This window comes from Coregonus clupeaformis, unplaced genomic scaffold (assembly GCF_020615455.1).
Source record: "Coregonus clupeaformis isolate EN_2021a unplaced genomic scaffold, ASM2061545v1 scaf0438, whole genome shotgun sequence".
NCBI lineage: Eukaryota > Metazoa > Chordata > Actinopteri > Salmoniformes > Salmonidae > Coregonus > Coregonus clupeaformis.
The window spans coordinates 266,991-339,079 of record NW_025533893.1 but is presented as its reverse complement, the minus strand read 5'-3'; the positions used below and the strand labels follow the sequence as shown (position 1 = coordinate 339,079).

At 43.9% G+C, this 72,089-nt stretch overlaps 1 long non-coding RNA gene and 1 pseudogene across 1 annotated transcript; both read right to left on the bottom strand.

The window, feature by feature from the left end:
* Positions 1 to 31,537: 31,537 nt before the first annotated feature.
* Positions 31,538 to 62,966, bottom strand: LOC123484751 (annotated as a pseudogene).
* A 10-nt stretch (positions 62,967 to 62,976) lies between these two features.
* On the bottom strand, positions 62,977 to 65,186 carry LOC123484752. Its single transcript, XR_006658674.1, has 3 exons — positions 64,308 to 65,186; positions 63,593 to 64,152; positions 62,977 to 63,189 (listed from the first exon to the last, which is right to left on the bottom strand). It is a non-coding gene; the product is annotated as an uncharacterized LOC123484752 (long non-coding RNA).
* Between the last annotated feature and the right edge of the window lie 6,903 nt (positions 65,187 to 72,089).

Genomic DNA, 72,089 nt, shown 5'->3' with positions numbered 1-72,089 from the left:
CTGATTGGTTTTATGTAATAACTTGATTAAAGATGTAACTTTGCATTGGGACTTTTGATGCGTATACTAATGCAAATTCATATGTTACATGTGGTTACGTTTATGCTACCTACCCTTTAACAATATTCTACAAAATGTTACGTGTAGAGTTTTATTTGTCGGGACATACTGAATGTACAGTATCTACAACCTTCTGCATGAGCATATGCATAATATGGGACTCAAATCCTTTGACTGTATGTATAGTGTTAGGCCTCCTGCCATGATGCTCTCTAGACAAGTATCGCAACTTGGCCTACAACAATCAGTGATGTTTATCAGACTCTGACTGTTAAAATCAGGCTGTTACACATGTCTGGTCATCAGGGGAGATCTGAGTCAACAGCCGTCTATCTACATGGCTAATTACCCTGGAGGAGACAGTGGTGCCATTGGAGGGACACACCATGTGACACACTGCACGTCCATCAGCCCTCCTCTCCTCTCTCCTCTACATGGTCCTCACTGTCACTGGTCTCTGAAGGAACTGGAGTCAGATCATATCAGGAGGTTGCCTCGGAGAAACAACCCTAATGAATACATTGCAGTAGCCATTGGAGATGTAATAGTGTATACATTTGAATCAATTGCTAATGACTTGTTACCAGTGATGTGTTACCAGTAATGACTTGACAAAACCAAATTGTGAGGTAGGTTTAAGGTAGACTGAAATTCAGGTACATGTCAAAATGGGCCTTAGTACAGAAAAAAATCATATATATAAAATGATTAATTAGGTAACAATTTATATTAATGTCCTTTGAAAGACCCTTAATTAGGGTGTAATGAATTATCATTAAAACGCTGGTTAATTCCATGTCATCAAGTAAAATCAACCAAAATAATCAATATAAAGTCCAGGTAGCAGATAATGGACCTTATCAGATATTTATGTAGTTGGTGCTGTATCTTAACTATTATAAACTGGGTGGTTCGAGACCTGAATGCTGATTGGCTGAAAGCCATGGTATATCGGGCCATATACCACTGTCACGATTCAGACAGGCGACCGGGGACCACAATTGTCCCACCAGAAGTTTATTAACTTAAGGGAGGGTAGGAGTAATGAGGCTCCAGGGGTAACAGGGATCGTCCAATGCGCTGGTCTGTGCCCCCCCCATGGCACATCGTCCTATGAACGTGTGGTGGTCCAGAAGTCTGGGGGGACGCAGTCACAGGGCGGAATACCGCACAGTACAGTTCAAGGAATCCAAAATCGTAGTAGCAAGGCAGAAGGCTGGTCAGAGTTACCGGGATTGAAGAGTAGTCAGGAGTCGTAATGGCAGAAGCAGGTCTGGATCTCCTAGGGCAGAAGAGTATCCAATACACAGGCAGGTCCGGGGTCACAAAACCAGGGTGAGCCAGAGGCGCGAGCAAACAGGTTCGGGGTATGAGCTTTGCAGGCGATCTGACCCCGGAGAGCTGAAAGACGCCTTAAATACTGGGAGTTGTGGTAATGCGCGCAGCTGGCAGAGTAATTAAGCCGAGCAGGCAGGGACAGGTGGAGCTAGTTAGGTGAGTAGAGAGGGGGAGGTGAGCAGAGTGGAAGATATGAACAAATTAAGGTGGTAACCGGTGGATGAGAGGCTCTTGTCAGAACCCCCCCCCAGGGGCGGCCCCCAGATCCCAAGAGCAGCACCACGCCGGGCGGGGGGGGGCGCCGGAGGGCTGAACTCCTCCGCGGTCCCAGTAACTCCTCATCCTCGGGGAAGCCGGGGGGCCGTGGTCGGGGAGATGGGACAGGTCCCGAGGCAGGATCAGGCCCAGGACAGGAAGCCGAGCGGGCCGGTTCGGGACCCCCTCTGGGGCGGCCCCTACGATTGCAGGTTATCCGGATGCCGTTGGTGAAACGTGATTCCTATCCACATCCATAGCTGGCACCCGGTCCTTTCCTCAGTCCATACCCTCCCAGTCAATGAGGTACTGGAGACCCCTACCCCTCCGTCTGGACCCGAAGCGGCGGCGGGCGTGTAAACCGACCACCATCGGCGAGCCGTGGAGGAGGGGGACCAGGCGCAGCGGGGACCGCGGACTCTCATGGATGGGCTTAATCTTACACATGGAGAAGTGGGTGCACCCTCAGGAAGTGGGCAGTTGAGCCGGACAGCAGTTGGGCTAATCCTCTTATGATAGGGAATGGGCCAATACCAGTCCAGCTTCTTCACTCCACCCTGAGTGGCAGGTTCTTCATACACCATCACCCTTTGACCAACATGTAGGTGGGAGCAGGAATTCTCCGCTTGCCCGGTAGTGTACTCTTTACCGGTGCGGCGACATCGGCGGGCAAAAGCAAGTGCAGATGGGCAAATAACCTCCTCCTCCTGGCTGGCAAATAGAGAGGCTTATCCATAAACACATTGGAAAGGGGACATACCGATGGCAGAGCAGGTCAGAGAGTTGTGTGCGTCACTCCACCCATGTCAATTGCTCGCGACCAGGAGTGGGGGTTGCGTGAAGTCATGCATCGCAGTGCCTTCTCGAGCTCCTGATTAGCCCGCTCTGACTGCCCATTGGATTGGGGATGGAATCGAAGTCAACTACTGTGGCTCCCAGCAGGTACAAACTCCTTCCAAAAGCGGAGTTGTACCACGTCAAAACCTTTCAATCCGTGGATCCGGGAGGGCTGTTCCAGGACCACCTGGGCCGGTCTCCTTGGCGGGTTGGGAGCTTGGGGAGGGGGATGGGAAGTGTGCCATCTTGCTGAAACGTCATCGATGGTGAGAATACGTCATGCCACTTGAAGGGGGCCCCGTGAAAGTCAAGGCGATGAGATTCCGGGCGTCTGGGCACAGGCAGGGGCTGCAGCAATCCGGCTGGGGGGCTGGGGCGACTTGTGTTGGTTGCAGATGGGGCAGGCTTCCAATTCCCGTACATCCTTCCTCAGGGCCACCAGAACCTCTCGGCGAGCGGTTGTAAGTGCGGGTGGAGCCAGGGTGACAAGCTAGGCGGGAGTCATGTCCCCACTGAATGACCTCGGACCTCAGGTCTTCGGGGGACAAAAAGGCGGTCAGCTGGGCAAGTGCTCGACCTGGCTGGTTGCGGAGAGCCTCCAGCACCTGTTCCTCAACAGCCCAGGTCAGAGCTCCTACTTGATGCAGGGACTTGGCAGAGATCGACACTGGGGTCCTTGGAGGGGGTGTCATCCTTCTGGAATTGACGGGAGAGGGCGTCTGGCTTGGTGTTGCGTAATCCAGGCCGGTATGACTGAGTGAAATTAAACCTGGTGAAAACGGGCCCACGACTGCCTGGAGTTCACTTTGTCGTCCGATGTATCCTTCTTATGATCGTCCAAGCGAGAAATGAATGGTGACCCCTCAGCCGAGTGGCGTCCACTCCTCCAAGGCAAGCTTCACAGCCAGCCTCCCGGTTCCCTATTCGTAATTGCACTCAGAGGGGACAGCGCTAAAAAAGGCACAGGGATGGAGCTTCCTATCCTCCCCCACCCCACTGAAAATCACAGCACCAACTCCCCTCCGGCTCCACCTCCACAATTTCCGTTCCCATCAGGCATCTGGAGGATGGAGGGAGGTGAACCTCTTTGATACTAAGGCTTTGTCGATGTGGGGTCCGGTGAAGGTTGTGGGTGTGGTTAGAGCAGTGAGAGGGCAGCAACGGTACTGTAGTTCGATAAACTTCCTATAGATTACAAATCCCAGAAACTGTTGCAGCTTCTTTCTGTTCTCCGAACTGCCACGAAGTACTGTGATCTTTGGCAGGATCCATTTATCACTTCCTTCTGCCACTATTACCCAGGAAGTCCACTGTCATACGTAAACTCTCATTTCTCTGCTTGTAATTCTCCAGGCGATGAGGACTTTGCTGACATGTCCGGGTGTGTTCAGACAGGTTTCTGGAGTAAATTAAGATGTCATCCATAAGCAAACAAACTTGTTTAACATGTCCCCTACATCATTCACTAGAGCCTGGACACAGCAGGAGCATTGGTGAGGCCAAAAGGCATAACCAATCTTAGTGCCTGTTGTGTATTGAATGCTTTTCCATTCATCTCCCTCCCGGATCCGCACTAGGTGGTAGGCGTTTCCTAATCCAACTTGGTAAAAACAGTGGCTCCCTGAGCAACTCAAAAGCAGAGGTGAGCAGGGGCAGAGGGTAAGGTTTTCCACTGTGATTGTTGAGTCCCCTGTTCGATGCAGGGGAATCCTCCTTCTTCCCCCCAAAGAGAAGCCAGCACCAGCGAGGAGATGAAGATGAGCGGATTAATCCTCGCGGACAGAGAGCCATTGATGTAGTCCTCCATGGACTTTCTTTCCAGGAGCAGACAACAATAGGGCTGACCCCTTGGAGGAGCTGTTCCGGGAGTATCCAGTCGTCTCGGTGAGGGGGCAGAGATGTGGCTCTTGCTTTGTTAAACACCTCTCTGAACCATGGTAGCATTCTGACATTGGAGGGTCCGCGGAGTTGTTGGTACTGGGGGGGTGTGCCACAAGCAGCAGTTTGGTGGCAGTCCTCTCCCCACTCCTATCACTCCCCAGTCGAGCTGGGGGTTGTGCCGCGGCGGAGCCATGGGTAACCCAGGATGGGGGGGTTGGCCTGGAGGGGGGGAGCAGGTGAAACTGGATAGTTTCTTGATGGTTTCCCGGACAGACCCTTCGAGACCGGAGCGTGCTGTCGACTGATCGTAGTTCTCCATCCCAGGAATGGGGTGTCAGGCGGAGGGTTCTCCAGTCCCAGTTGGCGTGCCCGCCTGGCGTCCATTATGTTGGCTTCGGCCCAGAATCCACCAAGCAGCCAGGGTGTGAGTTGAGTCAGAGGCGGAGGTAACTTGCAGCAGGGTTTGTCGGAGGACTGGATGGTCATTGAACTCGACCACTCCCTACGCCCGATGAGCTTCGCCCTTTAAGGGGCAGGTCTACCCCTGATCTCCATCACCTCCACAATGGGGCGGGGGTTTGGTGAAGCGGCGCTGGCGCTCTGCAGGAGTGAGGAGGCTCGCCCAATCTCCATAGGCTCAGACTGATCAAGCTGACCTGGGTGAGTGGCAGTAATACGGCCCAGTCGGATCTCTCCTCTATAGGTGACTTCCCCCCTCTCCACGGCTCTTATCCTTCTGTCGATCCTGACATCAGTCCGATGGCTTCATCAAAGAGTGGAAGGCAGTTCATGGGAATCCAACTCTCCTTGATATAGTCAGCCAAACTATGGAAAAACGCGTCCACCCAACTGTGTGTTCCAATTGATCTAGCCGGGTTCGGAAGTCGATGGAATGGTCTGCGACTTCTCTTCCTATCAATACTTTCACGCCTCTGCGTGGGTGAATCCTCACCTTCACATCTCTTCAGCAAACAGTCGAGGGTTGCACATGCGGGGTTTTGACGTTCAACTCTGCTGTTCCCCAGAGTCGAAGGCTCGGCCCGTCAGGTGAGTGATGCATACCCAACTTTACCCTCCGTGCGAGGTCTAGCTCAAGGACTAAGTCGCAGCTAGTCAGAATCACCTGGTTGAATCGCCCCGTTGAACCTCGGGTTTTCCAATCTCTGGTTCGGGCAACGCGGCTGCAGAGCTGACGGGGCAGGTGGCTCGGGGGGCGTGGGCTGGTGGGCAGACTGCTGTGTTGGTGAGGAGTTAATGAGCATGGCGAGTTGTTGTTGCTGCTGCGTGAACTGCTGCTCATGCTCATCGGTTTCCATGTCGGGGGGGGGTGTGCTGAGTCCATAATGGTCAGATCGTCACTGTCACGATTCAACAACCAGAACCACAATTGCGTCACACCAGAAGTTTATTAATTAAGGGGGAAGTGGGGTAATTCCAGGACTAATTCCATGCGCTGGTCTGTCAGTGGCAGCGATGCGTCCTATGAGGCCGGTGGTGGTGGTCCTCCTGGGGGGAGACACAGACACAGCGGGGCGGAGATGAAACCACATACAGTTCAAGAATCCAAAATACGTAGTAGCAAGGCAGAAGCTGTCTTACCGGGTTGGTTCATTGCAAAGCGGTCTGATCTCCTAAGGCAGAAGATATCCATAACACATCCGTCCCAAAACCAGGGGTGAGCCAGCGTTGAGCAAACAGTTCGTGTATGAGGCTTTGAGGCAGTCTCTACACCGGAGAGCTAAAACGCCTTAAATACTGGGAGAGGTTAGTGGGTAATGCAGCGCAGCTGGCAGATAATTAGAGCCAGAGCGGTACAGTGAGCTAGTTAGGTGAGTGGGGGAGGTGAGAGAGTGGAAGATGTGGAAACTAATTAAGGTGGTAACCCGGTGGAGTGAGAGGGCTCATGACAACCCACGGATATGACAAAACATGTATTTTTACTGCTCTAATTGCATTGGTAACCAATTTATAATAGCAATAAGGCACCTCGGGTTTGTGATATATGGCCAATATACCACGGCTAAGGGCTGTGTCCAGGCACTCCGCTTTGCATCGTGCATAAGAACAGCCTTTAGCCGTGGTATATTGGCCATTTACCATACCTCCTCAGGCCTTACTGCTTATACATGGGTTCTAACTTGAAAAATGATTTGTTAGTTTAGAATTGTTCAATTTATGCTCCCTGCATATAAAAGCCACGAAGACTGCCGGAAGGCCCCGAATGCAAGATGGTAATTTCTATGACTCACACGGTGGAGAAACATATTGCCTGGAGCCTACTGTACATGGTAAGCTATAAGTGGCACTTCACTTTTTAGTATGGAACACGTCTGTGAGGATTTTTCTACAATATTCACAACATATTGACACAATTACAATCTTTATAGAATAAAAATCAAATTGTATCAACTACATGTGGAAATACGTATTAGAGTGAACATTGGCAAGCAAGTCAGCAGCAGATGAATGAATTCTCTTCTCCCTCTCTCCCCGGTTTTAGCTTGCCATCTAGCTGGCTAGGTTTAGGATATTTACTAGCCCATACCAGTCACAAACTTAGCTATGTTATCAACATATGGCAGTACACAAACATAATCTCGCTCACTTATTTTGCACAGCTAGAAAGAAATTGCCACACATTAATTCAGAAATGGAGGAAGAGGATAGCTAGCTATAGCAAGCTAACGTTAACAGCTGCCTCTTCAACAAGAAGCAATTGTGACAACATTGATCCTAAGATCAAAAAATAAACTTTCCCATTGAGAAAAATCCACAATCCACCCCTCCAAAGAAAGCAAGGCTCTGGGGATTCTCAGAAATTCCACCAGATCCACGATCAGATTCATGGCCGAAGCGTCGCAATTCAATTTAGCCCGCACTAGGCAGGCTGTATAGAAAACTCAATCGGAGCCGGCTGGCCAAATTACCTCAACGCACAGCCCCCACAAACACCTTGAAAACTTGCTATTGTTTCCCATAGCCTTGTCTTATCTATAGTATGACATCATCAGCAGTTAGCTACCAACAGTTGGCAGACATGTTTACTTTTGGTTTTATCAGTCTTATTTAGATGGAAGAAGTGAGCTAACGTTAGCATAGAAGTAGCAAGCTAGCTCTTTGACTTTCACTTACTCGGTTGACTTCCATGCTCACTGAAGCCCATGATCATGCTCGGTCTCTGCTGGTGCTGCTGGCTGTTTGTGATGCTTTAGAAGCCACATTGATGGTAGGGACAGCATTGTGTGGGCATTGTGTGATTTGTTCAGAAGTTAGTGCTGATTTGGAGAATACAAATCTACTTTTAGAACAACCTAATATTATAATTGATTTAAAAGTTAGTAATTTGGCAATGTTTTCTTGGGGTGCTCTAAGTTGCCATTATTTTCGTTTCTGGCATTGAGAAATAAGTGCTACACTTTCTTTAAGTGGAGGTGAACCAAGACACTGTCATTTTGTAAAACCATTGGATAATACCTGTTCGTAATTTATACAGTGGGGAAAAAAGTATTTATCCCTGTGTCAAGTTCTCCCACTTAAAAAAAGTTAGGCTGTAATTTTCATCATAGTACTCTCAACTACTATTATTTTTTTTTCAATTTGATTTTTAATTAATTTATTTGCAAATTATGGTGGAAAATAAGTATTTGGGTCACCCTACAAAACAAGCCAAGATTTCTGGCTCTCACAGACCTCTAACTTCTTCTTTAAGAGGCTCCTCTGTCTCTTTACTGTATTAATGGCACCTGCTTACTTTTATCATATAAAAACACCTGTCCACAACCTCAAACAGTCACACTCCAAACTCCACTATGCCCAAACCAAAGAGCTGTCAAAAGGACACCAAAAACAAAATTGTAGACCTCACCAGGCTGGGAAGACTGAATCTGCAATAGGTAAGCAGCTTGGTTTGAAGAAATCAACTGTGGGAGCAATTATTAGGAAATAAACATCAGACCACTGATAATCTCCCTCGATCTGGGACTCCATGCAAGATCTCACCCCGTGGGGTCAAAATATCACAAGACGGTGACAAAAATCCCGGCCCACGGGGGGCCTTATCTCCTGCAGAGAGCTGGGACCAAAGTAACAAAGCCTACCATCAGTAACACCTCGCCCCAGGGACTCAAATCCCCTGCCAGTGCAAGGCGTTCCCCCCTCTTAAGCCGAGTACATGTCCAGGCCCGTCTGAAGTTTGCTGGAGTGCATTTGGATATCCAGAAGAGGATTGAGAATGTCATATGTCAATACCAAATATAACTTTTTTAAAACTCAACTTCGTTGTGTTTGGAGGACAAAATGCTGAGTTGCATCCAAAACCTTCACCATACCTACTGTGAAGGCATGGGGGTGGAAACATTATGCTTTGGGGCTGATTTTTCTGCAAAGGGACCAGGGCACTGAGTCCGTGTAAGGGAAAAGAAAGAGATGGGGCCATGTATCATGAGATTTTGAGTGAAACTTTCCTTCCATCAGCAGGGGCATTGAGGATGAAACGTTGGCTCGAGTCTTTCAGCATACAATATCCCAAACACCCCGCCCGGGCAGCGAAGGGTGGCTTCGTAGGCTTTTCAAGTCCTGGTGGCCTAGCCAGTCTCCAGATCTCAACCCCTAAAAATCTTTGGGGGGAGTGAAAGTCCGTGTTGCCCAGCGACACCCCAAAACATCACTGCTCTAGAGGAGATCTGCATGGATAATGGCCAAAATACCAGCAACAGTGTGTGAAAACCTTGTGAAACTTACAAAAGCGTTTACCTGTGTCATTGCCAACAAAGGGTATATAACCAAGTATTGAGAAACTTTTGTTATTACCAAATACTTATTTTCCACCATAATTTCAAATAAATTCATTAAAAATCCTACAATGTGATATTCTGGAGAAAAAAAAATTACTCATTTTGTCTGTCATGAGTTCGGCTGTACCTATGATGAAAATTACAGGCCTCTCTCCCTCTTTTTAAGTGGGAGATTCCATTGGTGCTACTAAATACTTTTTTTCCCCACTGTATGTACATAACAACGTCACCCGTCAGAAAAGAAACCTGACAATGTCTTAATTAATAGGAAACTACTGAAATATTGTACTAAATACACATAGAATAGACCATACAGCAAATGTAAACACTTGCCTTAGACTTCCCCTCTCTGTTTTGTTTAAGTTTGAATCCCCTCAAGACCATACAAGACTGATGGTTGTTCAGCAAAGTTCACAGTGTTGGCGCTGTGAAATGCACTGAGCCCACCCAAAACTGTCAAAACGACAAGCAGCACATCTCCTCTGTTCCTTCAGCCAGGATATCAGTGCGTGTGTCATAGCAAATGGACAACATTTTCTGTGTGTGGGTGATAAGGGCACACCTCTGCATGACCTGATTCCTTTCTCTCTCTCTCTCTCTCTCTCTCTCTCTCTCTCTCTCTCTCTCTCTCTCTCTCTCTCTCTCTCTCTCTCTCTCTCTCTCTCTCTCTCTCTCTCTCTCTCCCTCCCTCCCTCTCCCTCTCTCTCAGAATATATCCCTCCAACTGTTTCTCTATTTATTTCACTCTATTCCAATGTGCACTACCCCCTTCCACCCACTCTCTCTCTCTCTCTCTCTCTCTCTCTCTCTCTTGTGTGTAGGCATTCATGTTGCCACTTGGGCATTGGGTTAAACAGAGAAAAAAACTAGTTTAAAATAAAGCTTTCCTTGCCAATCAAACATCAGCGTGTCCAACCTCTGTGATAACCCTCTGTCAGTCAAACGGCATGTCACACACAGGGCCTCATCCTGCTGTCACTGTGTGCCACCCACTCTGCAAGCAGGAGCGGCTGCTTCCTGTTAGCAGCGTTGAGACTAACACAAGCATATGTTAGCTAGCATAATTTTTATAGCTAAAGGAACAGGATGCTACTAGGAGCGTTTGACGTTGAGCAAATGGCTTGATTGACGGCACATGATTGTTCCTCTTTAGCACTGACATGTTGGGACAGTACAAACTACCTTTCCCTCACAGGGGTTGAGGGTAACTCATCTCATTTTTTGTAAATCTAACTTCGCATGTCAAAACGTCAATTCTGCAGCGACAGGATGTGACAAGCCTCGGCCCAAGGGGACTGCTCCGAATAGAGGCTTGCACAAATTGATTTAGATTTTCTTCCAAATCATTCATAGTGTTTAGCTTTAATGCGAGCTGATCAGAGAGCCATCCAGTGCACGACAACGAGCCCAGTAACCGGGGTGATTAGCTCTGTCACTCTGGAGATCATGCCCTGTCGCTGTGTCTCTCTCTCACTGGGCATGTCAGCCAAGGATCACAGCTAGCTACTGTACACCCAACTGGATATTTTACATAACCATGTCACGGAGGAACCCTCACTGGGCCAGAACACTCAGCACCAGGGGTAGCCTCCCTCTCTCACTCCCTGCTGCCTCTGGCCTCTGGCTTCTCCAAAACTTGGATCAAACTGTGACAAAGCTTGACCCAAGTTTAGCTATGATGACATCCTTTACATATTCACTGGATGGTGGAGTTTATGTTTAAGTTGCAGGCCATCTCAGCCAAACAGGAAATGACAGATCAAGGAGCTCCGTGCACTAGGAACAATCATCATATGCATGGCAGCCTTTACCCTCCACCTTCGCATCTCCAATCTAAACAGAGAGATTCAATGTAGCATAATATACATGTTTGCACACCAGTAGTTCATACAATAATAAATACCTTGCATCATTATTGCTATAAACATCTATTTGAGCCTTTTATTGTAAACAACTATCTTCTATACATACATGCAGTACATAATACGATTGTCTCACAAGAGCCGATCTTTGAGGTATAAGCTGATTACAATTTTAAAGGCCAGAGCAGGATGGCAGCGTTGTGGTGGGTAGAAACAAGATGCTGCAGGCAGCACAAATGTACTGCCGTCTACAAGGGCTTCTAATTTGCAAGTGGTTGATTTGCCTGAACTTTTTGAGTGGATCGAAATGTGACAGCATCAAAGAGTGAGCTAAGGCAGACAAACTTAACAGCCTCACTGTCAGAGGAAAAGTCCCATGAGAGAGAAATAGAGAGAGAGAAAGAGAGAGAAAGAGAGATAGATTTAGAATTACTCTCACATACATAAACACACACACATACACATACACACACACACATAGACTACACAATTAACTGTACTAATTGTCTATCATATGGTGGAGTAGTGTTTCAGCATTCATCAATCTCAGTCAATAAAATCTCATCAGACAAACTTTGACTTGTTACAAAGTTTTGTCAAAGCGGCTCGGGGGCATCTCTCAAGATGAATATGAAAGTGTCTGGATGGCATGAGAGTGGGCAAAATGCCAGGCTGCGCAGGGGGCGCAACCATGGCAGCACCCAGAGGTCTGTTCCCGCATAACAAGGACAGGTATAATGCAATAGCTCCTATATGACCAGACTAGGAATAGGTCACCTCTGGAAAGGCAAGTCAATAAATCCATACTTTTAAAGTATATACATTGATATATATGAGAATCCTTAGAGGGGAAATACTCTCAATGACAATACTGTACCTCTTCTTTTTGACTATGCATATTACAGTAAGCATGTTTACAGTAATATTGGAGGAGAGGTACAGTACAGGCAGGGCCGTTGTGTTGAGGAGTGTCTCGTTAAGGTTTTGATTCTTTAAAAGGCTGTGGTGAGATCTCAGGCCCATTCGCCATGAGGTCAGCACTTTCCCCTTTGCACGGATATGTGCTTTAAGGTGCCTTGTAATGCGAAAGGAGACAGGATCTAATAGATTGATACACAGGTTTTGACATGCTATTTGAGCGTGCAGCCTCGTCGTAATTGGCCACGTCATCATGCATTAAATTAACGATATATAGAGGAGTGCCCTGAGACGAGTGTCTTGGGCTAATCCGTCAGACATCAGGACAAACTGCATGTGACAGGGCTCTCTGAGGGGGTAAAAGGAGAGAGGGAGGCGCTTTTTTAAAGTATTACACTGATGGACATCTGAGCTATTACCCCTCCCTTCCTCTCTCTCTCCCTCCGTCTGTCCCCCAGTGTACTTACTTACTTACTCTCTCTTTCATTCTAAGTAGGCCTACTACGTATCCTTCTCTCTTTCAGCCTTCCAATGACACAAGCCAATCCTTTTCTCTTTCTCACTCATGTCATACAGTAAATACATGCCTCTCCCTAACCAAATGTTTCAAGTGTGGCCAGGGTGGGTACAATGAATGAGTTACTGACAGATTTAAGAGGAAATCAAAAATCAAACAAATGACCTTGACTCCAGCTGCTGTCACTGTGGAGTTCAGGCAATCAGATGACAGAAATGTCAGATGTCAGAAATCTCCAACTCCTCTGCTTCTCTCACATGTTTTAGCATGTGTGGAACTGGACATTGAGATTGAGCTGGTCATCCAATACGACCTGAAAGGTTTCCATGAAATGAGGCACACTGATGAGAAAACAGTAGCCGTCCATTCATTCACCAACAGACCCAATCACTGGGAATCCAGGAGCGGTTCCCCTTCTCTGCATGTGCACTGTTTAATGACTTAAACATGGTCGCAACACAAAGCACTAAGGGGAAAACTGGAAACTGTATCACTATTAAGTATATAGATTTGGATGTAGCCCAGACATTTTAGCAGAGGTAAGGCATTCAGATTTCTGTACATATAGTGCAGAAGTGATTAAAAGTATCACCTCATGCTGCTTTTGGGTGACATAGTAGGTGTGTGTTATATGGAAACACTGAGACTTCTGATCTTTAAATTACCTGAAAAAAAAGTGACTTTTACATAGAAGTTATATAAAGGTTCAATTTAACTAGGTTCTCCTCTGGTCTGATTTATTTACACTGAACCTGAAGTGGAGTAAACTTTATTACCAGTCATTCAGCAGCAGGACTTCATAGAAAAGGGTATAATTTGAAGATTTTAATATTAGGTTTCTATATGTAGTACATTTTCCTTTTCTATCCAAATCCCCAAACCATACGTTAGTGGCATATAAGCTCCTGTCATTAAATATGAAATATGCTTTGAATTTGTAATTATTAAGAATGACTCATATGTGTTCACTCACGCTCTTAGTTTTCTTTGGCTGATGGTATCACTTCAACCTCTGCCTCCTTTACCCTTTGCTCCCCTTCCCCCTCCCCTCAGTTCAATACACCCACACTCCTCCTCATCCTTCTCACAGTACAGTTGGGGATACAGTCAAAGACAGCAGGTTTATTTTCTTAAGAGAGGGAAGTATCCATTGAAAAAACAAGCTGTGTTTAGAGGGGGAAGCTGGCTAGACAACAGAGACCGCTTTATGCTCCAGACACAATGAGAGAGTGTCACAATGGAGTCCTACGGAGCCTGCGCTATTGCTACACCATGCAGGATTAAAGCAAATGGGACTTAAAGACGTGCCGCTGAAAGGAAAGGGAGGGGATTTTACAGAAATGTTTTCAATAGAGGTTAGAGTGTACTGTTTACTCACCTTTTAATGGCTGTTAGTGTGTTATATCTGCCCACCTTTTCAAAGATGATTCTCACATGAGCTGAATAGAAGAAAAGCACAGGGAAAACATTATTGCCAAACGTTGCTAACAATTCCCATACGTCTGTCCAATTGGGTGTCTGACAATTGGCACTGGAGTTATATTCACCTGGGCCTTAGATGTGCTTGTGCATCTAAGCTGCCAGCTTTGCATAGAAAAGCAGTTTGCATATCAAACAGTTCAATGTATGCTTACATCATCTTTCATTGATTTACAGGAGCACGTTCTTTCATGTGACATGGTAGAGTGCATGTCCTGTTTACCTCTAACTGCCCTTTGTGAGGATATCTTAAGGGATCACAGGGGGCTGACTGTAAGAGGGAGCGGGCTGTTGTTCCTCCCCTTCTGGTTGGCCCTCTCTGACAGAATGCACTGTGGCTGCTAATAAGGGTATTCATCACGCCAGCAAGCTCCGTGACAACTTCACCGACGCCCCACAATTGTCCCTCAAATATGAACTTATCATTTAATTACGCTCCGGGGGACTTGATTGCCTTGTCAAGATGCAGGTTAGTTAAGAGGAGAGATCTCCCCGACCGACCCTCGTCATGACAACCTCTCATCTCATCAGCCGATCAGCTGCCCACAGATTCTTCAAATTAAATTTAATTTCTTCTCCTTCTCTTATTCCTCCTTTTTTCTTTTAATGGGAAGATTTTAACTGCATGACCTTAAAGGAAAAATCCACCCAAAACCACTAATTCCAATAATTTACAGTGTTAAATAATGGCAATATGTGAGAACAATATTTTTTGTGAACAAATGTTTCCTTTTGTCGTTATAATAAGGTTGGTAGCAACATGTGAAAATCGTGGAAATCTGTTGCAGCTCAAGTCGACTACAAAACCCACAGTGCAATGCTCTCTCTATGGGCTGGCTGGCTAGCTAGATATCTAGCAAACGTAGCTACACACAATAATACTAAAGTTTAAATGTAAGCATGTGAAATATCTAGTTAGCTGTAAAATCACCTAAACAAACTGCACTATCAATTTAGGAGTCTACAATCTCACCATGTACAACAGGCAGATTGATGAGTGGAGTCTGACATTAACACCAGCCATGCAACGGCCCCATGCAATGCACCCTGGACTGAAGAGGCAGACAAATGGGAGAAATGTGGTGGACCCTCTGTAAAATTGTACTTTTCTCAAGGTAGGAATATCAATGGCTCATTCGAGAGATGACAACCTCCTGCGTTATGACATTGGCCAGTATTGAAATTTGTTAAGTATGATAGACGTTTTCGCGAACTAAAAGTCGTATTCCTATTAACTTCCATTGTAGTGAAAACGGCTTTATTGCAATGCTACGTCATACCATCCAAATTTCTGCCTGCTTGAACGGCAGTAGCTCAGATACACATGATATCCTGAAATGCCCCCCGGGAATCGATAGAACATCGCTCAGAGATACACAAAAACAATATAACATTCAAACTGGGTGAATCTTTACTTTAAAAGTAGGTTTAGGGATATATTCAGGACAGTTTCTCTCCAAGAATAATAGTTGTAAATCAGTAAATGTTTGCATAAACTGCACTGCAGTTACATAGAGTATCTACTATGCCAAGTATAGAACAAAAACATTGTTGGACAGTTAATACGTAAGGCAACATACGTGTAGGTTTCCAAAGACACACAAGTATAGAAGTGTGGCATGACCCTATTGTATGTCTAAATCCCCTTCCCCCACATTCCCCAAATTAGTCCAGTGTCTAAGTAATGAAATCACTCTCAGCATTAGGAAGTATCTTGCCATTTATTCTTTATTTCCTGTGCAACAGTTATAGCACTCAGGGAGAAATGAGGGCCTGCCAATAAAAGTTCCACCCTGGCATGAGCTGAGGTTTCTCAAATGAAGACATATGTCACAGGGAGACTCGGCGAAAGGCCTGGAGAACTTTTCAGCTCAGCATATACCCTTTTATCAAAAGGGCCCATAAATTCAACCTTTCCAATGCGACACAAATGAAATTTCGAGCCTGAAGTTTTGGTCATTTCTTTCCCAGATGATTGGAATGAATATGGGGTAGTTAAAGTTTAATATCCTATTATGTGTCTCTGTTTAACTTGCGTGGCCTGTCAGGGATGCTAGCTGCCTCTCCCTGGGCTCTGTCAATATTTTCCAAGGCAGACTGATTGTTGTACCAACTCAAGAAAGGTATTTAATACAACAGCTTTCACTCCAGTGTACAATTTGTGTCGTTTTTGACTAAAGGGTCTGCACTAGTTTAATTTCCAGCCTGTATTATTATTTTCTACTAGGATAGAAAAGGTTTAAAAGAAGCCAGGTGTTGACTGTGACAACTGTAGCTATGTCACATACAGCGTCTTGTGCATTGAAGCTAGTGCTAGAGCAGTTAAATCAGTTATTGACAGTGTTGGGGAGTAGTGAACTAGTAATTAAACTACATTTTGTAGTAGTTTGATGGTAGTTTAACTAAATTCAAATCTTGGTAGTGTTTTCAGTAGTTAATTACTTTTTTTGGCCATGTAGCGGTGTAGCTAACTACTTGAACTACACACATTTGTGCAAAAATAAAATATGGGTGAAGTAGGGAAGATTTTCCTTTCTTTTTCGGCATCGGATCTGTCTAATTCTCACTTGAAACATTGTTTTTGTGTTTAATAGGATAAATTACACATTCTATTAAAGAGCGACTGAACACACTGATTCCGCATGTGTTTCTCTGTTGCTCATTATGAAAAATGAGATTTCAGTCTTTGGGGTATGGTTCGATGTGGCAGTTACTGATGTTTGTCCCCCATGAGACACCACAGGAACAAAGCCAGTATCACTTCCTCAAAATTCAGAATGAATCTAAGATAACTCAAGAAATCTGTAATAAATTTGGAAGTTTTTGCGGAGGAGGTTTTGGTTACGCAATTTTACATCTAGCTAAGGTGTTTGGTGCAGTATTTCTCAAGTTAAAACATGCTGCGACGTGTTGTTTTATGTAAACAAATTCCGATCCACTGCGCTGCTTGGCAGTCTGTCACCGGAGCTGTGTATCCCGTGTTAGTGGGCAAGTGAGCATTGTTGAAATCAAAACCTAACCCTCAAGTAAGTTATGACGAACTTACTTACAAAACTCAGTTTTGGACGAGACTGACTTTATGACCAAAATTATGCTATTTACACTTTGTACTCTATTTTGACACTAGAATAAATGTTTCTGACTAATATCGATGCCACATAGGCCATTTTCTATCACAGAAGTAGTTTATTGCCTTCAGTTGCGCTTTAACATCTGACTACAGAGTGATCTGTTCTTGCAATTTGTATTCTATGACATTTCATTTTTCACAAAGTAGTTTGGATGTAGTGAACTACTTTTTCAAAGTAACTTCAGTTAAGTAAAATATTATTTTCTTAAGGGTAGCTTCAGTGTAGCGTAAAACTTCTTCCAGTGTTTGGTAATTGGTAGCTTGGTAAACTATATATTTCAGAATAGCTTCCCCAACACTGATTATTGATTAGCTTGCGCCTGCCTCTCTTCCATGACCATGATGACCATGATAATGTGCTGAATTCACTGTACACTTTCCACATCTGTGACACATACTGAAATGACAAGCATGAACGTCTAATTGATTGTATTAATTGCTAAGTGGTGATTCATAATTGGATTTGACTTGATTAAATACCCAGGGTAATTGTAATGAAATACAATGACATAAGTGCTTAGGAAAAAGGTGTGCAGGCTTTGTCTGTGCTACTCCCAGTTCCAGATACACCTGCAATGCTAAATCATAAGCGCCTCACTAGATACCGCCAGGCTGGAAATGTTTTGTGCTGTTTTTGCAATTCCTCAATACGGATTTATATCTTTTGCTTTGGGAAAGGTTGTAATATTTCACGGCTTACAGCGAGAAGTGCGAGTGCAGTACGCACACAGGAATGGGGGAGGGAGAAGACGATTTGAAGGGAAGGTTGAAATACGGTATCAGCATATATTGTAATTTCATTTTGATAAGGCCATGCTTAAAAACAGGGATGCTTCATCCACAGGAAAGACTTGTGGTTTTATTTTACATATCCCTAGGACTGGGGGATGCTCCCCGACAATCATTAGTGCATCCCACAACAGGGGATATCTGCAAATTAGAACAGGTGCAGCGCTCCCACTCCCACAATGCACCGGGAGACTTGATAACACAAACCTCTCTGCAGTTACTTCCTGAAATGCAGTGTGTGTGTGTGTGTGTGTTTTATTCTCTGCCTTGTCAGAATTTCCTTTCAAACCCATCTGATCAGGTCGAGTCTCATCACGCTGTCACCCCAGCTCTCTTTTCATTAGTCTAGCGCTCTCCATTCGCCTAGCCAAGCAGAAGAACTCAAACACATGCGCAAATTAAATCGACATCCAAACTCACTGCGATATACAAAGCAATTTAAATGATATTCATTAGAGCGATGACAAGTCCTGATGAGCCTTTCAGGAGGAGAGCACTCCTTCAGCTTTTTGCCGACTCTGTTTCATGGCCACTGAGGCGTGACGGCCGTCACTGCACCTTCACCTTCAAAAATACCCACAATACAGAGAGGTTCCTTCCCTCTGCACACACCTACCACTCCTCTCTCTCCTCCCTTGTCCCCTCTGTCTTTTTAATACAGGGGGAGCCTATCCATGGTTTACAAACTGACCCCATTTAGAAGGGGCATTCTTCACCACTATTTCCTCTCAATTTAGTATATTTTCTATCAGGCTTTTTTTCATTATTAAGATTCTATTTATGTCCATGGCAATTAACTGCTGTCAGCTGTTCTAATGTATAAAAACGCCAAGATGTATTTTTTTCTCTTCTTCTTCTCATTCGGACATGAGCCAATTAATTTAAGCTTTTCACGCAGCCCTTAATTAACCCCTTCAGGACTGAAATTATGTCTAATGCCAGTGATTGAGGCCAAGCTTGAAATTACCCAGCCCAGGCAGCACCACAGCACTGGTAAAGACTTCTGTGGGAAAGATGGGCTGATTACTGCTGTCCTTTGTTTGGTCTATATGCATACATTAAATCCCATCATTCATTAGCATTTGATTGTGGAAAAACAGAGGCAGTTATATTATAAAATGTCTAGCATATGTAATGTGTTTTCTACATGATTCCAAGCCTGTGAGCCTTTCCAAGATTGCTCGTCCTTTGTTCCATGATAGCTTCAGCACTGCAGACATTGGGTCTGATGTTGTAATCAATTTGTGTGACCAGACGTGGTCTGGACGTGTGTTAATTAAGGTGCTTGTGGGAGGAAATAATTTAAGAGTGATAATGAGCTTTAAGAGGACTAGTGAGCGTGTGTCAGCTGAGCCATAGAGAGGATCTCATATTGGGGCAGGATCACCCCCCACCATGTTTAACCCCTTAAGTTACATAGCCATCTCGTGGGACACACATGATATCACTAAACCTACCCATCAAAACAGATCACAGAATTCACATTTGATGTTAGTCCCTTTGATATTACCATACCAATGCAATCTAATTGAGATCTGATATGCATTTGCATTCATGATCACTCAAAGCAACAAATGAAATTAAATGTTTTATTAAAACGTGGATAAATGTGCATTTTCTTGTTTCTGTTATTTGGGAGAAATCAGAAATGTGTTGCAATGTTGGCAAACACATGTAATCATATCACATACAATTATCTCACTGTCTCTTGGTTCATCTCAAATATTGATGGGACTAAATATGTACACCTAGGAGCAAATCTGTATGAATGTCCGATAGATCATCTATTTGCATTATTTTGCTGAGGCAACAGTATTAAGATCACAATGTACCATAATATGTATTAAAACAGTCATCTACTTCTATTTGTGTTATTGGCACAATCACAATGAAAATTGAGACACCCCCAGGGCATGTATCTGCTCTGGCTATTAAAAGAAAACATGACTCTTCATATAGAGTGGGGTCACGGATTTGAACCAATAATACTGTTTTTCTATTAGTGCCTTAGGGGGAGGGAGGGGCGGATGGTGTTTGACCCTGTGTACTGGTGTAGCCCTGAACATCCTCCAGAGTAGGAGATAGTGATGGACATCACTGCAGGGGGTGGGATGGGACTGGGGGTCATTTTAAATGGTACTAAGCACTTTCCCTTATCACCTAGCTTCGGCTGTCTGACCCCTGACCTGGGGAGATATTTCCACATCGGAGGCTGAGAGGGGACAGCTTCCTCACATTGGTCAATGGAAGAAAAAGCTTGGGAGAACTGAACCCACCCTTTGTGATCACTGGGAATGATAGGAACGATAGCCACTTACAGATCCATTTCACTGATAAACTGATTCATCCTCTTTCTTAATAGCGTCTCACTTAAAATGGCGCCACAAACTGTACTGGTCAGCTATGTATTACTCCTGAAATCACAAACAACGACAGCTGCAGTAGAAAGAGTAAGGCTATAGTAAACTATGATCCACAATAACAGAAACGGCAGAAACAACAGCGATTAACAGTAAAACAACAACCATCATGTAGTCATGGTTATAGTTATTGTAGGTAAGATGTGAAGTCATAACAGGTCGTAGCTACAGGGTGTTTGCAGGTTTGTTGTATAAGAAGGAAATACGTGAAGATGCAACATTAATGTAAGCAGTGTATACATGAGTTACAAGACAACATCACATCTTATCTGATGAAAGCTAGAGCAACAAGCCAAGCATATTTTCAATATTGTTTCTCTAGGCTAGGGCCAGATATAATTTTTCTGGAACTGAAAATATTATATTTAGTAAGGGATAAAGTTTGAACTCAACCACCAATATTGTCCTACAACACTTCAGGGGTAAAAGCAAGCATTTGAAGGTTCAAAGAGTTGATTCTGTTGATTGTTTTGCCCTAACATGATCCATAAGAGGTGTGAGTTAGGGACTTGTGATGAACTTACTAGAACTCGAAAATATCTAAAGGCTAGCTTGGGAACAGATATCAGATATCAGTTCAGTTATAGCTCTTCTGTTCCCTACTATTGGTATGATGGCAGCCTGCAGCCATTAGCTGACCCCTGTGTAGGGTTCACGGGGTGAGTGACAGGTCAGCAGGGCCAAGCCAGGCCCATGTTTGTGCAACTAGACAGGAGGACTGTGGGAGAACACTGCTTGACCCTTCAGTGTGAAAGGGATAGTCTTGTTTGAGAGGGTTTTAACCTTCACCCCTAGGTCTATTACAGTGGATAATGGACAAGGAACAGCAATGTGTTGCAAAACTATGCCTACACCAAATTGTATTGTTTTTGGTAACACTATCTATGAGGCATACACATATAATGCCTTAATACACTTATAGTACCTTATAATAGCCTACTCTGGGTGGTAGGTAGCCCAGCGGCTAAGAAGCTGGACCATTTGCCGAAAGGTGGTCATTTCAATTCCCGGGCCAGGTGCTTGAAAAATAAGGGGGATTGGTCTGGCAACCGGAGTGCTGCTGGGTTCATATCTTAAAGACATTCCCCTACAGTTGGGCCCTTGAGCAAGGCCCCTAACCCCACAACTTGCTTTTCATCCAGGGGTGCTACCCTGCAGCTTGACCCTGTGCTCGTCTTAACTGTATACCGTGATGTGTGCTGTCTTGAGAATGGAGCAGAAGACACGTTTCCGTTGTTGGCTACATTATGGATAATAAAGTTATATTCTATTCTATTCTATATGATGTGCAAGTGACGCGTCAATTTTGACTTCTATATTCCTTGTTTTGTAGGCTAAGAAACGCCTAAAATTTGCATCGTCAAAATCTAGAACTACACACATGAACTTCAAATCTTTCGACAGCTCACCGGTCTACAAACAAACATTTTTTTTGGCATAAAAAAAGTAATGGCAGGTAATGTTCAGCAAAAAATGATCAGTGTAATCTAATATGAAACACATCAAACGGCCTGTAACTGACGGGATCTTACCATCCTGTAAGTCCTCAGCTCGAGCAGGCACACTCCGGCATGCTATCAAAGCAGCAGGTTAGGAGATGTAATCCAAATTAGACTTTTCTAACTTTCAGCGATGTGTCTTACTTGTTGATCGTCAAATATTTTGATAAAAGGCATCGGGTATGACTAAGTCAATACATGATTACGAGTGTAATTTTATATATACAGTATATATCTTAAATTACCTTGTTTTCGATAATTTGATGATAGAATCTTGAAGTCTAGTCAAGCGATTATGGGACACGACCCGGAAGTATGACATACAGATATTGTAATTGCTCATCCCCTTTACCAATGTGTGCTATGGCAGTGCCAACACAATATACACCACTGGCTAGGATTATGTTACCATTTAATTATTATCTGTATTATCAGAAATAATGCAACCCTACCTTCGGGTATCTTCACAGCTCACTGGTAGACGGCATGGTTTGGGTGTTCATTTTTATAGTGTTTATGATCGTTATAGTACAAAAGTTCTCACGAATATAATAAATAACTAGAAAACTACATTTCCTGAATAAAATGTGGTGTGCTTTCTAGCTTGTGAAGGATCTATTGATTGATAGGATAGAACATGTGAAGCCTGAACATGTGAAAGTTGGTTTGATGTCTCTAGCTTGAGCGTTTCAGTTCCCCTGTTGGTGAGTTATTTTATCTAATAATTATAATTTTAAATAATTTTAGTTAGATGTCTAACATTTTTAAAGTTTGTCTTATAAAAGCTTAATTGGCCAAGGAGCAGGACCATTTTGAATACTGCAGCTACCTCTTTATTCCTAACATGGTTCATCAAATTCAAAACCTATGTTAATTTGAGCAAATTTAAAATGTATATTAAATTAGAATCTATATAATCAAAAAGCTTTTGACAAGCAATCCCCAAGTAGAGGTCAGTCTGAACATCTTTTTCAGCGTTGGTTTGTTATATTAAAATCTATTAACTTTTTATTGTAATTGAAATCATTGGATTTTTGTGTCTTATTACTCATCAAATATTTTCTCAAGCAATCTAAGTTGGGAGAGTCTACCATTTGGAAGTTTGTTTCATGAGGATAGCTTAAATCGTTTAGCGTGCCAAGAAAGGTTGAAAATGAATAATTTAAACTAAAAAAGTTGCTTTCTTCAGCCACACCTATATATGTCTTGCATTTACCCAGTTAGCACACTAGATAGCTAACATACATGTACAATATGCTCAGTCAAAACATTGAACACTCTACTCATTCAAGTTTTCTTTATTTTTAACTATTTTCTACATTGTAGAATAATAGTGAAACATCAAATCTGAACTTCTAATTATGCTACTATTTGCACTCCCCACCCCATCTTTTTACCTGCTGCTACTCTGTTAATTATTTATCCATTCACTTTAACTCTTCCCCTTACATATTCTTCTCCTCCCCTCTTACTCTCACTTCTATAACTCCCTACTGTTTTTACTTTACTTCTCTCTCTTTCTCACACATTTATTTTTTTATTTTATTTTACTTTTTTATTAAAAATAAATACACTTTATAGTTAGGGGCTGTAAATAAGCATTTCACTGTCAATATCTGCACTGTTTATTAGTACATGTAGCCAAAAAATTTGATTTATTTATTTTTTTATTTATATCTAAAATTTAAATAAATCAAATATATTTTATATATATATATATATATATATATATATATATATATATATATATATATATATATATATATATATATATATATATATATATATACAATGGGAAACAAAATTATTTTAATACACTGCCGATTTTACAGGTTTTCCTATTACTAAGCATGTAGAGGTCTGTAATTTTTATCTAATACACTTCAACTGTCAGAGAACGGATCAATCAAAATCCAGAAAATCACATTGTATGATTTTTAAATATTTACATTTTATTGCATACATAAGTATTTGATACATCAGAAAAGCATTTTGTTGGTACAGAAACCTTTGTTTGCAATTACAGAGATCATACGTTTCCTGTAGGTCTTGATCAGTTTGCACACTCTGCACAGTTTTGTCCAACTCCTCCATACTACTTTCTCCAGATCCTTCCCAGATTTAGGGTTCCTATATCGGACTTTCAGCTCCCTCCAAAGATTTTCTATTAGGTTCCAGTCTGAGATCTAGGCCAACCTCCAGGACCTTGAAGATACTTCTTACCCTCTTAGTTGCCCTTGTGTTTTTAGGTCTTAAATGCTGAAGAACCATAAATGCCCACCCATCTTCCAATGCTCTTACTGAGGGGAGGTTGTTGGCAAAGATCTCCTACATACATGCCCATCCCTCATTCGATGTCGTCCCTGTCCCCTTTGCAGAACATCCAAGAATGATGTTCCCCGCCTCCATGCTTCACCCAGGATTGGGATAGTTTTCTTGCCCAGAGGTTTACTTATCCCTTCTTCTCCACTCCAACACCGAGTGAGTTACCAAAAAGCTCTATTTTTGTCTCATCCAAACCACATACCTTCTCCCATTTCCCTCCTCCTGGGATCTCATGTCTCTTGACCTCCTACTTCTGGCAGGCGGGGATTCATGGCGCTGCAGTTTTATTCCAATCGCATAGTGAATGTTACTAATGTTTTCTTTGAACTGTGGTCCCCAGCTCTCTTCCGGTCATTGACCAGTCCGCCAGAAGTGTAGTTCTAGCTGATCTCTCACCTTCCTCATGATCATTGATCCCCGGTGAGATCTTATGCCCCGTGATCCCTCATCTTAACTAACTTCCATTTCCTAATAATTCTCAACGTTGTTGCCTTCTCACCAAGCTGCTTGCCTATTGTTTTACTCTCAGCCTTGTGCAGGTCTACAATATTATCCCTGATGTCCTTACACAGCTCTCTGGTCTTACCATTTAGCGGAGAGGTTGGATCTGTTTGATTGAGTGTGTGGTTAGGTGTCTTTCCCCATACCCAAGTATATGTGGGCAAGAGCAGGTGCAGTTAATACCCAGGTAATGAGTGGAGAAACAGGAGGGCTTCTTAAAGATCAACTAACAGGTCTGTTTGGTTGGTAGGTGATCAAATACATATGTCATACAATAAAATACAAATTAATTACTTAAAAATCATACAATGTGATTTTCTGATTTTTGTTTTAATTCCAGTCTCTCACAGTTGAATTACCTATATATAAATTACCAACTTACTCTACCACATGCTTTTAATAGGAAAACCTGCACAAAATCGGCAGTGTATCAAATACTTTTCTCCCCACTGTTTATATATACTATATATATATGTATATATATATATATATCAATATATATATAATATATATTATATAATAATATATTTATATTTTGAATTCTTCAAAGTAATCACCCTTATTCGCCTTGATGACAGCTTTTGCAACACTCGGCATTCCCCTCTCAACCAGCTTCATGAGGGAATGCTTTTTCCAGCAGTCTTGAAGGACTTCCCAGCATATGCTGTGCACTTTTTGGCTGCTTTTCCTTCACTCCGTAGGTTCAACTCATCCCAAATCATCTCAATTGGGTTGAGGTCGGTGATTGTGGAGGGCCCAGGTCATCTGATGCACCACTCCATTCTCCTTCTTGGTCAAATAACCCCCTTACACAGCCTGGAGGTGTGTTGGGTCGGTTGTCCTCTGTGAAAAACAAATGATAGTCCACAAACACAAACGCGATGGGATGGCGTATCACTGCAAAATGCTGTGGTAGCCATGCTGGTTAAGTGTGCCTTGAACTCCTAAATAAATCACAGACAGTGTCACCAGCAAAGCACCCACATCATCTCACCTCCTCCTCCATGCTTCACGGTGGAATCCACACATCTGAGATCTTCCGTTCACCTCACAAAGACACCAGTCGGTTGGAACCAAAATTCTCCAATTTGGACTCATCAGACCAAAGAACAGATTTCCACCAATCTAATGTCCATTGGTCATGTTTCTTGGCCCATTCAAGTTTCTTCTTATTATTGGTGTCCTTTAGAAGTAGTTTCTTTGCAGCAGTTCTACCATGACAGACTGATTCACGCAGTCTCCTCTGAACAGTTGATGTTGAGATGTGTCTGTTACTTGAATTTATTTGGCCTGCAATCTGAGGTGCAGTTAACTCTATAATGAACTTATCCTCTGCAGCAGAGGTAACTCTGGGTCTTCCTTTCCTGTGGCGGTCCTCATGAGAGCCAGTTTCATCATAGCGCTTTATGGTTTTTGCCACTGCAAAGTAATGATGGACTGCGTTTCTCTTTGCTTATTTGAGCTGTTCTTGGTCTTTTACCAAATAGGGATATCTTCTGTAAACCACCCCTACCTTTTCATAACACAACTGATTGGCTCAAACGCATATTAACTTTTAACAAGGCACACCTGTTAATTGAAATGCATTCCAGGTGACTACCTCATGAAGCTGGTTGAGAGAATGCCAAGAGTGTGCAAAGCTGTCATCAAGGCAAAGGGTGACTACTTTGAAGAATCTCAAATCTCAAATATATTTTGATTAGTTTAACACTTTTTTGGTTACTACATGATTCCATATGTGTTATTTCATAGATTTGATGTCTTCACTATTATTCTACAACGTAGAAAATAGTAAAATAAAGAAAAACCCTTGAATGAGTAGGTGTGTCCAAACTTTTTGACTGGTACTGTATGTGGGCTAGGCACCCTCGACACTTACGCAACAGCTAGCTAACTGATTTTAACCACTGAGCAAGCTTTGAAAAAAATATTTATCCCCTTGATTTTTGTATCGTTTACCCTCTGACAAGGGACTGATCAGTCTATAATTTTAATGGAAATTTATTTGAACAGTGAAATAAATAACAACCAAATCCAGACTGTCCAAAATGTTATAAATTGAGTTTGCACTTTTTAATGATTCCCTCCAAATCTTAACTTTTATCAAAACCCTTGTTATGCAATATCAAGAGGTCAGCCGTTTTCTTTGTAGTTATAGCCTACGGTTTGCACACATCTCAGGAGGGGTTTTGTCCCACTCCTCTTTGCAGATCTTCTCCGTCATTGTTTCAGCCTACGTCTGCTTCGAACGTCGCTTCTCTCCTCAGATTTTCAATGGGTTTTGATCTGTGATCGACCACTCCACTTGTATTCTCTATACCTCCTTTGTTGCCTTGACCGTATGTTTTGAGTCTACATTGTTGTCATGCTGAATCCCATCCCCCATTTTCTTTATTTCACCCAAATTTATCCTTATCTGGTTGTTCCCCTTAAACCCCCCAATATTCCCCTGTTTGTCGGTGGGTTTTTAGTCTCTTCCTCCTCTTTTATGCAAAAAGTCTCATTTTGGTCTCATCTGACCCAAGCACTTTCTTCCCATTCATCTGAATCATTGATGTTCATTGGCCAACTTCAGGCAGGCCTGTATATACCTTTGTTGAGACGCTGCAGGCGCTGCCAGGTTCGTGTTACGGAGTATTTGCAGGTGTTTGCCTGTTGACTATGGTCAGCTTGACTTGAGATCATTACAAATCCTCCCATGTAGTTCTGTGCTGATTCTCCCACCGTTCTCATGATCATTGCAACTCGGTGAAGATCTTGCATAGAGCCCCAGAGCCAGGGTGTTGACCATTTGGTGTTCTTGCTTAAACGATTTCTCGAATATCCCAACTGTTGTCTGCTTCTCATAAGCTGAGCAGTTGGTCTTATGTAGCCACATTCAGCCTTGTAGCAGAGTCTACAATGCAACAACTCAACCAGAGCTGACCCTTCCAGTTCCAGTGGCCATCATAAACCTTTCCACTACCACCAGGCAGATGGGTAAGTAAAGAGCATGAGGACAGTATTGTGGCTATGATATGACAGCAGTAGAAATGCATCATTTCAGTGTGTCCCTGGGGTCTCCATTTCATCATGTTTCAAAGACATGCTGGAATGATGTTGTTACCAAGGCAAATTAAAATGGATTAATAGATAAATAAAGCCTTTGAAAATACTGAACATTTTCAGCCATGAAACTATTCCTGTTCTGTGAAGACAGTATGCCAAACAATACTATAATTTGCCACTTTGTCTGAGTGTTTGCTTGTATGTGTGTGTGTGCACTGCAGGTGCTTATAATTGTAGGCCTAAGTGCATTTAATTATATATAGGTCTATATGTGGCATGTAGTCCTATTCAGTGAGTCATTTCTGTCTTATCTAGTGTGATGAGCCGTGGTGTAATATGGCATTGCTTCTGCAAATCTTTATGGTCTTTGATGTTAGAGAGGTTATGTTTTTCCCGTTCTGCAATAAAGAACAAAGGTGTCATTATTATATTGAAACGACACACAGATAGCATATGTTTCTCCGTGTGTGTGTGTGATTCTTTTTTTGTGGTGGGGAAGTGTGAACAGTGTTTGTGGCATTTCGAGGAAATTACCCCCACACTCCTTGGCCAGAGCAGATAGTTCCCTAAGCTGCATGGCATATTGATTTCTTGTTGTGAGGAGTGCTGTTCAAGCCCCATTTAAGATTTCCATCCCGCATGTAGCCCTCAGCACACCACAGCCCTGTAAATTAAGGAAATTGCACATTCATCACACGCGTTATTTTAAGATACTTTGGTAACGTGACGGCCGGAAGATCTACGGTGGTGCATTACAAGCCACCAACCACTCTTCCTCCTTTCGTCTGTCTTCCTCTCTCCCTCTCTCCCTCCCTCTCTCTGCAGGCTGGGGTAACGGTCAGGTCAGCGGGACACGCCCGTGATTTAGACGCATGCCAGTATTTTTCACATTAGTATTTGTTTGTGATTGAGAATTTACAGGTCCTCCTTAAATTAGCATGTCTAATGGGACTGCTTCCAAGGTGAAGGTGTTGTTGGAGAAGAGAATTATTAGGCATGTAAATAACACAGGTTAAAGAAGTCCCTTCAAGCTCAAAGGCCTCTCCAGACATTGTACAACATGGAGTCAACAGTGGAGTGAATAAATCCAGGCCTATTGTGTGTGTGTGTGTGTGTGTGTTGTGTGTGTGTGTGTGTGTGTGTGTGCATGCGATTCCACGAGCCCGCTGGACAACATATTTCACTGCATGTGTATGTGTACTTTGTGTGCAACCTGAATGCCTGTGTTTGCATTTGCTTATAATTTTTAATCACTATAGCAGTAGGGTGTGACTCATCCCAAACATAATGATTTTCTCTCATCAATGTCTAAGGAATTACTTCTGAAAACGTGGCTTCACTACATTGAATGCTTTTGTATTACAGTTTCGGAACACTCAATTTAACAAATTAAATAAGGGCACCAGTATTCCTAACCTCGAAGGCCCTAAAAGCATCTTCAGAAGAACCGTAAATTGCTAGCTAGGAAGGAGAATCACATCGTATTTGTAGATGTGTGCATTTGTCTGTTGTAGGGCTTTGTCTGGGTTATGCAGTGTAAATCCATTGTGCAGTGTGGATCCATTGAGGGCGTATTACATTACACCTGATAAAGCTATCTGAATCGGCAGTACACCTCGCTACATTAAGGATCAAGTCTGAGCAGCTTAAAGTTGCACATCGGCTGTGTTGTATGCCCCAGCCAGGAGGATGTCGATGTTTACATTGTGTTGGTTACAATGCGGCAGTAATGTGCTAGCACAAAGGAACATATCCAAAACAGTAATATGTTAGTTTCCATAGCATATTTGAGCCAGTGCATTCCTTTCATCAAACATGGATATTTCCTTTTCATATTTGGCATAGCACTCGTATGTAAAAAGGCATTCATCCAAAAAACTCCACACATGACCATTTGTTCTTTTGATTTTCATTTTAAACTGAGTACATCCACACATCTATCTGTAGACATGAAGCCTGTAGTCTGAGGGATTGTGGGGAATACATAGTGAATAAGTGTGCGCGTGCCTTCTGGCTACATATTGTCTCCTGCACGCCTGTTTTGAACCTTAATAAGCCCAGCCTACTCTGCGTTCGCTGGATGTGAGAGTGGAGAGAAAATGCTTTTCTTACACTTCAATTTCACGCATATTTTCTTGGCGACTAATGAGAGCCTTAAATACGGCGCCAGACGTCAGGCACGGCTGTGAAGGCTGACATTTTCACATACAGCGGCACCTTGTCACCACGGATGAAGTCCCTCTACCTGGCTGCTGAAGGGTGTGTGTGTGTGCGTGTGGTTGTTGGTCTATAACTGTGTGTAGGAGTTTATCTGTGAGGTGGTTTTGGTGACAGGACCTGACGCAAAACATATTCAGCAGCTAAAAGAAGAAAACAAACCATAAGGACAAAAGATGAAGTTGAGAAACAATCCTCCGTCCCTCCTTCTCTTCCTCCTCTATTGTGGGTGAATGTCCTGATTCATGGAGAGGCAATAGGCCTAGTATCTGTAACCAACTAACTAACTGTACTGATAGACTGCATGTAATTGTTGTTGCATATAGAACAAGACTTCAAAGCCATGAGCTCATCATTGCTGCATTGTTGTCATCCTCCGTGAGGCCTAAACAACGGTCTCCCCTTTTTTTCTATCTACTGTACACACAAAATAGAAGTCTGGGCTAATTACAGAGCAGGGAATAAAATGGTGAAAATGAGACAGCTAATGCCAGGGTTTATGCAATTATCTGCTACATCCAGTCAACGAGATGGAGGGGGAAGGGCATCTCTCAGTTCACATATTGCTGTGTTTGTAAATGGAGATGCCACACAGCTAGGAGTTACCTGTTGTTCAGTATTCAGTATGTGGTTTCTATTTCCCTTTTCCTATGTAGCCCAACACATTCAAATGGAGAGGATTGCAGAAAGGAAAATGTATGACTGACACACACACACACTTGATGGACATGTTATACTGGTGCCACCACTATAGCATTTGGGTTGTGTCTGAGGCTCCCATAATAGCTTCTGATATGGCCCAGAGGCTATTCCCGCTCCAGGCAGAGCTTTGTGGAAACACACAGGATGATGGTGTGACAGCTTTCATCTTCTGCAGGGCCCTGCCACTCACTGTAAACTCATCTAGAACTCATCACCGCCATAAACAATTTCAGCTTAATGTGCTCATTAGAAAACGCACAGCACCTACATAATTGTGAGCCATGACACACAGTGTTATTGCAAAAACGGTTTCCTTTTAATGCTGCAGTAGAAAAAAAGGTTATATGAAGTCACATAATGGGTGCTTCATTGTCAACAACAACAACAACAAAACACGGCACAGAATGCAGAACAGTGTCTGTGCTGTTTACATGCCAATATTTTACACCTAAGATTTCTGTACACTGGCAGCTGTCAGTTACTTCAGCAAATTAACTGCCAAAAATGTAGCAGAACTGTCAATCAGAGGTGAGGTAACCATGGTTACCTTTCATATCCCCAAAAGATAAAGCTGCAGTGCGGAATTGTGTGAGAGTAATTAGACAGAACAAAAACAAAAAAAATAATCCAAAAGGCATTCTACGATATGAAACAACAACCAAGAGTGCTTATAAATAAGAGGTTACATGTGGAATTCTTCATTACTTCATAAAGTAACATCTTTTGTACAACCTTTATCTTTTAATGTTCAAATACCGGCACATGTACTGTCTTGTACTAGAGGTTTAACCCTTTGAGCACGAGGTGGAAATAAAAGATTTCTGTGTAATTTTGTTCCTCTTATTTTCATATCATTTGATTAAATAACATATTTATAAAACTATTGTGCAAAACAATTTCATTAATGTCTTCATATATTGTGCACCAGTAGATAGTCATACTCCTCTTAAATTAAAAAATAAAATGATGCATAATTTAGACAGGAATTAGTATATATGTTTTTATATACATTTTTACACAGACCTGAATTCATAAAGTCCCCTGATTAAACAAAGTAAACGACTTCAGATTTAGATTTTGCATCACATACAATGCATGTTTAAAGACTGGATGTTGGACATGGACATATAGTAGTCTCATTGTGCAGCTTACAAACCACACAATAGCTTGGTCGATTCCAATCTAAAATATTTTGTTTTGATAGGGGTTTTGGATCATTCGGGTAGAAGTGCTTGGCCGTACTCAGAGGGTTAAATTTCAGATGCTGACACCAGCACATAACGGTCACATTAACAAAAAGAGAGCGAAAGAGAGAAAAAAGAAAAGTGCCGCCAGATTTAGTTACCAAATGTTTAACTAAATTGTTTAATTTATGCATGCAGCTTATCGCATCTCAAGGATGCCAAAATATAAAGAAATCAAATCCAATTTACACAACTCTCAAATACATACCACTTCATTTTAAAATATTGTTTAACCTTCATATGTTTTATCAGTGACAATCGCACCTCTTTCTTTAACACTGCACATTTAGAAAATCACCGTCTTTTCAAAAAGGAGAGCATAAACAAACAAAAGCTTTTTGGGCCAGAGTGAGTCTACCTTAAAGAAAATCAGAAACCATGTGCCGAAACTAAACAGTAGTTCTATGGCATCTTTGTGCAGTTTCATCACTTAATAGTTTTAGTCCTTTTTTGAAAGAAATGTCTGTGAAAGGCTAAAGACAGACGAAGAGGGAACGTGAGAGAGAGTGCAGCATGTCCACAGCTTAGTGCTACTGTTTCTCTAGCTCACACACATACATAAGGTGGTCCTCTGGGGATTTCCCATGGGTCTTGCTCAGGTGGAGCTTGACCGCGTGCTTGCTTGCAAAAGTCCGGTTGCAGAGCTTGCACTGATACGAGGTGCTGCTACCATCCTCGTCAGGGGAGGGAGACAGGGAGTGGGCGTGGGAGAGGAGTTGAGGGTTGGAGTTGGAGTGGTTGGAGAGCAGTTTTTCGGACAGGCTTTTGGTGTGACGTGAGATCTGGCTGACAAGCTGTTCTCCAGACAGTTTGGCCAGGTCTCTGAGTCTGAAGCCCAGGTGAGACTCCAAGTGGCTGACGTAGGTGGAGGGGGAACGAATCTGAGAAGCACAGTCACTGCAGAAGAACACTGGGTGGCCTGAGTCCAGGTTTTTTAAGAACTTTGTCCCTCCGGTTCTCCTCAGCTGGTACTTGACGTTGGCCAGCCAGTGGCTGATGGGTGGTCATGGAGAGGCCTGTGAAAGCGGGAGATGTGCATCCTCTCCTGGGGGCTCAGGTCTGACATCACGTACTTCCCATCGCCAGTCTGCCGGAGGCTGGCAGCAAACTGGGCCTGTAGGATGAGCAGGTGTTGGGGGTTCCAGTTGGACTGCCGGCCCTTGCGTTTCTGGGCTGGAGAGATCTCCTCTAGCTCCTCTTGAGTGGAACCCTCAATGTCAGACCTTTCCGACAGGCTGGTGGGCGTGGAGGACTTGGAGGCTTGACTCTCTGTGAGGTTTCTCAGCATGTCTGATATGTCAGACAGGGCATTCTCACGCAGCGGGGAGTTGGACATGAATGATGCCACAGCAGACGAGGCCTTGGCCATGGTGGTTGTGGAGGAGGGGGAGACAGAGGAGGGTGTTGACGTGGATGACGACAGGGCAGCTGAACCCAGAGAGCTACTCTTTTCATTCTTGCCTTTGGTCAGGTCTATTGGCTGGTCGTTATTGACGCATTGGTAGAAGTAGCGGTCCAAGTGCTCATTGTTTTTGGTCTGAGCTGGGGTGGAAGCGGGCGACCGCGGCCTTCTCTGCCAGGCTGTTACTCATCTTGAAGAGCATGCTCATGGGGTCCAGGGATGGCAGAGCAGACTTGGCTGCCTTACAGGTGGACGTTCATCACGGACTGAAGCGCACTTAGAGGATTGACGAAGGGCTGCTCTGGCGGGTGGTCTGTAATAATGGCTGTGCTGCCACACAAGGCGGAGATGGGGGATTTGACAGCAGACTCCATCCCATTCTCCAGCGACTCCTTCATATTGGTGTCACCATTACAGTCTTTGTGGCTGCCTCCTCCGATGCTCTCAGGGGTTTTAGACCCTCTCCTCTCTTTGGGGGACTCCCCTCTGGCTGACTCCCCTGCCTCGCTGCTGCAGGGGGAGGGCGTGGTTCGTCTCATTGGGGACACCCTTACACTCGGCTCCCGCATTTTCTCCTCCACCTTGGCTACTTTCTCAGTCACCTTCTTCACCAGCTCCTCCATGGCGTGGAAGTTGTTTTTGGGGAGAGGAGAGGTCTGACGGCTGGGCGGGGAGATCAGAGGTTGGTTTTTGGCGTTTTGGGACAGGAGCTCTCCTCCAGGGAACATGTACTTCAGGGGCTGAGCTCTTCCTGAGTTGGCCAGTGAGAGCTTCATGATATTGGGCAGCTGGTATGCAGCATGGATGCTGGGGTAGCCCCCCAGCTGGGAGCACCGTTCTGTGCTTTATTGATGGCTGATGTCACTGTGTTCTCCAAGGACTTGAGGATGTCAAACCCTCCCTTAGGGCTCTCCTCCAGATCCTCCTCTGTTAAGTAAGAGTATTTGGAGGAGATATCAATTTCTCCCTCTGTCTCGTCATCTCCAGTCTTCTTGTCTTTGCTGCTGTTAGTGGTTTCCTTCATACATTCCACTTCCTTCTCCTCCTTCTTAATCTCCACAGCCATGGCAGGGGAAATACTAGAGGGAGGAGGTATGGGTGGAGGAGGTGGGGAGAATGCTGTGGCTGCCAGTGGCACAGACTGGAATTTCTCCTCACCAGCAGAGATGGTGGGGACAGGCGTTGGGGGAGACTCCATGATGGGCTTGCCTTTCTTAATGGCAGAGTTTGTGACCTTGATGAAGTGACCGGTCACCATCATGTGCGCTGTTAGCTCCTGAAGTGTATCGTGGGAGCTGCCACATTCCATGCATTTCAAGATCTGGGACTTCCTGGACTCGAACTGCCATGCATAGCTGGCTCCATTCTGGTGGCCGTAACGGTTGTTTGGGGTGATGTAGGGGTTGGAAGCCTTCTGGAGGGGGTCATTGGGGTCATTTAGGGAGGGTTTGGGGGTGCCCCCGTTGGAGTCTGGGGAGCTGGGGAGGTCGAGCTCGATGGGGGCTCTCTTCCGGGCGGAGGAGATGATCTTGGCTGCCACAGGAGTCACTGGCTCCTTCAGAGGCACTTTCTGGTAGTGTTTTGTCTTAATCATGTGGACACTGAGGTCCTGCAGAGACTCAAAAGAATGTCCACAGTACATACACTTCAGGACCTTCTGAGCATCTTCTTTCCCTTCCATCTCCAGGAGGGATCGTTTGCGTGGCTTGGACCAGCGCTTGGTGCCCTCACTGTCTGTCTCATGGTTGTCATCGCGGTAATGGCCTGTCTCATTCATGTGTACAGTCAGTCCCACCAGCGTGTCGTAGGCAGCACTGCAGTCCTTGCAGTGGAACTTACTGGCACCTGTGAAGATGGAGCCGTATAGCTTTGTGCTCTGACGGTAGAGCTGCACGGTGCTGAATAGGTTGTTTTGCTCCGCTGCTGGATGGATGAGCCGGTTCTGGTTCTGAGAGACCTGCTGGAGGGTCTTGGCCACAGCGGACTGGTGCCAGTCGTAACCATTGCCATTGCTGCCACAACTGCTGCTACTGCTACTACTGCTGCTGCTGTGGCTGCGTGGAGGTTTCTCCACCACTGGTGGCTGGGTGAGGTTGAGGTTCAGAGACGACCAGTAGGAGTTGGTCAGGAAGCTGGTGTAGATGGCCTTCATCTGCTCCAGGCTGTCTGGCCCGGTGGTGGCGCCGTCCTCCGTGGCTGTAGCTGTGCTGGTGGCCATCATGACAGAGGGAGATGGCGACAAGGACGTAAGGGGTACCTTTGCGACCTCCTCCTCATTTTTGAGAGAGGCACTCTCAAAGTCTGACATGCGGTCACTGGATTCACTCAGGTGAGACTCATTGTCCAACTCATGGCCGGAGAAGTCGGCCACGGGGGAGTCGTGGAAACCTGGCCGGTCATTGAAAAGGAAGTCCTTGTCTTGGCACATGTACTTGACCGCAGGCTCCTCCTCACCGGCAGAGTCCTCCCCCTCCAGGTCCTCATCGAGCAGGGCAGCCTCCTTCTCATCCTCAGGGGCATACGCTGAGGAAACAGAGAGAGAAACAGAGAGAGGATTGTTATTACCACAGCACACCATGGCTAATGATGAAGATATCCAATTTGTTATTCTTGCAATGCCTTGCAAATCAGACAGCTGATAGAAATACAAAGCACTAGAATGTTCTTCCCATATCAGAAAAACAAAGCAATCACAGACGAGACTACTTCATATCATAAACTGTTGCTGTAATTCCATTTCAACTTCCCAATTGCATTTACATTGTTTTCCAAATGAAATAAAGTTCCACCCTCTCTCTCTCCCTCCCACCTCCTTTGTTCTTTACTGCAAAGAATGAGAAAGACAGACAGAGAAGAGGGAGAGCAAATGTCTCTTCAAACACAACTTGCCACCTTATTCTTCTCAAGGGGCAACAGCTTGAAATTAAAACTACATTTGAAATTAATGAAGCACATACTGGAGGTGGCATTCATATCTGAAGTAATAAATTACTTGTATCAACCTCCGAGACAGCAGTTCCTGTCTGTCAATTAATATGTCTTATGCTTCTTCTTCAGCCTCTAATGCATTTCTTAACAGACACACTCACCATTTAAATTAAGCATGCATTTTCACTCATTACACGGCACAGGCTCGCCTACTTGTAAATAAAAATAAATGTATGTACGTTTCCCACTACAAATCTCTCAGAACAAAACACATTTACTTCAATTACAAAAGATGAGAAAGTTTAGTTATTATTTACAGTTTAGCCTGGAGAGTATTCTTTAAATTTATATTCAAATCCCTTCTGTTTAAAACAATAAAATGTGGATTGCAGTGAGATGGAAACATACAAATAAAAAAGCACTTTCTATCTTTGTGCAGACACATTTATTATTTTGTGATGGAGGCTGTCTGTAAATAGTGGACTGGGATAAGTCTGTACATTCCTGACCGTTTCTGATTCCTAGCTGTTCATCACTCATTGTCCAGGTATGTAAACTAAGGGCAAGAATGACACTGACCATACTGTGTCGGTGCACACATTCTATCATCATTAACAACTGCTAAAGATCACTTGAATATGAATGATCTCGACATTCAGAACATTATCTATAAATCTATATATCCGCTTTAATATGGGACACTATAATCCTATTGCAAAAAAACAGCAGTCATTTTATATACAGTATATATATATATATATATATATATATATATATATATATATATATATATATATATATATATGTCTTTTTCTTCACAAATGACTTCCTACGTTGCAAAGACAACCTATGTTTTATACTGTCCTTTCTATATTAATTCCAATAAAAAGTCAAGTTAAAAAAGTTAAAAGAATGGAAAGTATTTACTAAAACTTATGAGCTTTGTGGGAAAGCCACAGCCTCTTCAAAAGGTACAGTTATATCTGGTGAGATTGGGTAGCTAGCTCCAGAACCTGCCAGCCATGTCACACAACACGCTCCAGCAGTGTTACTGCAGACTTCTATCTCGGAGCGGTAGTGGAAGGTGTGAGCACTGCATCAGCCCAGACACAGGGAAAATCTCTGTCATTGTCAAGGGGCTCATTTTGTTGCCTTTGGCAGTGTGATGCCGTGGGATAAACAGATGCACTGAAACACGCAGCAGCTCCAAGTCGTTGCGCTGCAGTAAAAACGCTGTGCCTCCAGGCGGTCTCTGCGGCCTTTCAACTGAACAAGCAGGCTGCTTAATGTTCAATCTCACACATCAACATGCAGCAATTTGGAATCGGTTACCTCGTGTGTACTAGTATATAGGATGTATACAACATAATACATTGTTAAACAACACCTGAACAAGAAGTACATGTATTCTTACAGCCAATTATTTTGGTAGCATTTCTACTTAAAATGTTACAACATTTCTGAAGAATGTATACGACTTGTCACATAAGTCTTAGGGATTTCACTATTATTGTGTCCAGAGTAGACAATAGAAACTTTTACATTTAGATGCATCATCATCTATAATGGACATCTGCCATTTTGTGAACAGATGCTCAGAAAAGCACAATTGGAACACTGAGCAGCAAAAGACAGGATATCTTAACATGTAATCCAATACCACACACAACTCAACAGGCAACCCTGATCATGCAATGCACACACACACACACACACACACACACACACACACACACACATGCAGACTGCCATCTGTTCTGAATCAGTCAAAACGACAGCTGTTTAAGAGAACAATGCCTTTGCTCAGGAAGCAGTCAGAACAGCACTGACATCGAGGCCAAACACCCATGTGAAATCTCCTTCCTCAAAATACAACCCAGACTTAAAGCTGTTCAATGTAATTAAAACACAGGGAGAAAGGAAGGCATGGGGAGGGTCATTTTAACACCAAAGCCAATATATTGCAGTGAAACCTTTGCTACCGCACTAAATATAAATGTATACTTCACCTAAAACATATTTACAACACTGATTTAAATGTCATTAAAATGTGCAACTGCAAATTCAGCGAGAGGCAAAAACAATATGCATCTCTCTCTGTGCCAATGCCAAGTCATTTTTCTACTGAACCTCCTACCTCCCTCTCTCAAGTGTGAACAAACCAGACGAAACACTAACCTTGACCTGAACTTGACAGGACAAAAACCAACATTGTGTGTGTGTGTGTGTGTGACAATGACAATGAAAGAGATACTGAAAGCGAAAGGGAGGCGATTGTGTGAATGATTCCTTTATTTGTATTTGTCTATGTGTGTCTTGCATTAAAGTCATATGGAGATGGAATGTAATGCAACACATACAGTATACAACTACGACTTGAACCTCAGCGTTTAGCCTAAGGCATAGAGAGTAGAGAGAGAGAAAGACAGGAATAGATGTGGAGGTAGGAGGGAAGACAGGCAGAGAGGAAGGAGGGAGGTCTTGGAAAGACCTCAAACCTGAGGCCACACAGGGAGCATCTCACAGGCGTCTGGACCGGCGCCAGGCCACAGGGCCCCTAAAGTGACCGTGGATGTGTGTTCCAATATTGAGTTTTCAGCCCCGGTGCAGGCAGGGCCAAACACTCCGCCACGCAGGTGCTCTTTTAATTAGAAAACGGAATGGGTGGAAAAGAAGGGAGAGCGAGTGAAAATAACCTCTGAATTAATTGGCAGCAGCGACGAAGAGAGTTTGATCTCATTTTCAGTGGGATATTAAGAGAGAAGACCCATTGAGAATGGCTCTTTGGAATGGGGGAGAGATGTGTGCTTTTGGGATTGGGACCTCGGAACACAGAGAGATTAGTTTACTTATCAAAATAACTAATATATCTGTATCAAAGGATTCCATATCCAAACAATCCAGCGCTGAACCCCCAATGTACTGCCGTTATTTGTCATGTCCATGTAATATCGTGTTAGTTCAAAATGTCAATTAGTGTACTGTATATAATTTGGGGATATTTAGGGGGAAAATTTAACCTGAGGAATTATCAATTAATTGTTTGCAGTCATCCCTCTTCTTGCCTAAAATTTGATACATTTACTCAGTTGCTGTTATATCTCAGAAGCAAATTATTCTGAAAAAGTTATTTCCATAAAAGGTCAATTCTGGTTGACTATATTGTATACAAGTCAATACAAACATTAAGGGTTCATTTTAGTCCAGAATTATGCTGTTAGGATACAGTTAATCATCATTACATAATCACTTCACAGGCAAATCATCCACACAGGCTCTCTATTACAGTATGTTTACAGAACTGTTTATGAGTAAAACTGTGGAATGTATGACACACTGTGTGTGTGTGTGTGTTGTTTTTTTTTTTTTTTTTGTGTGGTGTGTGTGTGTGTTTTTTTGTGTGGTTGTGTGTGTGTGTGTGTGTGTGTGTGGTTGTGTGTGGTGTGTGGTGTGTGGTGTGTGTGTGTGTGTGTGTGTGTGTAGTCACATGCCTTTATCAGTTTCACAGTTTTGGTTTGAGGGACAGTTTCAGACAGACCACGAGATGAATTTTATCAGATGACACTTTGTTAGCCGTCTCTTTCCGAGGGCTGTGTCATGGGAGCATTTATTAATGAAAAAAGCAGGAGTGAATTATCATGGCAGCCAATCAAATATCCCCCAAGTTCATTTACTTTGCCTGGTTAGAATGGAGAAGAGGAGCGAAAACCTACAGGTTCCATGAATACCTTTAGGTGTTGAGGTGAAGATGGAAAGGGAAAGAAGTGCTAGTTGGTTGGTAATGAAAGATGCTAAATATAGCACCGAACCCCACGTTCATAATGGGAGGTAGCTACATCCAATACAGCAGTAGGCCTATCTGCTAAATTATATCATTAGAAGGAGAATGGTTAGTAGCCTTAAGCTGACACTGCCAGTGTGGTAGTGGAGAATATGAGATAACACCAGACCCTGTCTCTGTCCCTCCCCTCTCCTCCCCTCAGATGAGATCCTATACCTCCCCTTCTCCTCCCCCTCACCACTCGCCGCTACCATGACCCGCGTTAATGTAGTTAATTGAATCTGAGATCAATAATGCTTAATTATTGCGATTTGACATGCACAGACAAATTGGTTGGGAGGCTGTGTGGGTTCTAATCTAGTGTGTATTCTAGTGTGTGTGTGTGTGTGTGTGTGGCATGGAGGTGGCTAAGGGGCCATTGCTGGCCGGAGCGAGGGATGGAAGTGAGGGAGAATGGAGGCGAGGGATCGCCGAGGCGTGCCATCGATCGTAGAGAGACGCCCCATCGACCCAGACGCCTGACGAATGGAGCCAGCTCTCCAAGGCTACAAGTAAAACACTGCCTTCGAAAGGAAAGGCTACTTAACCAGCCTCCTACCCCCGCCCAGCCATCTCTGTCAGCCCAAGACCACCGAAGGACACATTGAGATGGATTAAAATAGCAATGCAGCAGAGAGAGAGAGAGAGAGAGAGAGAGAGAGAGAGAGAGAGAGAGAGAGAGAGAGAGAGAGGAGAGAGCAGAGAGAGAGAGAGAGGAGAAGAGAGAGAGAGAGAGAGAGAGAGAGAGAGAGAGAGAGAGAGAGAGAGAGAGAGAGAGAGAGAGAGAAAATGCTAAATAATCTGTGACATGAGGATACATATCAAAAGCACCTGAAAATGACCTAGGTACTACGTACTGTATTTGCATATACATTGTACTGGTGGGCTGCCCAGTGCCTGGCCATGTGATGATGAGGCGAGGGGAGCGTATATCTGAGTGAGGGTGGATTAGGGGAGATAGAACAGGTTAGGTAACGGGGAGACGGCGGGAGCGCGGCGGAGGGAGCACGGTGGAACTGTAAGATTATGCATGAACACCGGTGCGAGCGCGGCTAATCGGCTGCTCATGCCACTCAGCTGGAGAGCGGCTGACAGCGTATTTACACACCGTGCCTCGCCGTGCCGCCGGCTCCAGGTGCCTGCCTACATGCCTGGGCCACTGCCGCCGCCATCCCTTCACCAGGGTGTTTCCCCAGCCCATCCCCACGCCTTGACACTCTGCCGAGCGCAGAGTGCTACTGACGCGTTCTCAACTCAACAAATAGGAGACACCCCTTTCCCCAATCACCCCCCCCCCACCCATCTATGCGCTCAGAGTCAGGAGATGGGATGAGAGGGTGGGGGTGTAGAAATATAATAAGGCTTCTCCATCTAGAAATTAAAGAAACCTTAAGTTCAGGTTGTTTTCTTAAACGGTACCGTTGCTCAGCGTTCAAAGACAAGTGGAGGAGCATTGTGCAGGGAGATGCTGACTAAGAGGTTCAGTAATAATAGCAGTATTAGTCGAGGCATTCCCCACGAACAAATAAAAACAACGTTACTGACAAAGAGCCTATTATATTTGTTTTGTACTTATTTTGGATTACCTAACCTTCGATGAGAATCCTGTCTTTATCATTCTTAACACTACTAAAACTACATAAAACCACGGAAATAGTTTGTAGCGAATCCTAGACTGTCAGACACATTGAGCAGTGACATGGAGAGCCATGTTTCTCAAAATTACACACACGCTCAAAATGACCCCATTCCGACAGGTCCTCCGACACACACAGCTCTGAACGGACCTCCCTCTGAGAGACAATCTCACTGTGAAGTTTACAAAGGCAGAGACAAGGTCAACATTTCCCCAGTTGGCCTGAATGACTGCGAGATACCTGGTTTCTGTGTGAATTCTGTTGTATGAAATCCTGGCAAACAGTAGAGGAGGCACGAATCATTAGAACAAGCGTTTTTCTCTGTCGTTGTCCGTCCAATCACAACTACCACCAAGATGAATAACCTCAATAGGACTATGGATAGACAGAGTTAGTTGGGTAGTTGATCACAGAAATACAACAAATATGATCGTTTCTTTCTGTCTCACACACACTCCCTCAGCCGCAACTAGAATAGACTTATTTCAAAATGCTTAGCCAATATCTGACAGAGACTGTGTCTGGCACACTCATAGCACAGACATAGTGATTCACAGAGAATGTGATTATATATTAAACATTGATAATAAAAAAAATGCCTGTTCATATCCATACAAACTGCCTGTTACTCTATCTAGCCAGGGGGTTATGATAATTGACTCCCTAAACATCCATTACTATGCCGCTCTCTGATGCTCCCTACATGAGACGGCAGCCAATGGAATCACCCCCTGACATTTAGATGCGGGCTGGGGGGTGGGGTTATGAGCTGTGCGCCAGCATCACTTCCAGCACTGTCTCAAACGGCCCACTAACAGACAGCACACACATTATTATCAAGCAGAGACGATGATCTCAAGCAAATTGTCCACCAGCCTCCCTTTGTTATTCAGATGTGCACCACTTGGAGCAGTCACATTCCTAAAGCACAGGGCAACCAGAGGTCACAGTCATCTGTTCCCAAGGGGAGGGAGTGGAGGGAGGGAGGACTGATGGGGTGTACACAGTGATCCAACCAGGGCTGAGCAGGATACATCATTTCCACCATCTCTCATCAGTATCTCCTTGAGTCCCTCTCTGTGTTCTATCCTTCCCTGCCTCATCCTCTCTCAGTGCTCTATCTTTCCCTGTACTGCCCTGCCTCATCCTCTCTCAGTGCTCTATCTTTCCCTGTACTGCCCTGCCTCATCCTCTCTCAGTGCTCTATCTTTCCCTGTACTGCCCTGCCTCCCCCTCTCTGCTCGAGTCCCACTCAGAACAGAATCACAGGACTGTGTCAGTCTTCCATTAGAGAGGGCTGTTGGGTAATGGGAGAGAACAGATCTGGCTTGCTGCGATCCCTGGGGCCTTGCTGTACCTTTCTCTGAAGACACACACACACCCTCACACACACTGATATTAATACACACAAATACACACACTCAAAACGACAAGTATGATACAGATAAGACAAACAGAAAATACATGGCATGAAAGAGGAAAATACTTATACAATCCCTGATATCCCTGTGTCTCATTGAAACACACACAGAAGGACACACAAAGACTCTAACAAAAATGTTAGAGGGGAAATATACCATTTCCAAACCATAATAACCAGTGTTAAGAGCGGTCGGCTCTGTGATTTAGTGGTCTGTGGAGATGTCAGTCTGCAGTCCCTGGGAAAGAGAGGGAGAGCTCCTAATGGGGAAGTGGCAGCCGGCTCGAGCGCTAGCGCCCAGCTCCCATCCCTGCTCTAGATTTGGTTTGTCACTGGATATCCATTACCTGCCAGTCTCCTCTGATCTCTTTGGACAGCCCTGATCAAAAGATGTCATTTGACCTACTTTCGGCTAGGCTCGGCGGGGAAGTTAGCGCCGGGCCACGGGGAGACGTGGGACGACCTGCCCGTAAATAAAACGACAGCATCACTTTAACGTCCCGTCATGTACGGGGAGCGATTATGATAATGCCAGATCTGTCGGAACACAAACGGACAGAAAAGCAAATCGCCGCTCAGCCACTAATGTGGAGGATATAAACCTCTCCTCTCTCTCTTTATACTCTCCCTCTCCACATACTCACCTCTTGTCTCTTTCGTTATTGGGTTTGTGTGGAAGGTGAGAGAGAGGGAGAGCAAGAGAAGTCAACAGCTGGGAGCCTGGTCAGGGCTACTGTGGTTGTTTGAGGCTGTGTCAGGTCTAATCTGCTAGTGTGCTCTGGGCCCCACTCCAGACATGTTTGTTTATTCTGATTTAGTCGCAGGATGATGCTCCAGATAGGATTGCGGGCGCCGATTGCCCTTGATATTGCCTGGGCTAAATTTAAAAGCATAGCAGAAGCGTGGACTGGAGCCGTGACTGACAAACATGCATGTCAACATGGGCACACACACACACATACTCCACACACACACACACACACACACACACACAAATCTACATGCACCCATACTTCGCACAAACACCACACTCATACACCTAACAAAAACAGGCATACACACCCAACCACAATGGGAAACTTTAGCTGGGCCGTTGAGCAATAAAAGGTCTGAAATTTGTAGGGTTTTAGAGGAAAGAAAATGAAGCTGGCAATAAAGCTGGAAAACAGCAGCCGGAGTCAATTTGGACTGCAAAACACAAACCATTAAGTTTGTGCATTATCTTTTAATTTAATCTTGAATGATTTATAATCCATCACGCAAAGGCTTCAACCATATCCAATTATTCTCGTGTGGTTGATTGACAACAAAGGTGATTTATTAAGCTAACAAAGTGATGTGCTCAGCTCCCTGTGAAAATAACCAACCGGACTGAGACTTAGAGACACTGGCCCCCTTTTTTTAGAGCCTGCCCACTTCCTGAGTGCAGATGAGATCATCGCCCAGGCCTTTGGGTGAGGGAGAGGGTGTTGGTGTTGCGCAGGGTGGGGGGCGCGGGGGGTGGAGGGGGGTATACCCCAACAATCACTTAACAATCTCCCCACTTAAAAGAGAATTCACTCACTAAGCGTCCCCACTCTGGTGTCCAGGGAAGGTTGCAAATCAAAATGTCACCCGTACTGACGGGAAGGGTTCTGTATGAGCAGTGGTTATGTTATGCTTCACTTCTCCAGCCGTGGTGGATGATGTCATCTTGAGATCGGGCTTTATCTCTACTGTTCCGCTCAATCACTTGATATTAATGAAAAGCAGAGAGCGGAGGACTGGGGGGCCCAGACTTCACATGCTATAACAATGCCACATTCCCCGGACGCTATTAAGAAATATTCAACTGTTTACAGCGGTAAGCCATGGGTAGGCCTACTTAATGAGGCTTAAACCCAGAGTTACAAATAGGCACTCTCTCTATAAAGATTTCTATAAAAATCCCTATTCCAGCTCCCTCAATATCTACTAAATCTGCATTCATATGAAATACTGTTCAGATAGAACCACCTGAGCATGTATAAAACGTATAAATGCTACGTAAGATTTCCAGGTACAATTGTTTGTTTGCAAAACAAAAATACATAAACAGTGGTTTAAACGTGTGTGTGTGTTTCAAACCAATTTTTTTTCGTGTGTGTGCGTGTAGGGCGTGTAGGTGGGTGTGTGATTTGAGCCCACCGCGCCCTTCCCTTTTGTCCTTTATCCTAGCGGAGGTGAGGCTATGTCGGGCTAGGTGAGAGGGAGGAGGGGTTTGTCCCAGAGGGCTGACTGCTGTCCTAGTAAAGCAGCAGAGAAGCCTCCACACACAGCCAGGGAGAGTGAGGCAGAGAGGGAGGGGGAAGGGGCTGGGGACCGGAGGGAGGGTGGGCTGTGCAGGGCTGCGCTATGTGTACGGGAAATGAACAATGGAGGATGTAAACAGGATGCGTAATTATGACACCACTGATCCAGACATCACGGCTGCTGGATGACATAACATGGAACATGCATGCTCCCACACACACACACACACACACACACACACACACACACACTCACACACACACACACACACACATCCCCAAGCACAGCGAGATAGGAACACACACAAAAAGAGAGAGAGAAAGAGAGAGAGAGGGAGAGAGAGGCTACAAACCCATGCTCTTGTGCCACAGAACATAACCTGCTTCTAACCACTTCCTCCTACGAGAGTACAGTATATTACATCTCAATAGGTCCCTCACTTTAAATCTGCTGTATAAAAATAAGTTAATTTCCTCGTGTCAATGTTAGAGACATTCACATAATGTATGCTTTAGCTATCCTAAGCATTTTGTTGCCAGGTGTAGTAAAAACCATTTACAATGAATTGATTATCCAGTTTTTCTGTCCAACTGTGTTGGTGTATGTTGAAGTGCCATATCCATATAATGATCTTATTTTTCCAAATCGAAAATCAATTCACACAAATAAATATATATATATATATGGACATAATTAATCATATTACGAATAATTAATACTGAATTCATTCATAGTTCAACATCAGGAAGTCAAATGCCCCAGTAACTGAGGAGTCATGCAGAACAGTACTGAAACAAGATCGCTTTTCCTACTTTTTTCTCGCAACAAAAATTCTTGTGTCATTTCTGTAATGAATCATTTCTGTAAGATATTTTCTGCAGTGATTTATAACAGAGAATGAAATTAAAAAAGCAATATAAAAACCATGAGAAAAATAACAGCTATAACGTAGTGCATTCCTGGGCTTTGATATTTCAATGTTTGGTAGGCTAGGGGTTCTAGTCCTGGAAACGTGGAGAATGGATGGATAGTCAGTCATCCAAAGCCTTCAACACCTCTTAACATGGGCCGCTCCTCAGACCGCTTTGGGAGGGGCACTCCCCTTGTAGTTTTGGGGGCAGCCGTTGGTGACTTGTTTGGGACGGGATCTGGATACGGTATCCATTTTAAAGAGAAGGATATGCCGCAGGTTGGAGAGGGATGAAATATGGCAGGGAAGAAGATGCCACTTTTAAATATCTAACTAGTGTTTAAGAGCGGGAAATGAGCCGAAAGTGGGTTTGGACCAGGCCCTGCTCTGGTTGTTGCCGAGGGCGCCAAAATGGCTTCTGTGTGAGTGTGAGAAGAGAGAAGACAGAGAGAGAGAGAGAGAGAGAGAGAGAGAGAGAGAGAGGGAGAGAGCGGAGAGAGAGAGAGAGAGAGAGAGAGAGAGAGAGGAGAGAGAGAGAGAGAGAAAAAAGAGAGAGAGAGAGACAGAGCAGGCATCAAAGGCCATGTTTAGATGTTTGGATGCCTCTGCTCCCCCTTTACACTCTTAATTTACACACAGACCCCCGAGGGCCTGAGGCCAAGGACCACCACCAACCCCTCCACCCCCCCACTAGTGTGTGTTGAGGTGTGCGTGTGTGTGTGTGTGTGGCGCGTGCCTGCGTATGCGTGGAGCCGCAGGTGTGTGTAAGGCGTCTTTATTTGTGTACACCTTTAGGGAGCTCTTAGGGAGTCTCTCACGAGCACCCAAGCAAGCACACACATCAACCAACGAACACACACACACACACACACTGAAACAATGCAAATGCCTCAAAATAAACAAACAAGCGCCATCAGCTGAGCAGCCGATGCATGTGCTAGAGCGGAGCACAAAAACACAGGGACCCCCCTCTACAGCCAGCACTGCCCGCCAGCCCAGCTAAACCACAAAAATAACCACGCAAAACAAGACCATAGTACAAGCAATAACAAAGCCCTCAGCTCGCTGTTATGGCGACCAGAACCCAGGGGAATACTGAGCTGACTACATGTACCCACTGGGGGAGGGAGGGGGGAGAGAAGGGGAGAGAAAAGAGAGACACACCATCATCCGCCTATGTGTGGTATCAAACATATTCACCCTGACTTCCACCCACTTGCAGAGCCACTACAAGGGGATTGCCTGGCATATCTGTCAAGGGGTGAATAATGTGTTCACCCCTAAATCTACAGGAGGGGCTGGGGGAGACTCAACTCCATCACCTCAGACTTCCCCAGCCCTCCTCAGCCTCTCCAAGGCCCTCCCAACCAGCCCCTCCAAACCCAACCCAACCCAGTCCAAAACCAGGCCCCCTCTTGACTGGTGCCATCTCCAGCGATGTACTCAGGAGTGTAAGGGAAGATCCATTAAAACCTCCCTGTTTCCCTTTAACATGCTACGCACACTACATCTCTCTTTCCACTCCAACCCATCTTCTCTTCATTCTTGTTCTGAAGCTTATTTATTTCTTCCTCTTGCCTTCTGCTTCACTCTCCCAGCTCAGCTCCACACAATAAATAGGCGAATAGCGTGGCTTGCGTGCCTGCGTGAGCGGGGGAACAGTGACAACCCCGGTGCTATCAAGGTTCCTCTGGGGGCTTATCTGTATCGTAGAGGAGTGCGAGGCGGACAGTCCTATCGCACCAAGGCAATAACGTACTGCCGCTCCCTGGCCGTGTCACGATGGAGAGATAGGTCGATGGCGTCCCGATCCGCACCAATCACACCACAGCACGCTTAAGGGCCCACGCGTATAGCCCTTTACTCTCCCTCACACTTGTTTCTTGTCCTCCTTCTTTCTTTCATTCACTCCTCTTTTTTTCTGTGTGTACTTCTTGTGTTTAATTGTGTGGTGTGGAGAAACTCCTTCCAGTGGACCACAGGAGACAAAAAGTAATTAACAGATGTCAACAAATGTTGTGAAACTGACAACACCAAATCAGGCCCCACACACAGACCCAGAGACAGTGATTGCCTCCACTGAGAATAGAGTCAGTCAGATATACACAAAGGCAGCGGTGAGGCATCAGTGTTAAATGCACTCCCTCTCTTTGGGAACCTGGGATTTGTAATGCATATCCTGGACACCAGGGGCCAGCTGTACTCTCCCACCCTGGCCAGCCACCAGAAGAGCCGTTTCATGCCATGACCCAGCAATTGATTAGAGTGATTTACTCCCTCCCACACACACATAAACAACACACACACACACACACACACACACACGCACTCTCTTTCACAAGTAGACGCAAGATCACGCCACAGTGACACACACTAACATACTGCAACTCCAACAGTATACCCCCCCCACCCCCCCATCCCCCTCCACACACACACTTGTCTTGTTTCCAGAGAACTCCATGACTCTGTGGCTGTATCAGGCCTCAGGAATTCATAACAGAGTGGGCCTTGTCAGGCCTGGGAGTGTAACATCCTCTCTCGAAACAGGAAGTGTTGATGGCTAGCCGTGCCATTAAGCCGGTCTGTGGCCACAAACTGATCGCTCATGGTGTCTGTCCTGACCTTCACACGCCACATACTACATACACAACAGTAACAACAGACAATGTATCAGTAAGTCATACAGACATCTAGTAATACATGAACGAGTGAGAATCACAGGGGCTTGGATACAGATCATGTGCTTTACTCAGTAGAGATAAGAGTGAAGTACTATCATATGGGAGGGTTTTCTGTCTGGATGGCACAACAAGGACAGGGGCTTTAATATTAAAGGATATCTTTGGAACGATGTGGCTAATTAGGACTAAAAATATCAAGGCATCTCATTGAAGTCGCTTTTGAGAAAGATCACATTAGCCGCCAGCGCGAAACGGATAAGTACATTTATAGCACGGCACCTAAGGCTTCAACGAGCCACAAGGTCTTATTGTTTTGATTCTTTCTTTTTTTTTATGTTACACTCTTTGTCTGGGTGGGTGCATTTGACTGGTAGCAACCAACACCATCCATCCACTTTCTCTCCTCATTTAGGTTGTGGGATGTCTCCAGACCTTCCACCCCTGTCATTCAGTGGAGTTTATACAATTATATTATATTTGACTCACTTGGCATTCCCTGGCAATTCACTACTCACTTCGCCAACACATATGGATGGTCATTTACTTTGACAGTTAACATTAAATTAAGATTCAATTAAATTTTTTGAATTTATCTAGGTCATGTGATCACATTTTTAAACAGTAATTGGCTCTAGTAAGTTTCAAGCTAGCATTCAAAGGATTGTTAATGTCCAGCTTATTATAGTCAACGAATCAATTTCTTTCATGTTAACCATGTTTATTGACTCGATCGCCCAGTGAGCTAATGAAACAGGTCTGCTCTTTTCCAAGAAGGCGAGGCGGTTTTTATGTGGCTAGGACGGTTCTTAAAATAGACAGGTCTTGTGTGCTTGCCTTCACTTGGACAAATCAAAATGGAGTTGTTTTTTTCATGTCTGGGTCTGGTGACACTGTTGAATAGGTAGGCTAGAGAGAGATAGAGAGAGTGAGAGAGTGTATGAGTGGTTGTTGTAGCCCCGAGGCTTTGGGCTAAGTATTTTGGAGACAAGGTAAGCGGTAGGGGCTATGGGACATTGTCATTCCCTCACACTGTTATGACTGTTCCTTCTTTTGCCGGCTGTGTGGATAGACCACAAGTTCCATTACGATATGATTTGATTATCTTCTAAAACATAAAACGTAACAAAAATATTATAGAACCGACGCCAAAACACAAGAGAACACGTACAGATCAAAGAAGGGTTATGGGGGATAGAGGCCCCCGCCTCTACGTAATCACACGGTAAACTCTCTTATAGTCACAACACACAGCCCCAGAGAGATCAGCTAAGAGAGTTTACAATGTGAACGTTAGGCAACACTGTGGTAGAAATATAGCATTAGAGAACATGCTGGTTCAGGAGAATGAGGAGTGTGTTCTTGGCTTATCTGAGCAGAACAGGGAGGACTAGGGAGCACTGGGAAACAAACAGGGGACGGACAAAGAGAGAAAGAGAGGGAGGAGAGAGAACCCAAGGGGAGACCTGCTGTCCTGGGCAACCTGACCTCAGATCACTTAAAGCAGGGATCATCAACTAGATTCAGCCGCGGATGGTCAGGGGGCCGGAACATAATTACAAACAACTTGTAGACTACAAATTGACCGCAAGAAGAACCCAAACAGATATAATATTTGACTAAAACATAATAATTTCAAACCTTGCTTCCGATTTTGTATACGATCACATATCTCTCTCTATTATGCGTATGAATATTGTGGAACAGATTTCCTAAATTAAAATCACTTGGAGCTGATTTGTGGTGTTTTAGAGTATTTTATGTCCCCAAAACACTTTTTTTTTTTTGCTCAGAAAACTCCAGGGGCCAAATAAAATCACCTGAGGGCTAAATTCCGCCGCTGGGTCGGCCAGTTGGGGACCCTGCCTGGGCCCCTGAGTCTAGGAGGGCTCTGATACTAGGACAGACAAACAAGCACACACAAAAAACATGCCAACACATTATGTAAGAAGTTTACAAACATGCAGCTGAACAGACGCAATATAATATTTGTTTTCCCAACACCTTCAAACACCAGCCTGCCGTGAGCCTGTGGATCCACACACCTCCACAGATGTAGGGGCCAGATCCCGTAAAGGCGGGAGGCGGCAGGCAGCTCCAAAGAGCCCACTACAGGCCCTTCTCCTGGCTCCGAGGGGCCACTGTATGGCCCGGTCTCTACTGCACTGGTCTGCCTGTCTGTCTGTGGGTGGTGGTTTTTACAAGTGTGCCCTTTCTACAATCTATCTTACAGTACATATCATAGGTAAAATGGAGAAGGTGTGTTAACAGCATCAATTTGAAGAGCGCCACTTTAAACCCCACATTTGTAGCATTTACCGGTATCAGAGACAGTGTGTGTGCTTTAGCGTGGTTGTCCCCCTCTCTTCTCTTTTTTTTCTCTCTTTTTGGCGGCCGCTCTGCCAGGCCTTTTTATTATTTCTCCACTTTCTAGCCAATCTTCTTTTAATTAATTAGAACCTGGCCTCTGACCGTGAGAGCTGGGTTTTATCAGCACTCACTCACCCCTCTCCTCCACTGTGTCGAGAAGAGAGAGAGAGAGGAAAGTACCCTCCAGTGTCTTCTCCTTCTTATAGTCCCTTCCTTTTCCCTTTTCTCTTTTTATCCAGTACAACCGACCAAGTGCTAGCAAGGGTCATTCTTTTTAATTATCTTTCCTGCCTTTGATTAATTATCCGCCTGACAATAGCGTGTTTCTAATGCTTTTCACCTGCTCGCGCTTGATTGACAGCGCCTCTGTCTGATTCAAAGCAAACAGCTGCTGCCATGATTGCCTAGCAACCAGGAGGTGATGGATGAGTCCCAAAGATGGATGGCCACAAAAATCATGTCTCTAGCTATAAAACTGGAAAAAGAAAGAGAGGAGGGAGGGGGAGAAGGAAGAAAAGTAGCACAAAAACAAAACAACCTCTCTCTCTCTCTCTCTCCCCCTCCCCCCCCCCTTTACTCACCCCCCCTCCGCAGTGGGGAGGCCAGGTTGAGCCCTCTCCTCTGTTGACCCTGTCTCTGCCTCATTCGGGCCCCTCTCCTCCTCCTGTACAGTCCAGTTCTTCACGGCAGGAAGTAGACCAGAGGAAAATAAACAGCATAGAGGGTGAGCCTTGCGAACATGTTGGTGTGTGATGATGTAACCCTCTCAGAGAGGCCAGCTATCACCAGCTACCTTCTTTTCTGGGGTGGGGTTGTTGGCATGGGGAGGGGCTTGTTGATATGAAGGCAGACAGTAAGAAAACCCAGTGGAACAATGACTGCTGACTACAAAGTCCACTAATATAACACTAAAAACAAAATAAATAAGACTACTTTTATTCAATCCAACACTAGACAAGATTATAATTCACCCTGAAATGACATGTTGCTTAACACCTATTACAATATCATTACACAGTACTTGCATTGTACACACCGAGGTTTAAGTGGAAAAAACATCTGTACAGCTAGCACTTAAATAGTCTAGTCTAAGGAATGACATTTTTTTTTATATCAGAAAAATATGCAAAATAAACCATTAAAAGTGCTCATAATTTAGTCTATCCACATTATTGTGAGTCTTGGGGCTGACTAGCAAAGTCAGCTGTATTTATTCCTAATGAGCCACAGCTGTTCAGCCCTCACAGCCCCCTGACGATGGTCACCTCATCTCACTAGTCTTGCGACATAAAACCAAAACCTCCTATAAAACAACACAAATACACGGGAAGCTGACTAAAAATAAAGAAAAGTTGCAAAAAAAAGGGTTACCCAGGGTGCGGAGCGAAAGCCATGTCCAACATCAGCTGTTTTTTTTTCTTCCACCTGACCGCCATTGGTTTTATTTTTACCCTTTCAGGCAAAAGTAGGCAGTGAGGCGCATTAGGAGTGAGCGAGTGCTGCTCCTCTGGTATCTGGTAACAAACAAGGATCTGGCTGACCCATCCATCACTGAGCCCACGTCCTGGGCCTAGCACTCAGTCCCCTCTTCTCCAAAGCTCAGGTTACAGCTTTACACAGCCAGTCTAAATAATATTCAAAATGATGAATGACAGCCTCATATCCATCATCAATCTCTTTTTTTAAGCAGCATCCATCTTCAGTAATGCTCCTTTGAATCATGGGAAAGCGAGAGAGCTCAGATTCACTGGCGTAACCCCCGAGAGAGCGAGAGAGGCCGCGCAAGGAGCTGGGGCCTTGAGGATACCTGTCAACCACGGGGCCCAGGGACCAGGTCAAAACGCACTGGGACATGTGTGGGAGCAGGGACTCGGAGAAGAGCAAAGACACACACAGATGCACACACTGATAGACACACACGCGCACACACACACACATATATCAAATACACCATGATAAGACTACACATGCAGAATCCATATACACACACACTCATATTTACAGGAAACACATGGACACACACACATAAAAACACACGCGTAAACACATTAAATACTAACTTAATTCCAAACAAGTCCCCTACCAAACTCAGTGCATTATTTTCAAACACATACTGTACATCTACAAACACACACTATCTTGCTCCCACCTCAAGCACCACACAAAGACCCCTCCATTCTTTCCCATCTCACACATAGGGGTTAGGGAATGTGAGAGGCAAGTCGCACATTACTGGAACTATAGCGCCGTTCCCCTTCACTCCCAACCTCTCACTCCACACCCACAGTCCTCCCCATCCCCTCTCCCTCCCTCCCCCCAAAGACCCCGTCCTCAGCCCACTTTCGGCTTTACAGCCCCCTCCCCTCCCTCCCCCCTCCGCCCCCTCAGAGGCGTGGATGCCCAGGCTCCTCTCTAAGGGAGGAAGACAGCCCCTCACACAGGGCTCTGGCAAGGGCCCGTTTGATAAATGACACACGTCATTCTGTCAGGAGAGAAGGGTGGGTCCATGATGTATGACCATGCCGATGAGAGGAGGAAATCGACTGTTTGGCATGGAGCAGCTACTCTCCCTCCACCACAGCTCTGTTTCAGACCTCCTAAAAGACCCGGCTAGCCTCGTGTGTGGTGTGTGTGTGTGTGTGTGTGTGTGTGGTGTGTGTGTGTGTGTGTGTGTGTGTGTGTGTGTGTGGAATGGATGTGTGTGTACGGACAGAGAACAGGCTGCCCTTCTTTTCCTTTGACTCTTCCCCCCAAACTCTCCCTTTCCCTGTCTCTCTTTCTTTCGCTCTCTCTGTCTGTTCTTTTCCTTTTTTCCATCTCCCTGTCCCTCCCCACCAGAGTTACAAACAGGAAGAGTGTAGGGACGGAAGGAATTTAAAAAAAGAAAAGGAAGACTACAAAAATGCTAGCTCAGTAGCAAGAGGGCAGTTATATCAATCAAAGTCAACATCGGCAACAACAATACTACCATTTTAAATAAAATAGCTATCTCAGGCAAACGACCGTAACCTGGGGATGGAAACCTGATCGGCCAAACTGTTCTTCTCATAAGAGAGAGGATCTACTTTTTTTGGTTTTCTGTGGGGTTTTTTCTACTCATCTATCTCACGCTCACCTCTTTTCTTTTTCAACACCCAAGCGAGGGCCCTGACATCTGCAGAGTGCATTTAAAGAAAAAAAATGTGTCCGAGGAGTGTGATGCCCCCCCGTACACCCCCTTGCTCGGTTTCATTAGCTCACTGGCAGGGTGGCACTTCTCCAAGCTCATTACAGGGGAAGGATTTATGGAGCAGAACCCAATGGCGAAGAAAAGGCATCTGTCAATAATTGCAGGGAGCAGCACTCACATCTCGAGAAGCTTTGAAATCTCATTAGGTATGCAGTTATCAGGCATAAAGATCAAAAACATTACTCAACTCCGACAGAATCCTACCAAGAAACATTAATTAGCAACAGGCCTGCAGTATAAAATAAAACAGACTTCCTCTCTCTCTCTCCTCTCTCTCTTCTCGCACCTGCCTGCCTTTGCCAAGGAGAGAAAAACCCGACCCCCTTCCTGTTACACAAATACACATACACATAGGTTTATAAGCAGAAACACACATGAACATGCACAAACACTACACATGTGTAAACATGCAAATCACCACCCCCACCTCAGACCACATCCCCCCTGCCTTTCCTGATCCCCCCCCTCATTACAAAAAATGAAACGGTAAAGGGGGGGGGGGATCATTCCCAGCATCTGAGACTGATCAGAACATGAAACAGGGGGAGAGAGGGAGGGAGGAAGTGAAGGGAAGGCGAGGAGTTTGAGGCCGTCTCTTGGCTTCGGTGAGGAGAGAAGAGGAAGAGGCTGTCATGCCTGAGAAGGATGTCAGCCCTGGCTGGCCCTGATTACGTGGGCCTCTACGGCTCCCCTGCCTTCATCACCGCCACCATCAAAAACAGCCTCGTGTCAGCCGCTGCATGACTGATGGCTGCCAGTCTCGCCTGGCCCCTGTCAGAGCCCCACGGGAAGTGGGGGTGCTCTGACAGGAGCCAGGCGAGACTGGCAGCCATCAGTCAGCGTCCGGGTGACACGGAATATCCTCCACCCCCGCCCCCACACCCATCGGCTGGCCCAACTGAGGGAAAGAAGAAACCCAGACCTGGAGTCTGGCCCAAATGACACTCAGAACCAACCTCCGGTGCACCCCCCATCCCTCCGTCTCGACCTCCCCGTACCCGTACCTCTCCTCCATGTGCTCCCCCGTCCCTCCTCGACATGACAACAACACAGGCAGGGATTACTCCACACGGCCATATTTCACTGCACAGGGCTGCTGGGAGACTTAATCCCCTGTGTAGCTGCCAGACTCCTGAAGACTGGCCCGACACACACATCACACAAAGAGCCATAGTATTGCTGAGAGGAGAGGAAGGTAGGGTGGTTGGGGGGTGGGGGAGAGGAAAGGACAACCCAGACATACAGGGGGAATTTCAGCTGGATAATACCCTAGCCTGCCTTGGGAAAGTGCAGCCAGACAGATTTGGGGGAAGTGTTTTATACTGTACTAAGGAGGAGCATAAAATCTATCTTTCTCTCCACAGAGGAAGTGCAAAGATCCCACAAACTCTCTCAATGTCCTGTTTCCTCAAAAATGTGCCTAGAAGAGAAGCCAATTCCCATGGTGCTCTGGTGCAGGCCCTATGGCGAATCAGGCTTCACAGTGGGAGTTTGTGGAGCGTGCTCAGGGCAGAGCAGTGGCTGAGCCCTGCCCAATCACTCCACTAGAATAATGACAATATCTCCTGCACTTTGAAATAGCAGCGCTTAGGAGCTGACATGATTCCCCTAATCATTGAGAAAGAGAGAAACTGATAATCATTGATTAATCAAATATGAACAGCCGCACCAGAGAGAGAGAGAGAGAGAGAGAGTCAGAGAGAGAGAGAGAGAGAGAGAAAGAGAGAGAGAGAGAGAGAGAGAGAGAGAGAGAGAGAGGAGAGAGAGAAGAGAGAGAGAGAGAGAGAGAGAGAGAGAGAGAGAGAGAGAGAGAGAGAGAGAGAGAGAGAGAGAGAGAGAGAGAGAGAGAGGGAGGAGAAGGAGAGCTAAGTAGCCACTCATCTCCTGACCAAACTTCCCTTTAACCAGTGGTTGGATATTCTCATTAATTCAGAAAACATCCTGTTCGCCATTAGACAAACTGTTGCATTTTGGTTATGTAGATGTTGATATCTTTCCAGTCTGCTAATCTTACAACTAGGTTTACTAAGTGTTTGCTCTGGTGCACAATTTGCACAGGTGTTCATTTCAGCAGGGATTTAAACATAAAAGGTAGAGCAAAAGTACATAAAAGTTTACAAAATCCAAAAAATCTTAAACCTTAAGAAAAAATAAAAAGCTTCTATTCACCACAAGGAATATTCCAGTATTTACTACCTAGTAATAACACATCTAATACAGTAATTGTGTCACTATGCATGTTCATTCCAGAATAGTATCCCATCATATGAATAACGATCCCTGAAGAAATGGGGACGTGCCTATTCGTGAATACTGCTATGTGTCTATTGTGTGAAGAGTAGTGTTTAGATAAAGAGCCAGACACAGTCAAACACCATTTTTAGGTCTTGATAGCTTGTGTGTAAATGTAACTGTTTTGTGTGTGTTCTATGTGTGTACCTTTGTGTACAATAACTGTGTGTGTCTGAGTGAGTTGCATTGCCCTCCCTGCTCTCTCACTAACCCTGCTGCAATCGCAATTCATCGCTCTCTCCTCACAAAACAATCTTTGGAGAGAGGAGCAGGGAGGAGAGGGGCTATGAAAAAAATGAAGGAAGGATGCAGCCTTGTGAGCCAATTTAAGAAATAACTGCTGATGCATCAGCTATTGACTGTTTCAGCGCTCGTGATAACGCTCAAGGCGAAACTGTGAGCAAAATGACAGCATCAACCGCCTGCAATAAACTGCAGCCCGCGAGACCAAGGGAGCTCTAATTGACAGCTGTCAAGCTAATGGGAGCCATGACGGAAGATTCTGGAAAAAATCTGTTTATCAACCATCAACCGTACATCCTCGAGCAGGGAACTTTCTCTCCCTCCCCCTCTCTCTCTCTTTCTCCCCTCTTTCTCTGTGTCTACATTATTCAGCTGTTTCCCTCACCCCTTCTCCCTTTATTTCTCTTTCTCCGCCTTCTCCGCTCTTAACCCTGTTCATTGTCGCTCACTTGTGGCTGTGAAAAAAGGCAGAGGACGGCCATAACTAATCATAGTGTCAGTTGGCTGCCTGGGAGAGCCTCACTTTAGGGAGAGCAATGCAAAGCAAGGCAAGGCAGGAAAGTCCCAGGAGTAGACACCTCACTCCGGAGGGGGCACCAGGGACTGGGCTTCTGGGGACTACTGATCCGGGACACACACACAGACAGACAAAGACTCACTTGGACAGACAGATAGGCCTCTTTCGACTCCCACTCGTTGATTCTCCACATTTGGTTGCGTGATCTATCTACATGCTATTTCTACTTCACTTTATTTTGGATTATGCTACTGTTAAATGTTTTTGTATACAGCTTCAGACAAACACAGCCATGTTGCCCATCACCAGGTGCATCATGCACCCCAAAAATCCGAGGGGCACAAAGCACGTGAGGGGATGGTCCAGAAGGGGGCTAGTCCTCCCGCCCGTAAGTAGTAGCCTACCTCCTGTTTCTGTAGTGTGAGGCAGCTTGATGGTCAAGTCTATCGCAGGGCCTTACCCTCAATCTGTCTCCTTAATGCTGAGTGCCAAGCAGAGAGACACATCAGTTCCCATTTTTACAGTCTTTGACTCGGCAAACTCATAACCTTCCAAGCACAGGGCGGACACCCTAACCATAAGGCCACTAAGTTGGTGCGTACGTAAGTTGGAGAATTTCGCAACACCTGAAACAGCATTTTCCTGCACTCTAGAGCAATAATCATTATGCTTAATTCTATGTAAAACAAATATGTATATTTTTCTGCATATCTAAGCAACCTCTTGAGCTGTCTGTATCCTCCTGACTGGTGGTTCTTTTTTTAAAGAAACTAAATATGCTCCTCTGCATCTGTGCCTAAATATGGGTAAAAGATTGAAAGATTGAATTTAGTTATTGCTCGCTTTTCTAAAATCTACCCAACTTGCCAGCAGGCATGCCTGCTAAAATAGTTAGACAAGCTAGCTACTCTAACTTGATTGATAGCCTGAAATGGCTTCTTGGTAGCTAGTTATGAGGTTGGGAGATTGGGAACCTATCTGGGCAAGCTAAAGCCAACTACAAGTGGCAAGTAGTATTACATAGAAGATTTTACAGGACTAATCTGAGGGGAGCACGTGACCCTTGTGCCCCTATGGGCATAACGCAACAACCAAATACAAAACATTAATAAATAAAAGTTAACATATCGGATTTAGCCTCAATGTGTCTAACTAAATCATAACATTCATATTCAAAAAGAACAACTCACTGTGAAAACTAAGTTCATGAACTTGGGATCGTCAAACTCAACACAACGTAATGGATGTAGTACACTTATTCATTAATAAATCCACTTGATTTTAAATATAATGTAGTTCTTAATAATTATATTTCTAATTAACTGAGGGGGGTGGACTGTGGGGGTAAGGTGATGTTTATGAAATTATTTTCTTTCCATTTTAATAATTAATAGAATTATCATGACCAGCTTTTAACTAGGATAATTAGCCTAATTAAGATGGCATGTTTCATTAAATTTCATTCGCTGAGACTGTGAAGGGGTAAAGCTTCGACGCAAGCAAGGCACCAACAAGCCGCTGCTACCAACCTGTGAACTACAGCGAATCAACCAACTACACCAGCGACAGAGTGAATACTGTAACATTACACTATTACACGAACCCTCTGTTTCTAGCAATAAGCAGAGACAAAGTATTATTACATGAACATGCAAGCGGTGTGTGTGTGTGTGTGTGTGTGTGTGTGTGTGTGTGTGTGTGTGTGTGTGTGTGTGTGTGTGTGTGTGTGTAGTAACCTATGAGTCTGTGGGCCACTGTATGTCGATGTGTATCCAGCATGAGTGCAACGTTAACACACATCAAGCATGATTAATCTCTCTCTCTCATCCACAATCAATCAAACACACACAAAAATCACAGAAATCAGCTGCTTTTCCTCACTACAATCTATCTCCCGTCAAGCAGAACTCGATCTGTCATGATCTTAATATTTGTATAAATCATGTTTACCCCCTTTCAACACAATGCTGATAATAGGCATTTTGAAAATCAACTAATGTGAAAAAGCATCTATACCTTTGAATATGTCATGATGTACGTGATGATGACCAATGTCAACAATATCAATGTTGACTAATTTCACAAGGCTTCTTCAAATATATCTCACAGACAGCAGCCTGGCCCTAAAGCAATACTATTCTCTATGACAGTGTAGCAAAACAGCTACAACATCAATGCAATGTTTTTTGAGTGTTTCAGGCAAAAAGCACTACAGTAATACTCAGTAAGACTAACATGGCATAACACAACTAGTGAAGGAGAAAAAATTCCTATGTTTGATGTTCCCTCTTCCTCCCCAAAACAATGATATGTTTGGTGTTGCAAGGCTTTGAAGCCGATGAACAAAAACATTGTGTTCACAGCATTGTCCACTCCTAAATGGAGGAAGGTATTGTGGGAAAGGTATTATGGCTAGACAGAGAGAGTGGTGTGTGTGTGTGTGTGTGTGTGTGTGTGTGTGTGTGTGTGTGTGTGTGTGTGTGTGTGTGTGTGTGTGTGTGTGTGTGTGTGTGTGTGTGTTTGGCTGCTATAGGCCCCTCTTTCCCAGACTGACTTTTTGAGAGGCTAGTTTTTGGTGTTGTTATTGGGCTCCTGACCATTAAAAAGCAGCCTAATTCCAGCCAACATGATTACCCAGGTACCCTGGCCCATTTGTCACCTGCAGCAGAAAATTGAGTTAGTGCACGACTAAAGGCATGGAGGACTGTGTAATATCAACTTGATTACATCAAACTAGCTGCAAACCTAATTGGGCTGGATGACAGTGTGCGGAGCTTGTCATCTCCAATCATTAGGGCTGTCAGGAATCCATCAGCTTTACAGCTAATTAGGTGAACACTAATGAAGCTGGCAAAACAACTTTTCTTTTTATACGGCTGAGCAGCCCTTCCAGACTGGGGGGCTGAAAAGGGGAAAAGAGCGAGAGGAGAGAAAGAGAGAGGGAAGCAGAGAGAGAGATTTTCTCATGAAATGCTCAAGGTTGCTGGGGACTGGATTTCCCAAAGTTCCTAATCAAGGCCCATCATCTGCCATCTTTTGCTCTTTCCATCACTACAGCGCAATCAATTTGTCACCACTCTTTGTGTGTCACGGAGCAGTCGTCAACCTTATAACTTGCAGCTGTGAGGGCTTCTGGGAAAAAAGGAGGGGCGAAGGGTGGGAGGGGGTATACAGACCCTGTAAAAAATTACAGGAAGTTGCCTCGTCAAAAAAAAAAAAAAAAACATCCCTCACTGCTCTCGTGTCTGTCCTCATCCGCTCATCAAAATAATAAATGCCTTATTTTTTTTCTCACATTCGTCTGGGATAAGAAGGCTTTCAGTCATCTCTCAGCCCCCCTCGGCCCCCACCCCCAGCGTGTCCATTAGGCAAAAGCATTTTGATAAAGTAAAGCCCAGGCCCAACGTATGGAGAAACAAAATGAGAGCGCTCACTCTGCCAACTTCTGATTGACCATTAGAGCCATTGATGAATGTGGCTGTCAGAAGGGAGACAATTAAATCAAATTTGAAATAAAGTCGCTTTGACGGGTCGTTCTGATGGAGCAAACCATTCTTCCGTCTCCCGATTAGGCTAATAGTTACATTTTTCATAGAAGCACTGTGTGTGTGTGTGCAAGATACAATTGTTTGTGTGTGTGTGTGTGTGTGTGTGTGTGTGTGTGTGTGTGTCTGTGTGTGTGTGTGTGTGTGTTTATGTGTGTCTGTGTCTGTGTGTGTGTCTGTGTTTGTGTGTGTGTAGTAAAGTGAGCGAGTGTTTGGATTACTATAATAATTGCATAATATTGAATTTTGATAGTATATTTTAAGGGGATTTGACTTAGGTGCTTGTAATAGTTTTGTTAGAGGCTAAAAGTTGTAGTAGTATAGATTAATGTACATGTAGGCTATGTTGCAGAAAACATGACTACACTTTAAAGCATATAGGTAAATGTAGCCTATATTGTGATGGTAATGAAGCAAATATCTCACAAATAAGAATAACACTTATTGAATCTTAAAACAGGTAGCCTGTATACTTCAACACACTGGTGCTTCAAACAATACTTTCAAAAGTGGACATAAAACCAAGAGATTCCAGCCATATAGCAACAGTATGAGAACAGAAGTCTGATTAAAATAATATTTTCTACAACAGAATGGTAGCTAAGTAACTACCATGTTGTAGCTTAGCTTAGTTATTTATATAGAGTAGAATATGTGTTCCATGACCAGATTTAATTAAAACCTATTTTGAACAGTCACGTGGATTGTTCTTTATTATCTATGTTTAAGAGAGAAGAAATAAAATGTGGCCTTTGGCTCAGACAACGTGAAAAAGTACAAAAAGAAGCAATTAAATATGTTTAAAATGGCTAGTTGTCAGACCAGACATGACGTCACGGGAACAGGCGTTGCTATGGGGAGTGATTTATTTGTGTTTATCGGGAAAGAATAGATCAAAGACAAGCTAGATGACAGGCAATCAATCAGCCGTCAAATCAAAGATGGCAATTGTCCATTAAAGCCTCTTCCAGTCCACGTCTCCCCTAGGGTCGGCTACGAAATAATCTTTAAGTACTTCCCAGAAAGGAGAAATCAGCCAAGGGAAACTAGGCGAAAGTTGAGATTTTGTGATCAAATGTTTTAGCGCAAAGCCCCAAACGAGCATCAAAGGAAATCATGACAGTCAGCTGACACTAGCCCCCTTTTCCCTACGCTTCTTTATAGATCTCTAATTCATGGAGTCAATATCTGCACCCTACGGAGGGAGGAAAGGAGAGTAGGCTAAAATAGGGTAAAGGGGAGAGAGACCTATCAAAGCTGAAGTTGTCTTTGACTAGTCGGATAGAGCTACGGCCTGGAAACCTTTTTTCATCTTTCGATGTGCAATTTTGTCATCGAATAGAATCATTGTTGCCCCAGAAGTTCGAAAAAATTATAAACTGAGAAAATGTTAACAATGTTGCCAATAACTAGGCTATGTAGCCTAATGGGCTATGTAAGTATGCTGATAATGCGGATGACTATTAAAATAGTAGGTGGCTAGTATCAAACGTGGTCTACGTGGTTGTAAAAAAACACAGCAAAAAAAACACATCCCCTTCAAAGGGAAAGTACGAAAAAACTTATAGCTAGTAGCCTAACCATCCTTCTTTGAGTGAATGGGCATTTGCCATTTCCTCCCACTGTAGGCTATGCTACAATTTAGCTAGACGCACATGATTCAGTACTATAAATGGTAGGACTAGTGAAGGCAATGGAAATACCGCAACAGTCGTAGTAAAACAGAGGTGATAACATGCAAATCATAGAACCGTACCTGCCGCACGTCGGGGCGCTTGCTGTTTCCTCCGCGGCATGCTTATTTTGGGGTTCTGAAGAGTTTTTCTCTAGCCCCAGAGATCCCTAGCTGGTCCGCTCTTCTTTGATAGCCGCGCTTCCTTACACGGTACCCGGGGGCGCTTTCAGAGGGCTGACATAGATCGGCAGTTTTCAAACAAAAATGCAGACATTGAAGAAAGGGTAGATCTGAAGATGAAGAGGAACAAGCGTTTCTTTTCTTTCTCCTGTTCGACTTCGATATCACAGTGTGGAGACGGAGAGTACAGTGGTGGGGAAAAAAATATTCAGCCTCAATGTGATTCTCACTCCGTGTTGGAGGCTGCAACAGGCAAGCTTAAAGGAAAACGAAATGATCGCGTCACTCAAAGTCTGCAAACAGGGGCAAACATCAAGCACTGTCACATTTGTGCCTTGCACCTCCAATGGCTAGCTAGCTCTTGTCATATAAGCATCACATGTCTGCTATCCCTCCCGCAGCCCCATAACGGTGTCTCATACGAACTATACAGTCTATACAGAACAAAAAGTAAGCTTTTCTATTTGATAGAAATCATTCGTGAGCATTTGCAAAAGTCATCCATGCATGCTGGAGACCAAATGCTGATACAATAGCATAACGATAAGGCAGAGCACCGTTTCACTCTTTGGCTACACATGGAAACAAAACATTGTATTCTTTCTTAGGCTATTGGACTATCATAATGTTGACTAGATGTTAACGGAATGGCATACTTACTCAATCGGTTGATTAACTGCGTTATCCATGAGGATTCCAGTAATCACATGCAATTTAAAAAACAGCAAGGCAGCGTCTCAGCGTCGCTGTAGCCATCGTATGAAAATTCCAGCGTTTCCAAGTCCCTTTAAAACATCAACAACTATATATATTGTTTTTAAGATAGAGAGGTAAAGACAAAGGTTGAAAGAAGAGATGGACCGACTAGTCGCCCACACGCTGGCTCGCTCCGTTATTTTGTCCAAGCGCGTTCAAAATCCACTGAGAGCAGTTCGAATCGATGAGATACGTGCTTGATTGGGTATCCCTTGTTGTAATAATGTACATCAGAAGGAGGGGATGGACTCGTGCTGTGCCTCAGCTGCTCTGAGAGCATGGATCAGCAGCTATTGCCAAACACTTTCTTGGCTGCTAATAGCACTTTTTCCCCTTCTTTGTGTGGCTGATAGTAGGTATTTAAAACAGCAACAGCGAATCAGACGAGTCTTCCTTCCTGCAAGATGCCTTCTTCTGCTCAAGTGAGTCAGGCACAAAATCCGTATCATGCGTTCTCCTTGTTTCTGTTGATACAGAATGGAAAGAATATTAGGCTCGTTTTTTTTACGGTAAGATCAGAATTATGCACACATCTCCATCCTTCAGATTTGGGACCATCACAGACACTATCAGCTTTTTCTTTAAAATGTTTCCCTCACAGTAAAGAAAAAAAACTTACAGAGACATTTCTGTATTATTTAGGGGGAAAGTGGATAAATTGTCCATCTTTTTCAGATCATCTTCAAGATAGAATACAATTGGTCCGCTGTCTGCTGGAAAGGTAATGACTGTGGATGCAAATTATTTTCTCGCTAACCAGAATACGGTAAGTTGTCAAATGATTTTTTCTTCTGCCAGATGTGTGTGTCCTTGTCTCTGACGTGTTGTGGTTTCCCAGTCTCACGCTAGTCAATAGTCAGAAATATCTGACCGCAGAGGGGATCAAACCCTTGTTAGTGGCAGAGGAGTCGCTCGATAGGAACAAGATCTCCTCTCGGTTCGCCTGGCTTGTTGAGGGATGAGAAAGAGCAGTCTTTCACTGATTCGGGATGTTTTAGCCTAATGTCGCTGCGTATACCGCTACACCACTGCATGCGGTTAGATCCGCCCAAGCATCTGTCCGTCTAACCATTGGCGCATCCATCAGTGTCACACGCTCTGCACACTCGTAACGAAAATGCCCCTCTCAGTAGACACAGCAGCCTCCGCATAGCGCCTCTACATTTCTGACACATTCGCTTTGGTCAACAAGCTGGAGGCTTTCAGTGGTCTAATGGTCGACATTCTCATTTCCTAATACAAGAAATCAAAAGGGAATCAAGTCAGAGTTGATGCAATCGGTAGCTTTTCACTAGCATTGCTTTGAGACAGCGGGCTATGTAAACCTGTGCGCCTCTCTGCCTCTAGTCGTCTGAAGCCTACTGTCAACTCTGGAAAGCCACTGCTACCTGAAATAATCACAATGTTTTTTAATGCAAACTATGGAAACCATATACACATTTTGTCTCAGATGGACTAAAAACATCGTATCCAAAGTTGTGTTTGGTTTGTGCGTAAAGGCGCGTAAAAATTGTGCTTTTTGGGAACGCACCAAAAGGCAAAGCGCAACAAAGTGCTGACTGATATCTCATAATGGTGCAGAGGACTAAATGAGTTGTGGAAGATAACTGGAAAGGAATGTCTGTACATCTGTACAGTATTCAATAGGCCTATAATGAAATATGTTACTGAGAATGATTCAACATGTTTACAAGACAATGTTGAATAATGTCAGCTTTTTCTTTCTTTTTTAAAACTTAGGGTGATAATTAGACTAAATGCAGGTGGTTGCATACAATTTTACAGTAATAAATAGTGCATAGCTTCGATAACTTGACCGTTCTCTTGGCGTTACTTTACTTTCAGTTCAGTACTAGACTACATTTCCAATCTACTCTTAATCATTCGCTCCCTCTATTGAGAATAGTGTGCCAACGGCATAAGCAAAGGCTACAATACATGAGCCCTATTTAAATGTGTTTTTAGGGATCGTGATGTAAAATGTAAAGATGTCAATTATGCCCATTGCGTGTGTGTGTGTGTGTGTGTGTGTGTGTGTGTGTGTGTGTGTGTGTGTGGCTACGAGTTTCCACGAGTGAGTGACCAATGCAACATTTCAACTTCAAGATTATCCTCACGAAAACGCTATTGTTTTGAATAATGTTATTTAGCTTTAACATGTTTCTGCCTCATCCGTTGTTTACAATGCCAGATAGAAATTCGACATATCCCTCATTCTGTTTGCAGAGATATGATTTAGGCCATTCTGTTTACAGGTTAGGCCAAACGTGCATGCCATTGTAGCTTTGGATAGGTCTACTGAATTAAAAAAGAGCACAATAATTTTTCCGCTAAAACAAAAGTTGACGCGTGTGGTCATACAGTTCGAGTTAGTTTCCATGTTTAGCGGTGTGGGACATTTAGGCCTATATTTAGCTTTGCAGGGATGAGACGAGGCTAACTACAACTCTTCTCTTCAATTTACGATCAGATATGGATTCCTTAAAAAGTACGAATTATAATGATATTTAATAATTATTTAAACTTAACTTGATATATCTTGAAGTATAGAAGAAGCTGGCCAAAAAGTGATTGTTGTTACTGATGTTTGTTCCGTTGTTAGGAATGTTGAAAACTACAACAGTATTAATGTTTATTATTATTACTATTATTATTATTATTATTATTATTATTATTAATAATAATAATAATAATAATGATGTAGATTCATCAAATAAAAAACATGGAAATATATATTTTAATTACCCTTTATTTTAAAACTAAGGCTGCGAGCTTTGCTTGGTAGGCTTCTGTGGGACTTTTGTTTATTTTTATAGCCTAGGCCTACTCCTTTTCCTTAATGTTGTAAGTGCACTCATTCTCATTCTCTCGACAAGTATCTTACAGTAAATGACCCTTTGGTACAACTGTGTGTCTCTCTCTCTCTGTGAATGTGTGTGAGTGTGTGTGTGTATGTGTGACAGAAGACAGACATGGAAAGAGGGAGAGAGATGGGGAGAGGGCACATATTTAATCGTCTCGCCTTTTTTTTTGCTTGTTCACATGTAACTTAATCAGCACCTGTGTTTGGAACTGTGACAATGATTCGAGTGACCATGGTTTTTGTAGAGTCAAATGCATTCACATTTCCGTTCAGATACTGTTTTCTACTGTGCAATTATCAAGGTAAAGTGTATTTGTATACACATGCACATCAATAATGGGTCTTTGTTCATTAAGTAAACTTTTGATAACTTTTAGACTATGTAGGATTCAAATGAAGCTGGTTTTATGCTCGAACATGCTTGTTCATAATAGGCTACCGAAAAAAAAGAATCCGACAGCTAAAATTATTGGTTTTATATCGCCCACGCATAGCACAGACAGCAAGTTTTTTGTAGACCTTGCCTTGCAACATATTTTATAGACAAAAACAAGCAAACAAAACTGTATGTTTCATTTGCAATTTGTTTAATTAAAGTTAGGCAATTTCCATATTCGTCATATGCTAAGTTAAAAGTGTGATACTTTTCTTGGTATATATTTGTGATATTCATTTGATAACTTTCAACTCAATTTTGTCCCTCAGAGCTTGGAGCAACTTCCCCCATAACGCCCCCGTTACTCCAACACCTGGTTTGGATCTTTATAACTATCGTTAGACCTTTTTCCTTTAGTGAGAATAAGACAGAGCCGTATCAAAGATTGCAAGATCAAATCAGTGTTAGAGAACAATCAGAACCCCACCTGGACGTTTCATATGATTTAGGGAAGTGTAGCCTATCGTATGTTGCCTCTAATGCCAAGTTATGTTGATGACTATAAATCCTTTAGGCCTAGTCATTTTTCTTTGGTAAAATATGGTACTAATGTAATTTTTAGTCTTAAAGTGTTGGCTAAAGGTGGTGCTAATTTATTCGATACCGATCAAACTTGTTTTTTCGTTTCAGTCAACTCGATTGATATTTGATGGATTAAGACTTCGGTGGTGCTTTGGAGTAGGCTAGCCACCAAAAATCATACTTTTGAGTCCGTCTAATTTACTGTGCTGTATCTACTGCGTGCATACATATTTTTGGGTGGCACAGTGTGTGTATCCACTGTGCGCATCCCTTTTTGCGTTTCCATCAATACATACCTGGGCTTGACCATTATTATATGAGCCCGTAGATTATTTTTGTTTCAAAAACACTGAAATGACCTTACATTTTCATTTGTTTATGTATTTTTTTAATCCGTCAATCAATCAATCAATCAAGCAAAATGTTAATGTGTTTATTAAGCCCTTTTTACATCAGCAGATGTCACAAAGTGCTTATACAGAACCCAGCCTAAAACCCCAAAGAGCAAACAATGCAACTACATTGATCAAATAGCATATTGTTAATTCATTTTTAAATCCATACGTTGCACTACATTTGGTAAATATATCTAGCCCACATTGGATATTGGGAATTTCAGTAGGCCTACGATATGTCCATCGACCAAACGAACTTATTTGATCAATGTTCCCTATATTAAGTCAGGACTAAGTTACCAAAATTATTCCCGTATGATTATTTACTACATTCACCGCACCAACCGTGTTGTAGGACCTCTCGAGTTTACTGCAAGTAATTAGCTGGAGCGGCATTTGGAGCATCCGCTTTGATGCACACAGAGCGAGGTGGACCATCACTTTCACAAACTCACCAGAGGCTTACATAAAGCCATTACAACCTGCGGTTTGAGATAACATCTTTTACGCATGAAGGTTAATAATTGCTGGTACTGTGACCATAGCTCCCCGGGGAATATTTGCAATAGACTCCCGTTGTGGCGACGGAGTCAGCTGCGCCGCACCAGGGTCGGATAGGTCATATGATAGCAGCGCTGCGGGACCCATGGAGGCGCGCATCACACAGTTGCCAAACCTACTCTCCGTCCTGGGGTCGAGGATGGGCTTGCAGCCATGTGTATACTTTTCTTCCTCCTAAAGGGGATATTTTGGAAATAAAAGAGAACTGGGGTATGAATAGATAAGAATGGGGTTTGTAAATAGTGCTTTGATATATCTCTGAGCCCGTGCACCATCAGGGATTTTATGGTGATCACATTGGTGAGGAGAGTGCGCTTGCCTGATCCTTTCAGCGCAAGGAAGGGATTGTAGCCTCCTAGAAGAAGAGGGGAAGTATTTGGTGGTTATAAAGGAAATGTGTGGAAAGAGGACTTAAGCCTATTGGTATTTCTGAGATCAGTAATATAAATATATAAATGGATTTGTATTTATTTATTAAGTACTACCTCCCCCTTCCCAATGCATCCAGGCTGCATACTCCTCAGGTGAAGTTAAAGTTATCAAGGCTAATGGACCTACCTTTTTTCTCTAGAAGAAGAGAAGGTGAATGCCAGCAACCATTTCCCATATTCAGAGGTAAAATATGAAATACAATATGATATTATTTTTGTCAAAATGTATTCAAAAAATTGTGTTTTCACATACCAGCTATTAGCATAATAGGCAAACTCCAATTCAGGACAGCGTTATCATCCAAAGCAACTCAAAAGTCAGTCAAACTCATCTCAACAAGACATATCCTGCACTTTGACTCTGAAAACACAGAGATGGAATGTTATAGGTAGTGGATGCAGGTATTTTATTCTCACTCCCAGTGTCCTCCCTCTTCCATAGCTGGGTGTGCTGTGCGAGCTTGCAGGGTTGAGAGGGCAAGTGCTGACCAGCCCTCTTTTTCTGTCTGTTACTAGGTCACCAAGCCTCCCCCTCCAACCCTCCCGGCCGCTAGCCACCAGGGAGAGGGTAATTTAAGCCCTCCTTGATGTACCCTATTCATCACTGTCCCAGACACCCGCTTCAAAATTAAAGTCTGATCTACAAAGTTAAACCAAAATGAGATAAAAATTGGCAGAGGTCAAAGAGGGTTGGACGAGTCAGAATACAAGGTGGTGTTTTGCTGTGCTTGATTTATGTTTTTGAGGGAATGGTGAGAAATTAATAAATTAACCCACTGGATCAGGTGGGCCTGTGTCACAGCCAGATCTGGCACTGGTGTTGTTTCAGCAGTTCAGTTGTTGATCCCGTCTGCAATAAAGGAAACCTAGGTACCTCTCAAATCAGGTGGAGAGCAGTGTTGCCTAGTATACAATGTTGTTGTGTCAGTATTGTTCTATGAGAGAAGTTGCAGTATGATCTAATTGTATTCAAGCACATCCTTTGAGTTGAATGACACTACAGAAAATGCATAGCCTTTTCTCAGCGTAATGTTTTGCTGAAATTTTCATGGATTGTTCTTTGGTTTGGGTCAATTTCATTCCAATTCTGTCAATTCAGGAAGTAAACTGACATTCGGATTCCAATTCCATTTTTCCTTAACGTGTTTCAATGACAAAGATTTGGAATTTGAATTTCAGTTTATTCCAGATTTTACTGAATTGGAATAGAATTGACCCCAATTTAATGTGTATGCTAACTTCTAATTAATTTTAACAGGATGAATACCGTATATTGCCGCTTGTCAGTATGTGTTTAAATAAATATGCTTGTTTGAAAATCTAACATAAGAAGTAAAACTATGTCAAGTTTACTGAGTTGTGGGTTTTGGATAAGCCATGTGACATGGAGTACTGCTGTGAGTCAACCCTTCCTTATGGTGAGTAAAGACAGAGAGAGAGTGAGAGAGTGATAGAGGTCTGCTAAATGACTAAAATGTAAATGTAGGGAGGGAAGGAGTGAGAAATAGACAGAGGGAGAGGTAGGGAGTGCAATAGGTAGAAAGGAAGACAGAGAGGGAGGGCGGGAGAGTGAGGGATGGAGGAAGATAAGGAGAGAGATAGAAAAAGGAGAGGGTGTATGTATGTGGGTGTGTGTGTGTGTGTGCATGCGTGCATGCAGTGTGTCTATGAATGCTTCTATGTGTGCAGTGTGTGCATGTGCCTGTGTGTTTTGGTACAGTATGTCTGGGAGGGAGTGTGTGTGGGTCTTGATCCTAGGCGGTGTATGGTAAACAGGAACGCTTTCTGTGGCAGGAGGAATTTCCCCCAGCAGCCCCCTATATCAGTAATAGTGCCGGTAATGAGCTGCAGCTGTCAGTGTGGTTTCCTCTTCTCGTCTGTGATTCATGTTCCAGCTCTGCAAGATCTACAACTGGAACAAATGTTTACCCCGATGAGAACCAGACAAACAGGGAACCAAGCACAAATAAAACAAGAGAAATGCTGGCCATTTTTGTTTGGGTGTTTTTGTTTTCTTAATGCAAGCCACCCCTGACGTGCACACCTTATGGTAAACCCACTTAGAACAGATAAGGACGCAAAATGACAGATAATCTTCTCCAGCATTTAGGAATTGACCTCATTTCTCATGTCTCTGTATTTTAGAGTTGAATAGGGTTGACCACTGAATTATCATGTCCTGTCACTAACCCTATGGAAGCCTAGTTTGGTACTTTGTTATATACTGTTATATACATTTCTCTGATAATGCAACAAATAGAGACACAACATATACATTTTAATTATGTTAGACTGCTGGAATAAGGCTTTGAGCTGCATGCTAAGGAAGTAGGGCGGCAGATAGCCTAGCGGTTAAGAGCGTTGGACCAGTAACCGAAAGGTTGTTTGGAATCCCAGAGCCGACTAGGTGAAAAATCTGTCGGTGTGCCCTTGAGCAAGGCACTTAACCCTAATTGCTCCTGTAAGTCACTCTGGATGTTCAAATGTAAAAAATGAAGAAGAGATGAGATCGCCTAGTTAAAGCCCACACTATCAGTCTGCAGTGATGTCACCAGCAGGGAACTGAATCACAGGCCTAGCCAAACACACGTGGTCAAGTCATTAGGAGGGTCTTCCTACAGTAAAGTACAGTACAGGCTCTGCTCTGCTCTCACTGTAGTGTGTGGTCTCTGCTAGGCCTTGACTTACACCAATACTGACATACTACAGTTTGGCTTTAAACAGACTCCTACTGTATAAAAACAGATTGTAATGTTATTCCACCAACATATTTGTTAGACTTTTTGTGGGTATGTAGTATTATTTATAGCAACAATAACTGTGGTTGTAGTTCTTTTTTGAATAGGAGTCCATCTATTGTGAAGCCAAATAGGCATCCCAGCTAGCACATAACGTTCTGAAAACTTTCTGGGAATGGTGCAGGATAGTTGCTTGGCTTTGGAACATTCTCAGCACATGTTAAAAAAACTTTAAAGGAACCAAATTTGCTAGCTGGGTGACAAGAACACATTTAATTTAACATTCAAAAATAACCTTCACATTGTGCTTGTGCGCATGCTATCCCAGCTAGCATATTTGGTTCCTTGGAAGCTGTGGAAACATATGTTTTTGGTTTGACATTGGTTGTGGGAATGAAGCCATACATTTCCTGACCGGTAAAACTGAACGTTTTTTAAACATTCTGAGAACAGAA